The sequence below is a fragment of the Podarcis tiliguerta genome, assembly GCF_965153285.1.
Source record: "Podarcis tiliguerta genome assembly, chromosome: 11".
NCBI lineage: Eukaryota > Metazoa > Chordata > Lepidosauria > Squamata > Lacertidae > Podarcis > Podarcis tiliguerta.
The window spans coordinates 4,470,718-4,542,806 of record NC_139544.1 but is presented as its reverse complement, the minus strand read 5'-3'; the positions used below and the strand labels follow the sequence as shown (position 1 = coordinate 4,542,806).

Below are 72,089 nucleotides of genomic sequence, written 5' to 3'. Positions count from 1 at the left end.
GAGCTCACCCCGTCGCGGGGATTCGAACCACCAACCTTCTGATTGGCAAGCCCTAGGCTCTGTGGTTTAGACCACAGTGCCACCCGCATCCCTTAGCCACAGCTTAAAACACCTTAATTAATGGAAAGTATAGTAAGGTAAAGGTACCCCTGCCCGTACGGGCCAGTCTTGCCAGACTCTAGGGTTGTGAGCTCATCTCACTCTATAGGCCGGGAGCCGGCGCTGTCCGGAGACACTTCCGGGTCACGTGGCCAGCGTGACAAGCTGCATCTGGAGAGCCCATAGGGGAAATAGGTGAATTTTTCAGTTGTTTTTTTTTACCATTTCTCATTTTTCCAGTTTTAAGTTCAGTTCTCCACAATTCCACATCAGTTTGCAATTTTTTAAAAAAAGTTCACATGAAAATTCATAAGCATTTTTGTGTGCATTTTTAATATACACATTTTTGTATTCACTTTTGACTAACACAATTTTTGTAAGACATATTTTCCCTACTATTTACCTAATATGCAAATTTGTGTGTTATTTTCACCAATATATGCATCTTTGTATACGTGGCTGGAGAACTGCATTACAAAATTAAAAAAACTGAGTTTTGAAGGATCCCTGGGTTCACATATTTGTTTCAGAAAGTTCAAATTAGGTAGATTCACCTTTAAATGCAAACTGGATCAAACTTCTCCATGATGAGGCAGATAGAGAAAAGGCTCCCTCATGTATCCTGAGTAACCTTGTTGTCGTTTAGTCGTGTCCGACTCTTCGTGACCCCATGGACCAGAGCACGCCAGGCACCCCTGTCCTCCACCACCTCCTGCAGCTTGGTCAAACTCATGTTACTAGCTTCGAGAACACTGTCCAACCATCTCGTCCTCTGTCGTCCCCTTATCGTTGTGCCCTCCATCTTTCCCAACATCCCTGAGTAACCTAGAACCCACAAATATCAGGATGCAGAGAAGGACCTTTCTCTCAGGTCTTCAGCTATCAGAAGGATAATGTGAACTTGGCATCACATGGTTCGGGCACAGTCTGTATTAAGTTCACCATGGGATCTAGCTTTTCCAATCCCCTATCCCTAGTAATAATGCCAAGTATCACAAATTGTATGGAACTGAATCAAGAGTTGGTGGATTGTCTTTTCCTCCTCCAGCCACAGAACAGGGGGCCCTTCCGCCCCCACCAATACATTTAGAGGGCTGACCACCCCCTTCATTGATGGGCATATATTGGATTTGGTAAGGCCGCTGCCTGCCCACACAGAACACTGCCATGCCATCAGACACTTGCTCGCAGATGCCTCGCTCCCTATCAGAGCTCTGTGGGCATTGCGGGGATTCGAACCACCAACCTTCTGATCAGCAAGCCCAAGAGGCTCTGTGGTTTAGACCACAGCACCACCCGTGTCCCATTATATGTAAAATAGAAAATGCAAAATAAAAAATTAAAAAATTAAAGGCATGAGTGGGAGGGACTCAGAGCAGTTCAGTGGCACCAAGGCACTTTCTGTGCCAATGGGCTTTGAGACACCTGGCACCAGCACCGCCAGTTCCGCAGAGCGCAATGAGCCAGTGTTTTGGCAGCGCCTGCTGCGGGCAGTGTACATGTTTAATGACAGCCCCAAGGGCCACTCAAGGGCATGGAGCCCTGAGGCCAGGGTGCTGCTGTGCCTGGTACAAGCCTGCAAGGCTGAGGGAGCCCAGTTCAGCATGGTGAACTTTGGCGAGACAGCCATGTGAGGGCGGGGTATGAGACAATTCAGCTGGGAAGGTGGTGTGCTCTCTGGCTCTGCTCACAGTCGTCAGTTGTTCCCTGGCCTGTTCCCTCCCTCCCCATTGCTGCTCTCAGTACTCTGTGCTGGGGCTTCGGAGGGGAGTCAGTCGGGTAAGGATTGGTCCCACGGCCACCCTTCTGTGGCCCCCTGAAGACCAGGCTGCTCAGCCCACATAGAGCGAGATGCTCAGTTCTCGTGTCAAGGCCTGCCCAGGCAAGATGAACTCCGTTCATTCACAGCCCCTAGCTCCTCCCAAAACACAATGCTACTGCACCTGTCAGGGGCTGGGCAGAGGAAGAGTCGTGGAGACCACCTCCCCATCCTGAACCTTCCAGGGAGGAGGAAGAGGAAGACAGTATAGATTTTCAACAGTGGTTTGTGGGAGGTCACAGCTCAGAGGCAGAGGAGGAGAATATTGGGAAATATTGGGAGAGGAGGACCAGGCAGAGCCGGAGCAGCAGCTGGCGGACACATTGTCACTGGAAAGCACCCCAGACCCACCATCTCCCAGAACCCGGCGAGCCTTAAAAGTAGGAGAGCAAAGAGCTCAAAGAAAGAGGGCACTTAGCGGCCTCCGTAGAGGAGATGATGACGACTACGACAAATGAGGAAGTGGGAGAGAAGGGGGATTGAGTTCACTCGGGACAGTGCCATTATCCAAGAGGCTGGGTTCTATAGCTGTTCTCTGTAAAGATTGAAATAAAAAAGGATTGTAAGAAACATGTCCTTGTCTTTATACTTTCCTGGGCAACCAGCCGGGAGCCGCTGACAGCACCCTGACAACATGACGCCATGACGTCACACACAACATGATGCCCCATGTCATAATGCCACATGTGTGGGGTCATGTGCCATGACGTTAAGCCCCCCCATCTCCAAGGTAAGCTGGCAACTGCGCCACCAAGTATGAATGGGGTGGGATGAGGGACACTAACCACTTGATTGTCCTAATGGTATGGCTGGGAAGGGTGGAGGGGCACTTTCCACAGGAACGCAAGCACACTGTATATCCTGGGCCTCAAACAGCAAGGCTGAGTTGATGAAATGTGGCTTGAGTATTTACTAGTTGACCTTTCTGCATTCTTCCCCCTCCCCACTTAATTCCATAATTTTCATGGTATGACCAGTGATTTGGAAACTTTGGGGCGGCAGCACTAAAACGCATCTATACAAATAGGCATAGATTGAAGTAGCCACATGACTGCTTAAGCACCAGCAAAACAAGCTCTATTTAGCATACTCCTTAGCACCCCAAATAATCACATGCAGGTGGATTGGCAGATGGCTGTGCTCACATCATGCTGAAAGTTTACATTTTTGTGATGTGGCCATCATGCATTTAGGCACATGCCTGATGTTGTTATTTGGGTCACAGACGTAAGCCATAAAGAATCAGTTATTAGCCTGGTTTTGTTGCAGCACAGTGCTTATGACCAGAAAAGGGCCAAACAAACTCTTGCCCTGTGTGCCATAAGAGCCCCACCTCCAATTTGGGGCAATAGAGGTTTTCCCAGGACACAAAAAGTGCTAATTATACCTCTGAAAGTATTCCTAAGAATGTCACCACCCAAAACACCTTTCTGCCATCTGCCTATATAATCATGGAAATACATAGGCAGATATAGTATATTTCAATGTGGCATCTTTACACTGAATAAGCCCTGACTCCTTATGCAACTCAGGTTCCAATGAAATGAGAGAGGAACAATTCTTCACTGATATTGCACCCAACGTCTCTTTGCCAAAGATATGTTCTAGTTAGGAGTTTAGAGCCTTTAATTGGCGTAAAGGATTGGAATTTTTTCTCATTGGAAATCTTGATGGAGCATCATTTTAATTATGGTGAAATGCAGGTGAGTTAGTGGGAACTAGAGATGTTGTAATGATGTTTTTCTTCTAGATATAAAAATATATCTACTGACTGTATGAAAGGCTTAATTAGAGTGCCAGAAAGAGGGATAGCAAAAGTCACCTGAAAATAATTTGATTCGAGCACTGTAGAATCCAGATAGTGATATTTAAAAGAGATTATGCTGTACTACTGAATGTAAAAATCATATTTTGAAGCATTGTTTGTTTTGATGTTTTCTTTCTAATTTGTTTCTCTCTCCCCATAATGGTGTTATCGTAATACAAAACTCTCCTCCCACTTTCAAAATGCCTCCCTACCTGATTCCATCTGTTGTGACAACCTGGAGTGATTGCCTCAGGTTAGACATGGCAAGTGAGCAAGATGCCAAAATGCCAAAGACAAAGATGAGCCTTTTTCTGATGGAGAATGTGGGCAGATTTACTTTCAACACCCTTTAACAATGTGAAAATTACAAATGTTAACAGAGAGCAACAGATCAGAAATCAGTTGGGGCCAAGATATGAATACAGCTGTGAGGAGACACACTGTAATTTACTTTCTGTTATGAATCTTTAATCATATACAGTTTTAAAAAGGCTTTGGAGAAATCAGATTTTCATTTGATAATTTCTCTCCATTTATGACTTAACTTTTCCAATGCACCTTTCACTATACAAAGTGCTTTGCATTCTTATCACATAATCTTCAGAGCAGCCCTTTGGGGTAGGTCACACTGAGCAGCAGAGTCTTGTCCAAGGCCTCATAATTAGCTTTATGTGTCAGTCTGGATTTGTCTTTGAGAGAGTCCCAGCTAAACCTCACACATTATCATTGCACTACAATGGCCCTCACGGCAGTTATTTCTTTCTGGATGCCATTGGAACCCTTCTGTGTCATAACTTGGTGACCCTGCCCCATTTATTTCCTCTGGAAAGGTCAGTGTACTAAAGGACATGATATCACATAATAATATGTGGTAAAGAAATCTGGCCTATCAAGCAGTTTCTGGGTTCAATTCAAAGTACTGGTTTTGGCCTTAAAAGCCTTAATTGGTTCAGGACCTAATTATCACAAAGATTGTCTCTCTCCATATGATTAGGGTTGGCACCCAAAGACCAAATCTGTTGAGCACTTTTTGGGGGGAGTGGGGAGGAGTTTGGGAGCTTTTCGGGGGGGGGGAGAATTCACCAAAGATAAATTGATGATAAGCTTGCTGTGGCATCCTCTTTGCTCCGGAGCCCCCTCCAGCTGTTTGGGGTTCGGGGAGGAAAGGGGAGCCATTTCCAGGCAATCGTGGACCTCTGCTGCACTTCCTGCCGCGTTCACAGCTGACTGTCAGGCAGCAGGCTTTGCATCTTCTCAGGCCAGGTGCACTTTGCAGTATGACAGGTACAGGAATGGTGGCTGGGGTACTCCCCCCCAATTTTTTTATTGATTTTACAAACAAACAAACAAACAAATAAACAAACAAACATAAATCTCAACTGTATTAAAACGAAACTTAGTAGCATTGTTAAGTGACTTCCTTGTATCTCACTGGTTGAATTTCAGTGTATATCATTTTAACGGTTTTCCAAAACCAATAATCTTATAAAATTGACTTAATCACTTAACATCTTTCTTTCTTTCCAATTCAGCATTAAACATATTAATTCATCACATTACCTATTAAAATCCTATGCTTATCTGTTATTTGCAAGCATCTCTAATTAATTTAACTTAACATATTTAACTAAATAGTCTTTAAATTTCGTCCATTCTTCCTGGTAATCCTCCTCCTCCTGGTCGCGGACTCTTCCAGTCAGGTTGGCTAGCTCCAAAAAATCCATCATCTTCATCTGCCAATCTTCCACTGTTGGTACTTCTTGTGTTTTCCAATTCTTAGCTAATAAAATTCTAGCAGCAGTTGTGGCATACAAAAATAATTTAACATCTTTCTTGGGCAATTCCAAACCTGTTATTCCAAGAAGAAAGGCCTCTGGTTTCTTAATAAATGTATATTTCAACATTTTTTTTCAATTCATTATAAATCTTTCCCCAGAGGTCTTTCACCTTGGGGCAAGTCTACCACATATGATAAAAGGTACCCTCTTTATCTTTACATTTCCCTTCAAAATATAGTCCGACCCCCCCCCCCAAGGTCTGAGGGACAGTGGACTGGCCCTTTGCTAAAAAAGTTTGCTGACCCCTGATCTACAGTCAATAAAATGTTTTCAGTTTCCTACTGTACAATCTACCACAGGAGCTCGCTGTGTTTAACTCTGTAGTGTTGATGTGCCCAATGTTTCTCACATAGAAACACCCTGTATTCAAAGGAGGAAACAAGCCAAACCATTCATGTGAAGACATGTTAAAAGGAATAATAATAATAATTGTTATTGTTGTTATTATTTATTTCTATTTCTACCCCGCCCATCTGGCTGGGTTTCCCCAGCCACTCTGGGTGGCTTTCAACAGAACATTAAAAACAGAATAAAACTTCCAACATTAAAAACTTCTCTTATAAGGATGTCATTTCAACGCTTTTTATTATAAAAATTACAAAGAGGGAGTGGAATTTTGAACTGCACTAGTAACAATTCAATCTTTAATTCAACTTCTGAATCACACACATGTCCTCTTTCTCCCACCCTCCTTTTTTCATTTTTGTCTGGAAAGTATTTGGTTTGCAGAAATAAGGCTGGTTTAATAAAATTGGCCTCCTTCCTAAAAGTTTACCTGTGAGAACGCCGAACATAATAAAATCAGATTATGAAGGCAATCATATTTACCAGTAATAAATCAAATCTTGCAGACATCAGTTAAGTCTCCCTTACTGCACTGGGACAATATCAAGTGTGCATACATCAATACCTGAGGTGCCAGAAATATATTTCATAAGTTCAGGGGGAGAAATTGCACATACACTTGCCGCACCATTATGAGCAGTGAATTTGTAATGTGAACATTATGATGTACAAAGTGGCTTTGCTCTTACATTTAATAAGTACCGCATGTCAGACCCACAAACATAATAGAATTTGTGGATGATTTCTTACCATTAAATGCAGGTTATTGTTTTCAGGAAGAGAACTGCTTGGAGCTTCATCAACAGTATCTAATTTTAAAGAGCCATTCTCCTCCTCTTCATCGCTTCAATGCACAGCAGTTTCTTTAGAGCAGTAATGCAATAAAAAATTTAAATAAAAGCTGGAGTGAAATAAGCATGGGGCAATCTTGCCCTGGTTTTTGTTATATAGAAAAGGGCTTGCTTTTAAAAGAATGTCATTGCTTTAAAATAAGAAGAAGTCATGATCCAAAGAACTTGTTCTACATGCAGAAACCAGTTTCCAGTTAGCTGTTTTCATCCTCCAGCTAGATTGTGCAGAAACCTTGATGTGGACTGACTGGTGCTCAGTGATAAAGCATATTCTTTGTATGCAGAATATCCTCGGCTCAGTCTCTGGCACCTGAAGATTAGGACCAGGAAGGACTCTGTTCAGTGTAGGAATGGACAAGCCCAGGCTTCCTCAACCTCAGCCCTCCAGGTGTTTTTGGCCTACAACTCCCATGATCCCTAGCTAGCAGGACCAGTGGTCAGGGATGATGGGAATTGTTGTCTCAAAACATCTGGAGAGCCGAGGTTGAGGAAGCCTGGACAAGCCTATCAATCTTGGTTTCTAAATTGTTTCCCTTTCTCCATCCCACCCCACCCCACCTAATCTTAAAGGAAGTTTCCACATTTCCACACCAGATTTTTCTTTTTAAGTCTTCATGAAAATGTGTCCGCACCTTAGTATACATTTCTCCTAGAAGTACATGTTTTTATATGCATTTCCCCTCATACACACACTTTTGCAAGCAATTTCCAGTAATATATTTGTATGTAAACTTTCACCAATATATACCTTTTTTCTGCACGCTTTCCTCTAATAGATATGTTTTTTGAATGCATTATTTGGAAAAAGACATTTCAAAGTTTGGAGAAGGGAGAATTTGAAGGATAGCTGTTTTTTACTTTGTGCACTACTTTGAGAAGTGTGAACTAGGTAGGTTTGCATTAAAATGTGAATTAAACCACATGTCCTTTTCTAGTTAATCTGGGTCCTGCTGGGCCAGCATGCTCAGCAATTATCATAAACTTGATGCACACAGAAGAGCAGCCATGAACTGAGGGGCGAGGGAGGTAAAAAGGAAACTCAAGACAATGTTAAGATTGTTCTCTGTTGATCATAGAATCATAGAGTTGGAAGAGACCACAAGGGCCATCGAGTCCAACCCCCTGCCAAGCAGGAAACACCGTCAGAGCACTCCTGACATATGGGTGTCAAGCCTCTGCTTAAAGACCTCCAAAGAAGAAGACTCCACCACACTCCTTGGCAGCAAATTCCACTGTCGAACAGCTCTTACTGTCAGGAAGTTCTTCCTAATGTTGAGGTGGAATCTTCTTTCTTGATGTTGTTTTGCTTCTTTACTAGAAGCACACTGAGGGCATACACAACTGAACTCCAACTTACAGGTTTCAAAAAATGAAAATTTCCACGTTCATAATTGTGCTTACATAATGGTGCCTGCTGCTCCATTAGTGCTCGATAAAGATGCAATTCAGCTGCATGCTTGCCATTTTAAAGTCCAATCAATTACAAGGAAAAGAAGCCGCATGCCACCTGCAGCTAGCAAAGATGACAGGAAGGATAAGAGGCCAAACAAAACCATACAGTCTATAAGGATTGGAGAATTTTTAAAGAATACTTAAAAAATTACGGTATAAAAGGAAACTTCTTGGCAGAATTAGACTGAACCTTGCTGTCAGGGAACTGCCATCGGCAGGACAGGAGGTGCCAAGGCTCTCTGAGGTAGAGAGAGACTTGACACCTGAAGAGGGAACCAGTAGGGGGCGAACAGGAACGTCAAGGGAAGGAGAGTCGGAGGAATGGCTCAGAGATGCTTCCAGTGAAAACAGTGGGGAGGTCTCAGGACCTCCTATAGGAACACCCGTTCCTCGGCGGAAACTGTCACGCAGAGAGTCCAGAAGACGTGTTTCCGTTAAGGAGCTTTTATGTTGGAAACGTTTCCGAAAGCAGCCACTTTCGGATTCTGCTAGCGACTGACGCAGCCATGCTGGAGGGGCTCCGTCACAGGCAGAGGTTTGAGAAGCTGTTCAAACTCTGAGGGATTGCAATTTACACACAAGCAGCTCTTCATCCCATCACAGCAATCCGAAAGTCACCGACAGCTAGCTTGTGCCAGGGAGAGGCATCATGAGCGAACCAGCAGGAACCGGAGGGGCAGCTGGAGGAGGTCCAAGCCTGGAGGAAAGGTATAGGACGTTGGAAATCCAGCTTGCCTTGCAGACGGCGAGGCTGGAAGAAAGGAGGGCTCAGGATGCAGAGAGGGGGAGGGAGAAAACCAGCCCACTCAACAGAAAGATGCCAGGATTGGTGCAGAAATTTGGGGGGGACCCCAGGAACTACCATGCCTTTAGGACAGAGATGCAATATGCTCTCAATCTGCAATTCGATGACTTCCCTGATGAGGAATCGCGAGTGGCTTTTGTAATTAGCCATCTCGAATCAGGGGCGAAGGACTGGGTTAGACCCTTGATGGCAGCAAATAATGAGATCCTAAAGGACGCGATGAAGTTTTTTCGTGCCATGGACCTGATGTTTTCCAGTGACATTGAGCAGGGAGGGGTGCGAAGGCAGTTAATGGCTTGCAAACAGGGAAACAGGACTGTCCGTGAGTACTGGACTGAGTTCACTATGTTGATTCATCGATTGGGGTGGGACTTGTCTTCTGAGCCCATTCAAATGCTTTTCGAAGAAGGTCTGTCTTCGTCCTTGAAAGATGAACTTTCCCGGAACCCCAGAGCAGAGTCTATGGACCAGCTGACTAAAGCCGCGCTAGCCATAGGAGCGCGCCAGGAAGCGAGGGCTTTGGAGAAGCGGGAGGGGAAAGGAGAACGTTGGAGGGAGCTCCGCATTCCAGACATTCCAGAGCAGCCTTTCCCGCCGGCAGAGCCGATGGAAGTGGGAACAGCGCGTGCGCGCACAGTTTCAAACATCGGTGAAGGGGGGAAGAAAGAGGGAAAGGGCGGGAAGAAATGCTATCTCTGCCAACAGCCAGGACACTTTGCCAGAGTCTGTCCACGGAGAAAGGAATGGCAAGGCATGGCAGGAGCTGTTGGGGGAGAGGAGGAGGAAAGCACAGAGCAAGTAAAAGCCAACGCCTGGCTGCCGTCGGGGCACAGCAGCCAGGCTCAAAAGCAGTGAGAGTGCCCGCACCAGAACCTCCCAGACCTGCTCTAGTGATAGAGGTGTTGCTAGAGCTGCCAAATGGACACCCCCTACAGATCAAGGCCCTGCTGGATTCAGGCAGCTCCTGTAATTTCATGAGTAAGGAGTTCGCAGCAGAGCACCAGATACAAACCCTCCCCTTAAGTAAACCCCTGCAGGTAACCACGATTGACGGCAGAGAGCTGTTGGGAGGAGAAGTGAACCAACAGACAGTTCCCATGATAATGAGGGTGGCAAGACACACCGAGAGGATAGCGTTTAATGTGGCCACATTGGGAGGAGCTCCCATAATTTTGGGGATGAGCTGGCTGGCACTACACGATCCTCTAGTGGGCTGGCACCAGAGGGTGGTCTCCTTTGGGTCGGCGCATTGCCTGGAACACTGCAAGCAGGGGAAGGATCCAGGGGGAGCCAAGCTCACCTTAGCTGGGATGGAGGTAATGAAGCAAGGGGAGGTGCCTCCGCAATATGCAGATCTGAGCAACGTATTTAGCGAAAGAGAAGCGGACAAACTGCCGCCGCATAGACCCTTTGACTGTCAAATCAACCTACTCCCGGGGGCTCAACTCCCAGTGGGCAAGCTGTACGCCATGTCAGACAGGGAGATGCAGGAGCTGAGGGAGTTCATTGACAAAAACCTGAAGAGGGGTTTCATCAGAGAGTCCCGAGCGGTGGGGGGCAGCCCAGTGTTTTTTGTGGACAAAAAAAACACAGATAAGCCGAGACTTGTAGTGGATTTCAGGGCCCTAAACGCCGTGTCGGAACCCCTGGCCTTTCCTATGCCCCGAATTGATGACATTCTGACCAGGGTGAGGAAGGGGAAGATTTTTACAAAACTGGACCTGCGGGGGGCGTATAATCTGATACGAATAAGGAAGGGGGATGAATGGAAGACCACCATGTTCACCCCTTTGGGAGCATTTGAATACCTCGTAATGCCCTTCGGTCTCCAAGCCGGCTCCGCATGTTTTCAAAGTTTTATCAACCACGTCCTGGGGCCGTTGCTCTACAAGAATTGTGTGGCCTTTTTGGATGACGTGTTGGTGTATTCGGAAAATGAAGAGCAGCATGTGAGGGACATGAGAGAAGTGTTGGGCCGGCTGCAAGCCAATCAGCTGTGGGTGAAACTGGAGAAGTGCCAGTTTCATGCCAAGGAGGTGGAATTCCTGGGGTACCGCCTGTCAGACCAAGGATTGGCCATGGATCCAGGCAAGGTCCAGGCGGTGCTGGAATGGAAGACACCGAAAACCAAGAAGGATGTGCAAAGATTCCTGGGGTTTGGGAACTTTTATCGGAAGTTCATCAAGAATTTTGCACACTTGACGGCGCCCATCACCGACTGCCTCAGTAGCAAGAAGAAATTTGTTTGGACGGCGGAGGCGGAGAGAGCTTTTGAAGAACTGAAAAGGGCTTTCGCTTCGGAAGAACAACTTCTGCATGTGGACCTACAGAAGCCCATGAGGGTGGAGACAGACGCGTCAGACAGAGCGGTGGGGGCTGTGCTTCTTCAGCCGGGAAGAAATACGTCGGAGTGGAGACCGTGTGCCTTTTTCTCGAGGAAGCTGAATAAGTCCGAGCGGAACTACACGGTGTATGACAGGGAACTACTTGTCATTCACGAAGCGTTCCGGAGGTGGAGACATTTATTGATTGGGGCACAACACAAGGTGCAAGTGTGCACCGACCACAAGAATTTGGAGTATTGGAGAACAGCTCGAGTACTCAACCAACGACAAGTGAGATGGGCACAGGAATTTTCCAAATTCCACTTCGAGATTTGTTATGTACCAGGCCCAGAGAACGTCAGGGCGGACGCTCTCTCACGCAAACCAGAGTACTTGGAAGGGGAGGGGGCAAGCGAAGAAAGACATGTCATTCCTGAGGACCGCTGGGTGTGTGGGGCGGCGCTGGTGGGGAGACGAGAGCTGGTAGAAGAAACGGAAACTGACGAATATGCCCAAAATAAGCTCAGAGGCCTCAGGGGAGAGGGTGAGAGCCCGGAGGGTTTTGAAGAAAGAAATGGGGCATTGTATTACAAAGGGGCACTGTATATACCAGAAGGTGAATTGAGAGGGAGGGTACTCAAGCAGTTGCATGATAGTCCCACGGCGGGACATTTTGGACAACACAAGACCATGTGGATGGTCACCAGGGAGTTTTGGTGGCCCAAGGTGAGGGAAGATGTAAAGGAGTATGTAAGAGGGTGTGACCAATGCCAGAGGGCCAAGGGGGAAAGAAGGGCGCCGGCAGGGTTATTGGAACCACTACCCACGCCAGAACGGCCTTGGGAGGCGGTATCAATAGATTTTATGACGGATCTGCCCAAATCCAAAGGGAAGACGGCCATCATGGTAGTAGTGGACCTGTTAACTAAGATGTGCCACTTTGTAGCATGTTCACATGCAGTCACAGCGGAAGAAACAGCGAAGTTGTTTGTAGAACACATCTTCCGGCTGCATGGCGCCCCCTTGAGGGTTGTCTCGGACCGCGGGAAACAATTTACTTCCAGGTTCTGGAGGAAGCTCATGAGCTTGCTGCACGTGGAAGTCAATTTTTCGACGGCCCGGCATCCTGAAACCAACGGGCAGGCGGAAAGAGCAAACGGCATCCTCCAACAATATCTGAGGTGTTATGTCAATGACAGAGGGAATGATTGGGTCGAAAAGCTGGCGCTGGCAGAATTTGCCTACAACAATGCGGAGCATGTGTCCACAGGGATGAGCCCCTTTTTGGCCAATTACGGGTGTCACCCCAGGGCATTCCCGGGGGAGGGAGGCGAGAGATGGAGCGTCCCAGCGGCCGAACATTTTGTAGAAGAGATGGAAGCGATCCATCGTCAGCTTCAGCTCAACTTAGAAAGGGCCAAGGCTCAATATAAGAAGCAGGCAGACAAGAACAGGAGGGAAGGTGAAACCATAAGGGTGGGGGATCAGGTGTGGTTGTCCACCCAAGGGTTGCCGTTCAAAGGGGGTTGTAAGAAATTAAGACCCAAGAGATTGGGACCCTTTGAGGTCATTCAGCAGGTCAACCCAGTGGCTTTCAAACTCCGGTTACCCAACCACATGAAATTGCATCCAGTGTTCCACAGGTCATTACTGTCACCGTACAAGGGGGGAGGTGAAGGGGAGCACACCAGGGGACCGGTCTTGGAAGAGAGGGAAAGCAGTAACCATGTAGCGGAAATCCTCGATTCCAGGTGGAAGGGCAATCAGGTGGAGTATTTAGTGGCGTGGGAAGGGGAACCGGAGTCAGAAAACACCTGGGTGACTGCAGAGGAGGTCAATGACGAGGTTTTAACAGAAACGTTCCACCAAAGATTCCCGCGGAAACCACAGCCGGTAGCAAGGTTTAGAAGGGAGTATTTCGGCACCACAGACGAGGAAGAGGAACTGGAAGGATTCGCGGAGTCGGAGTTGGAAGAAGGAACGGACTCAGATGACGAGGAGTACCGAGAGACTAGGAACCACAACAAGTGGAGAAAGGTGTTCGAAACTTCAGACGATGAGGAAGGTTCTTTCCGGGGTTTTACCTCCTCACAACCCGTAGGGGAGGAGACGGGAGGGGGTGAAGGGGGCCCTGGAGGGGAGGTGGATGTCAGGGAACTGCCATCGGCAGGACAGGAGGTGCCAAGGCTCTCTGAGGTAGAGAGAGACTTGACACCTGAAGAGGGAACCAGTAGGGGGCGAACAGGAACGTCAAGGGAAGGAGAGTCGGAGGAATGGCTCAGAGATGCTTCCAGTGAAAACAGTGGGGAGGTCTCAGGACCTCCTATAGGAACACCCGTTCCTCGGCGGAAACTGTCACGCAGAGAGTCCAGAAGACGTGTTTCCGTTAAGGAGCTTTTATGTTGGAAACGTTTCCGAAAGCAGCCACTTTCGGATTCTGCTAGCGACTGACGCAGCCATGCTGGAGGGGCTCCGTCACAGGCAGAGGTTTGAGAAGCTGTTCAAACTCTGAGGGATTGCAATTTACACACAAGCAGCTCTTCATCCCATCACACTTGCATTATATAAATATAAGTTTGTAGGTAATGAAAATGATTTATAGGTGGTACATGACACCAGTCAAGCTTGAAAAAAATTATCATTTGCCCGACAATAAATGTTGGAAATGCAAAGAGACTGAAGGTACATTCTTTCACCTTTGGTAGACATGCCCAAGGATTAAGACATTCTGGGAGATGATCTATAATGAAATGAAAAAGGTATTTAAATATACCTTTCTGAAGAAACCAGAGGCCTTTCTCCTGGGCATGGTTGGCCAATTGGTGTTAAAGAAGAACAGAACTTTCTTTATGTATGCAACAACAGCAGCAAGAATACTTATTGCGAAGTATTGGAAGACACAAGATCTACCCACCTGGGAAGAATGGCAGATGAAGTTGATGGACTACATGGAACTGGCGGAAATGACTGGGAGAATCCGAGATGAGGGAGAGGAGTCGGTGGAAGAAGACTGGAAAAGTTTAAAGATTATTTACAGAAATACTGCAAAATTAATGAATGTTAAAATGTTGGAATGAAGTTATATGGCTTTAGTAGAAATGTTATAAGGATTTAAGTATAAATAGATTAATGGAATTTTAAAAGTAAAATAAGGATAGAATATGTTAAGATAATTACTTGACAGATAACAGAGGAAGATGGAAAGGAATTGCTGAAACATTTGACAGAAGTAGAATACAAAAAGGGAGGTGTGAGGAGGTCGGTGAAACAAGTGAATGAAAGATATTGAAATTGTTTGAGTGTTTTAAATTGTTTTGTTTGGTTGTGTTTAGTTTAATGTGTTTAGTGTTATGTAGTGTTTTTTATTGTATTGTATTGGTTTTTATTTTTCTGTTTTTGTTTTTTGGTTTTGCAATGTTTAAATTGTACAAAAAGCAATAAATATTATTTTTTAAATAAATAAATAAATATAAGTTTGTGGGGAAGTTAACAGAAACTATATAAGAAATATGTAACTGTGCGGTATAAGATAATCAACAGATAAAGTACAGCGAGACTAATAGGAAGTCATTTTTAATTTCTTGTTTTACAAGTTTTACAATCATTCACATCATTGGGAATACAAAGGATGTTAGTTATAAGAATTGTGTTGTTTCATATATTGCTACTGTCTGTCTGTCAATTTATAGTTTGTTTGTTTGATTTGATTGTATGTTTGTTTGTTGATTTGTTTGCTTTCCTGGCATAAATGTATCTATTTTAAAACAATAAAGATATACAATTAAAAGAAAAAGAGAAAGAAAAGAAAAAGAAGCCACATGCCTATTTACACGTCTTTCACTGAAGTGCTTAGCTGGACTGTGTCTAAATATTTAGTGTTAACAGCAATGGCAAATCCAGTTCTTTTCAGTTTGGTTCTTGAAATCCAAATCAAGATGTCACATCAGGCATCAGGCATGCATTTACATAAAATTATTGCCAATTTGAAGGGATGTTCCTTGCACTTGGAGTGCTGTGCTCAGTGATCTTAGCCTTTGTTTGGTACCATTTCAGTTCCATGAAATTCATAATTGAAATATATTCAGAGTCGAGTGTGAATTTCATGCTCTTTATTCAGCTCATAGTAGCAATGAATGAAACTTTCCCCAAAACGTCTAGCTATATATACATTATTTACACAATGGGCCCCGCATGATTGGCTAATTCCGGGCTGCTCCTATAGGCCAATCAGGTTGTGGATTCACCTCTTCCAGAAGCCTGATTGGCTGCTCCTGCCAATTTATATGAGGTGAGAAGCGAATGATTTTGGCAACAGAGGGCTGGGGATAGACATGAGGAGATGAAGGTGGGACACAAGAATGCCGGAAAGGAAAAGACTGCATGATCTAGGGAGAAACAAACAATCAAAGTTTATTTCTTTTGTGTTTGAAACAGAAAAGGTTAACCATTAATTAATAGGAAATGGTGGAAAAGTCACTGCCTTACAGGTATCTGAGTGTAAATGTTGTCAATGTAATAAATTTAATTCAAATGGTTATCCCAGGAAAAGTACCATTCCAACTTGCATGAAATAAACATTGCTTGAAATAAAATTGTTTTTGTAATTATAGACGATATAGAGCCATTTATCTCATCTTGAGGGAGAGTGATTATCTTTCAATGATACACTTCAGTATGCTGTCAGAAAACATTTTATTGTTGAGAGAAGATACATTGTACTCCCTGACTAATGAGTTCATGGTCAAGATAAATGCTAAACAGGTATTATCTTCTGCAAACTGTGGTTTGAAAACTTTCATCCCCACATCCTTAGGTAAGGTCAAGTGTCATTGATCTCAACAGATCACCATCCAGCTCTGCAGTCTGCCTTTTATGGCATTTTAATCCCACCTTTCTCCTAAGAAATTTAGGAGTTAACACGGACCTTGTCTGTACCCCCCCCCCAATAGTTTCATAGTGCACCTCCAGGGGTGAAGTTAAACTGCTGTGCTAGCAGCACCTACGTGACCTCCCTAAGGCAAAAGCCTGGGCAGTGTGTATTGAGGTCCAGGGTTGCCCAGATGACACAACTGCCCTCTCAGCCAGGTTGAGGTTTTGCGAGGTATCTTCCGAAGTCTTGCCACTGGAAGTCAGGTTCTGAGGCTGTGGGGTGCGCGTAACATCATGATGTCACACTGCAACATGACGTCATGATGCAACACACACTGGGCATCCATAGCCTGGGGCCCAAGTTGGCTCTCCTGGCCACCATAGAGAAATGAATCTTCCTAGCACCCCTTAATCCAACAAGTGATAGTCCAGTGAGCAGGATCTGAGACACTGTTCTTCCTGCACAGGCAAGTTCATTCTGTAAAACAATCACCTGCTGGAATTTCCTGTTCTCCACAACTATTAAATATGTGGGAGTCCTGCACTCTTTTGCCTGGCTGGAATGTCCATTCAAAACCACTTGCATCTGGTCACCCTAAATGGTCTAATCACAGAGCAGTTATGTCTGCATCGATTCTATGAGTCCTGAAACATTTCAACAGGTGAGGAGAAGCCACTATACTAACTGGCAGGTGTGTTGCTGGTGTTACTGGGAGGAAGAGAAGCAAGGAAGCAGGGAGGTGGATATGCACTGCAGAGGCAATCCAGCACCCCTGGTGGTACATTTGCACTGCATCAGCCTCCCTGTCACTTTGCCCTTACCTACTCCTGGTGAGCAACCCACCTTCTGGGAAGCTAGTGCAGCAGTTCTGCCCCAACTAGCAAGTCACTCCTCTGACTCACTCAGTTCAGGTATTCCAGTACTCTACGTAGGAGCCAGCTCTGACTGAATAGAAAATGGCATTCACTTCTAATCTTTGCTCTCCAGCAAAGCTGCAGGAGAACATCAACAGTGTAAGCCAGGGGTCAGCAAGGTTTATCTCGCCATGGGCCGGATTGTGTGTGTGTGTGTGTGTGTGTGTGAGTGCGCCTGAGATTTTTGGCATCCGTGTCTGAACAGATGCAATTTTCGGTGTCTGCACATGCGTAGAAGCAATTTTCAGCACCGCGGAAGCGAGTCCCCATGCCGCGCCAGTTTAGCACAGCATGCAAGCAGGCCGCTTGGTTCGGGGGCAGCTCATGGGCTGGTCAAATGACCTCCATGGGCCGCTTTTGGCCCATGGGCCTTAGGTTGCTAACCCCTGATGTAAGCCTATGCAGGTCTGTTTGGAAGTAAGTGCCATAAGGCTTGAATTCAGGAAGTGTGTAAAGTTTTCAACTTTTTTGAGTCCACAGCTCCCTTGACCAATTCTTTCTGCAGCATGCCTGTGGGGCTCAGGAGCCCAATTATGCCACCCCTTGCCTGCAGAGCTGGCAGGCTCTCACCCCTTTTCAAACACCCTCATGGAGGGTTAGCCTCCTCTCCGCTCTCCTTGGGAGTCCTCTGGGCAGCCACTGCTACCCCCCCTCACACTGCCCCACTGGGGCCTGGGAAGAGGATGCCCCCAGCATAAGTGGCCAAACAGAGACTGACCAAAGGTGAACTTGAGACCAGAGCCTTTCCTTGGGAGGCAGCAGTGGCAGTAATGGGCGCTGCCAGGCCTGCATGGTAGATAGGCTCTCCTCCAGCACCGGGCACTCAGCTCCCAGGCAGGCCTTGCACACAGCAAGCCCAAGAAAGGCCTGAGCAGTGCCTGTCTGCCTGGCCTCCCTCACCCACTCGCTTGCCTATGCCGAGGCTGCCTCAGATTCTGGCAACCAGTACCCCCTGGTCAAGGTACCATTCGCCTGCTCGTAGCCAGGGCTGCTGCAACAAACAGCTGTGCAAGCCTTGGGGAGGAGGAAGAAGGGAAGGAAAGAGGGACAGAGGCCAGGGTTGCCCGCGGCACCCCTGACCATCATTCAAGGCACCCCAGGGTGCCACAGGACTCTGGTTGAAAACCAGTGGTGTAAAGGACTGCATCCTCAGTGGCTTTTAAACAGTATGAATCTTATATTACCTCTCGAGCTGCAAAGTGGGTTCATTGTATATGAAGAAACATCAACAACCAAGAAGCCCAAGCCCCATTCCACTACCCCCACCCCAAAATAAAAGTTTGATTTGGGCACAAATGTAACATAAAGGAACAACAAGGAGTACATTTTTTGAAAAGGTCCACCGAGACAACACAACCAAATATCTCTTCTATGCCATGGAAATGAATTTCTGACTCATAACTAATACAAAGAAGACAGAGGACTTTTAAATGATCACTGCCAGGTAGAGCAACTCTGGTTATAGTGGGAAGTGCTTCCACCCTGAAAAAATCTTTTCTCCCTGATAGGAATCCAACATGTTCTCCTGATTACTGAAGAGCATCACCTGCCCTGATTAATGCAGATTCAAGAAAAAATTCTGACTCAAAAAGCTGAGAAAGAAACCCTACCTGACTGGCTTCTTTTTTTAAATGAAGCACCAAATCTACAGTCACACATATTCTGGGCTTGGATTTGCCTCTGGACCTGAACTGCAGAGAAATCAGGATGACCCATTGTACAAAGTGCAGAAGGTGACAAAGTTCTATCATGATCTGAAAATAGTTAGAAGGGAAAGCATCAACTAATGTACAGAAGCATGAGTCAGTGTTGAGCTTGTTACCTGGAACATTTGTCTAGTGCATGATTACTTCTGCTCTAGCCACTATTGCTTGACATTTATGGTGTCCTCAGCACTGTACAGGAATTAAATTATTATTATTAATTATTATTATTATTATTATTACATTAATTTTATTTCTATACTGCCCTATACCCACACTCCCATTAGCATTCTACCTGCACATTTATTTATTTATTTATTTATTTATTTATTTATATTTATTTATTTATTTATTTAGTTAGTTAGTTTAAATTACTTTACTGAGAATTTGGGTTTTCCTTAAGTCAAGGAAAGGCTATAGAGAGTGGTGTGCCCTGGTCTCATCCCCCTGTTCCCAAATTTACATCTGCCTAACTCACGCTAGCACTTTGTCGGCTGGGCCAAAGGCAGATTTAGGGGAGCAGGGCTGGTTTGGTTGCACTGAGAGAAGAGCCTTGGGGGCACTGCAACTATGATGTAGAACGGAAGGTGAGAAGTTGGGCAAACTGAATTTTGGCTTTGCGCAGGGCACTGCTGAAATTTGAGATCCCAAGGTCCACTATTGACTGGGCCAAGATGTTTCATCAGCTGGGGCTCCCTGAAGCTCATGGAGTAACAACAGTTCATTGCTCGGCCTCTACAGGTGAAGTTTCAGTGTAGAAAATCATCAGAAGGGACCTATAATTTGTATGAGTAGATAGAGATGGCAACAGAAAGTCTCTTCTCTCCATCTGCTTTGTCTTCCACCCACCACAAATTATTACCGATCACCACTTGCATGTGTATATTCATAAAATAATATAAATTGATAGAAGGAGTAAGAATTGAGTGCTGAACATGCTTCATTGTGTTTTTTGCAGTCACGGTCACCAATGTCATTTTTCTGGCTCTGCAAGTACCTCATGGAACATGGCTGCACCAGCAAGAAGTGTGTGACTCTGCAATTTTAAAGAACTCCACTGTGGTGTCTTGAAGAGCGAGAAAGCAATACCCACCCCCACCCCACCAGCAGAGAATTAAATGCAGTTGCTGCTTTCACCGTGTGCCTTTGATACCCAGGATAACAAAACCATACATACTATAATTACTCCAATAGGAATAAGCAAGACTTCATCTATTGTCTCAGCGAGAGCCTTTGCAAGGCTGCAGGGGAGGTGGAGATGTCATTTTGGTGGTGTATCAGCGCACGTTAAATACATTGGAGGAAAACAGAAGTAATGTGTAGGAGTTTGACATTCCTGCTGTGAGGAAGGGATGCTTGCACAGCAACCCTTATGACCTCTTTTCCATCACAGAAGCAGGAAGAGAGGAGTAATGTGTGTGGAAAATGTCAATAAACTGGATCCTCAATTGACAACAGGCTACCTAAATAGGACAATACCCTTTATTTTGTTAGCATTTGGATCTCTAGATAATTAAAGGCAATACCAAAGCAGGATTTGCAGGCCAGTGTATCTCCAGCTGCAACATTTTAGTTCATATTTTCATCAATATAAAATAATGCTGATGCTCCACTTCAGAGCCAACCTTCATTGACATTGGGATCATCAATAGGGCATCCTGCCTCAATCCCTTTTACATGTCTCTTTCACTGCAGCTTGAAGTTTATTGAGCAGCATGAGGCCTTTGTATTACATCAAGCCAGCAAATGATGTGAAGATCGTGTGCCCTTCAAGCCAAGGAAAAAGTAAGCAGCAATAACCATTAAAAAAAATCAAAATCAAAAACAGACCATTATGGCAAACAAAGCATATGCTGTGTGATTCAACAGAAGGGCAAATAAAAGAGCAGACTTCTGGATGGCATGGAATTTAACTTCCCTTTTGTCTGTGTTTCTTAAAAAAACAAACAGCAGCAGCAACAGCAGCAGCAACAACCCACCACCAAAACAAGTTCCAGCCTTTATGCCTACGAGGATACCCTCAAAACTAAATGAACAAAATACCACATATATAAGCCAGAAGGGTAGCTGGAAAAATATTTCTCATGAGGTTAATACCTTCCCTACAACTAGAAGGCAGTTTTTAAAATAATTTCTGATGTCACTGAAGTTAAACATTACCTGAATATGAGTTTGTCCAGCTCATAAGGCCTGCCTGCATTAAGAACCAGGCAGCATTTCACCCCAGTGGCTGCCAAATGAGATGTGTGCACATGTAGCCAGTAGCCATGAATGCATGAAGTGTGAACCTTGGTTGCAAAGGCTTTTGTCCCCATGGAGAGAGCCCTCTGCACATGCATTCCTACCTGCGTAGGCCCACTTCAAGCTGAGCAGCACCCAGGGAACATGCTCAGTGGATGCCCCCACAGTGGTGTGGTGCTCACCTTTCGCGCGCAGGAGCTTGTCATGGCAGTCCCCCAAGGAGAATCCCAAAATGCAAGGAGCTGTGTTGACCCACTACTACATATAAACATACACAGAGATTGAAGATCAGCAGTGCATTGTCTAATACCCAGTTTATTAGGCTCAGTAGGATCAGTGTCACTGCTATCCTATACATACCGGTAGTTTCCCAAGAATAAGGTCCATTGCACTCAGTAGGGTCAGTTTCAGTTTCTCTTAGTTTCTTAATTTTTTTAGTCTTAGGTTTAGTTCTCCACAATTCCACATCAAGTTGTTGTTGTTTTTTTAAAAAAAATCTTGATTAACATTTGTATGCATTTTGGGGTGCACTTCTATCAAAATAACATTTTTGCAAGCAATTTTCCCTAATTGTATACTAATTGTAGTATAGTCTATGGAATTTTCTCCAATATACACATTTTTGTGAACACTTCCACAATGATATGCTTCACAACCGCAGGTAACTTGCACCTTACACTTCTTTTACTTATGCAATCTCAGCTTTGCGTAGGTGGGGAGGAAATAAATAAATGGAAGCCCACCCTCTATTTATTCATCTCCCCCACCCACCCATGCAAAGCTGTGATTGTGGGCACACCCGACTTTGGAAAGGAAGAACAAGGACTCTGGCAGCACCCCAGCATCATCATGCCACCTTCCCAACGCTGGGCAAGCAGCCCTCCACCATGCAGAGGGGCCAGTTATGGGGGTGCCTGGTTTTCTGCATTTTTATGTTTACTCATGGACCCCCAGAACTGAACCCTCACATACAGTGTGTGTTAGGGTAAAGGTAAAGGTACCCCTGCCCGTACGGGCCAGTCTTGCCAGACTCTAGGGTTGTGCGCTCATCTCACTCTATAGGCCGGGAGCCAGCGCTGTCCGCAGACACTTCCGGGTCACGTGGCCAGCGTGACAAGCTGCATCCGGCGAGCCAGCGCAGCACACAGAAACGCCGTTTACCTTCCCGCTATAAAGCGGTACCTATTTATCTACTTGCACCCGGGGGTGCTTTCAAACTGCTAGGTTGGCAGGCGCTGGGACCGAACGACGGGAGCACACCCCACCGCGGGGATTCGAACCGCCGACCTTTCGATCGGTAAGTCCTAGGCGCTGAGGCTTTTAACCCACAGCGCCACCCGCGTCCCTTACAGTGTGTGTTACCTGAATATTAAAACACTATATAATTTTTGGTACATCTTTTTTGGGGGGTTGAAGAACTATATTGCAATACCTTTTTTAATGTACATTTCAAAGGATAGTTGTGGCTTGGTTCCTGTTTTGATTTGGAAAATATGAATCAGGTAGATTCACGTTAAAATGTAAACTGAATAAATTTCTCCATCATCCCTTCTCACTGCATAGGTTTAACTTGTAAAACAGATTGAGTTTTTATAAAATGCCTTAAATGGCTTGAAATGCAACTGGGCTCTGATAATTAGAAATGCAAACAGCCCTGCAAAGGAGTGTTACCATTTAAACTGCTAGTATAATGTGGGAATGCATCAATGATCAGGACAGAAGCATCTATCCTCTGCTTGATTATTTTGCTCATTCTCTTGACTTCCTCTATGCTAAACTGTCAGGAAAAAAACTTGGAAACCTCTTTAACACCTCATTCACTTCCAAGAAGAAGGAAGGTTCCATCAACCACCCTGGCCCTCCAAAATATGAAGTCATCACTCCTGAAAAAAGTCCTGCTTCCGCTCTTCACTATAAAAATGTGCACCTAAGAGGCAGGACTAACCTGCCTCTGCAAGGAGAACCTCTTTCGTTTTGCCTGAAGAGGGCTAGTGTTTAGCAGGTGAGGAGGTGAAAGGGAACTACTCTGAAGCTGCATGTACAAAAGGTCTGTAATGTTAAACACCCACTCACACTGACTGATGGTGTGGGATAGACACATTTAAGCACACTTGCCAAACAGAGTTGTCATATTTCAAAACCGCAAAAAAACCCCACACTGTTTTTGAGCTATTTTTAGGGAAGTTGGCAAAAAGAACATGGCTTGCCATACGTCCTGATTTTTCCAGGACATTTTGCCAACTTTTGCCCGGACTCTGCCACCGACTATGGTATTCTGCCTATGTTTGGGAAATTACCCTAGCAAAGAGACACTGGTTTATAGCACCTAAATTCCTGACAAACTAGAGCGAGTCAATTCCATTTGAATCCCCAGCCAGCAATTCAAACAACAACAAGCAAGGTATCAGGCAAGATGGTGTTAAGTGTCAAAGACAAACCAAGCTGAAGCCTTATTTTGAAGCAGACCTTTGGTTCCCTGAGCAGATTTTCTGTGGGTCAGCATCTTCCCCATTCGGTTGCTCAGAACCCTTTTCTTTTTCTTCTTTGAGGAAATGTAACTTCCCACCGAAAAAAACAACAACTTTAAATGTCATTTGGCTATTTGTCAAAATTAAAGTTTGTTGCAATCGCAGAACTATTCAGTCCTGCAAAGATGTAAGTTTGCCCCCTGGAGCAGAATCCAGATATTCTCATTTTAGAGGTATGTGAATGCTAAGGATGTGAAAAGCTCTGTGGAGCTTATGTTTAGACTAGGCTAACATTTTAGCAAAAACAAAAAAATCTGAACAGAAAGCCAAATCCACATTATTGGTACCAGTTCAGAGTTGTTCAGATGTGGAATGAAAGTCGGTTCTATTAAAAAGCTTTCAGTGTTCATACCAATTTCTTCTCAATGTTAGGATGTTAAACTAATATTTATTGCCCAACTACGAGGCCTCAGGAACCTGGAAATGTTTTCACCTCCACTGGGATAAGTTATAGGCTTTACTGGAATGCCAATTTCCACCTGTTTGGGCAAGCACTGAACAGCATGCATTGACTTAAAATAAGCAGCTGAAAAAGCCATCCCTGCTCCATTTTGGAAGGAGTGTGCAAAACTAGAGTTTCCAATGAATGACCTGACCCACTATTTGATTAATTATATCAAATACTAATTAATTAAAAGAATGCACACAATGTCTTTCATTTCAGAAAGGAACTACAAAGGCAGTTTTCAAACAAATAAAACAAGAACAAAACATTATAATAAAAGCAGCTCAATTAAAGCAAGTTAAAATATCAGCCATAGAACAGGAATGCCAGGAACGCTGATATTAAGAGGCAGAGAAAGACTCATCGGCACCTTTTCAGTTGTCAGCATAAACATCCACTGTGTGGACCACGGCACAAGGTAGGAGAACTCTCTTCTCTACACTTTTCTTCGATGTACATCTGCAGCCTAGGGAGAGCTAATAGGGCTGTGTCCACAGATTGCAGCAACCTGTTCGGATGATCTTTGATCAGCCTTCCCTTCCCTGCCTGCAACGAATGTCAAAAGGACCAAATCAATACTACAATGTCCTGTAGTGTGAAGTAAGCAAATAAAAAGGGAGTCCCAAATGCCAGTCAGGGACTCCTCCCAAATTCCTACTCAGGCCCATAAAAGGTGACAGGTCAAAGCCCACAAGGTAGAGGGATAGTGGGTGGTGCAGCTGCAAAAGGAGGGAGAAGAGGAGGCAAAGTGGGCTGGGTTGTCTCCTCATGTTGGGAACGAGCACAAGGCAAAGCTCCCTGTATTTATTATATGGCTCTTCTGCTGGCTTGTCACAATTGGTTAGAAGATGGTGAATCAGTCTTGCTTCTCTGAACAAATTCCACGCAGTTCAAGATGGTGTCCACCTTGAATCATCCTCCACACCTTTCTTCATGGATCTCAGGATTAGCAGTTTCTTGAATCATTCCACTGGCTCCTCTAGATGTACTACAAATGAATATAAGGTGCTTCTCTTATTCTTTGCTTGCATGAAACCCAATTGTTCCGTGAATGAGTATGTCCAAAAGCAAATCTGTCAAAGGCTACACAAGCCATTTTCTCCCAAGGACATTCTAATAATAAAGAAGGTACAAATGCTGTAGAACTATATTAACTCATATACCTGAACTGGATTGGGTTCACTGTAATCTAATGACTCACACGGAATAGGTCCAATGGGAGCTGATACCTATGGCCAAAATGTCACAAGGCTAAAAGCAATATTTTGATCTGATCAACTGCTCTGCTCTGCCTATTTGAAATCATGAATACTTGAATCTTTGCCCACTATAAAATGGTATCCTATCCACATCGTGATAGATATGTACTAGGTGTGTCAATATCTCCATGAGAAATATCTCTCTGTTGATTCCCCCATTCTGGGAAGATTAGCACAAGGTCACAAATATATATTCTAGGTATCTTTCAGAGTGGATTTTTCAAGAATAACATGTATTCTTGTAAGAAGGCATGACTGTGTGTTGTCACCATCTTAAAACTGCCAACCTCAGTAAAGCATCACCTGGTCATTACTGTCACTTAAAAAAAGGGGGGGTCAGAGAAAGTGCTAGGGGCAGGACATTGCTACAAAACATGTCAATACTGGTTGCTGCATTAGAGGGCTGAGGAACTGGTGGCACTCCAGATGGTTCTGGACTACAAATCCCATCATCCCTGACTATGATGGAGTCCAATAACATCTGAAATTTTCTCACCCCTGTTGTAAGAGTATTCCATTATACAAAAGACCTGTTCATTGTCCCATATAAGTTATTTGCTCATTGCCCAAAATACTTTGTTCTTGTCCAAAATAGTTGATAAGCTGGTATATACATCTAAGAATATCTAAACTTCATAGCACCCTTTCTTTTTGAAGTTTCATTTATGGAAACCCACACAGATGTAATGAAACCGCCTGTAGCACCTTCTCATGTTCCAAAGTCCCTCTTTATTATTAAGAAGCAAGGAGACACCTTATTGCTTGCTCCTACATATTGTAATCAAATCCCCATGGTGCCATCAACCAGCAGCCTATTGTTGGAATCCAACCTTTATATTAAAAAAGCTAGAGATTATAATATGAAATTTGACTGATTTTCCTGGGAAGAAATCCTATGTCATAAAAAATGTCCTTTCTCTAATCAAAATATCACCTGAATGAAGTCATCATGTTTAGCCTGATTACATTTCCCCCCTCCATATATGTGCAGCTGCATTTGCCTCTCCATAAATGTCATTTGATTATGAGAAAATAAACAGGAAGGGACTCCGAGGGAGTCAGTACAGGCCCTGCTTGTTTACCTGCTGCAGCTTTCTTAGCTGAAGAACAAATGTCATGCAAATGGTGCACTAGCAATCAGCTGCCAATCACAGAGGCTTGGCATTCTTGATGATTTGCTAAATCATTTAAAGAGACATGCTTTACTAAATGAAAAAATATCAGCAGCAAGGGCCTGTGTTTAAACACAGGGCTGAGTTATTATCCCAGTAGGCTGGAATGAAATGAAGACATCTTCCAATTAAAGCTTGCAGATGAACCCAGACACCCCCCTCTCCCCCCCATAAAGACAGGCAGACTATGATTGGGAGAGAACAGCGACAGAGGCTTTCATTACAAGCTGATTATGGTGATATAATTCCCAGCGCTGTGTGTCTGCGGGCCCAACTTCACATTTGAAGGTTTTTAATATAATTTCCTTAGGGTGAAATGCTGAAGATTTATTAAACTTTATGAAGGGCTTACAGATCCAATTTAAGAGGACATATCATAGGGCAAAACTGACAGATGATAAAATACATTCCAAGGGCTTTTTAAAAATATATTTTTTTAAAAAAGCAAGGAAGGGAAGTTTCAGTTGGAAACTGTTCTTGGAAGAATTTCTTATTTTATTGATTTTTTTTTCAAAGGATTGGTGAATTTGGAGATTAAAAAACTAATCATTTGCCAAAACATTTAGAAAGGGTTTCTTACACTGGTGCAGGTCTACAGCTTTTTAAAAAAGTACAGGTATTTGAGAACTCAACTTATTTTATTTAAAATGAAACAGAAATAAGGCAGGGAAGAACCTGTTCCTCTACCCCTCATCTTTACCATCAGAATTATTGTCATATGTTGTACACTGTTCTAAATTATGAATTATTGTTATGGATTCAAATAATTTAGTTTGCAGTCTTATGCATGCTTTCTCTCTTTTTCACGTGAATAGGTGCATCTTAATTCAATGAGACATACTAGAAAGTAAACAGCATTTGGCCTACATTTGCATCGTTTCTTTTGACTGCAAAGTCATTGAGATGTTATAAACCCTGCATATGATAAATACATTTCAGTGAATGTCCACAGTTTGGCGAGTGTTGACATTCATATGAATGCTGACACTCTCAAAGGAATTTTCTGAATGTCAGAAAACATATATCTATTTCTCCATTTCTCAGACATACAACAGTGAACGCTGACAAACGGCAATCATATTTAGGTGACTGTCAACATTCATCAATGCATTTCTAAGTTCTTAGAAATTTATAAAAAATTGTCTAGAATGTAGCATTCATATATGAATAGCTACATTCAACAGATTACAGCTATTCACTATACCGTGCATCCTTATTAATATACACCATCATTAATAAATTCGTTTTAGAGCAAGCTGGATCCGAAGGACTTTCCTTTGATGCAGGAGCCTTGATGGAAGTCCCTCTAGATTCAACCTAGTGTGTTCTTATGGCTAATCCACATTAAGAGGGGCTGACAATAGCATGAGAAAGCCAGATTACTTGATAGCTAGAATACACTTTATGTAGGGCTGCCCTTATATCTGGTGCAACTAGTGCAGAATGCACAGAGCTGGTTGTTGGCAACATGATATTCCTTTGTTGAAAGAACTGCACTGGTTGTCAATATGCTGCTGGCTCAGGTTCAGGGTTATTGTGTTAATTCACAAAGCCCTAAACAACTTGGGTCAAAATTATCTTAAGGGCCATCTGATTCCTCATGGCCCTACTTGATCAGTGAGATCCTCTGGCAGGACACTTCTGGTGGTTCCCCATGCCCCTGAACTTTGATTTGCCTTTACAAGCAACCGAGCTTTAAATGTGGCAGGATCTGCCCTGTGGAACTGTCTACCAGGAGAGATTTGGCAGGAATCATTTCTGCCTTCTTTTTAGACATCTCCTAAAAATTGTGTTATTCAGACAGGCCTTTGCGCTGTGCATTCCTTTTCATCAACCAGTATTGTGTATGCTACATACTGCCTTGGTGCATTGTTATGGACGTGTGGTGTTTAAATATTTAAATAAATTCAACAGAAGTTGGAGACGCACTAAATAAGTTCAGCTTGTACTAGTAATCAATGTGGTTTTTTTCCCCTAGGGCAGGGGAAAATAAAGTGAAGAAAGGGCACCAGCCACTCAAAATACTCAAAATGAAAGCAAACATCCCAAATATAATAGCACAGATCTGTGGATAGGTTGCAATGGTAAATTTCTATACAAAGATGTCAAATACAAACTCTAACTATAATCACACTATATATTGATTTCTGAAGCTCAATGAGTAGCTGGTCCATGAGCCCATTTCAAACAGAAACTTGATTCCAAGCACACAATCTCTGTTAACCCATCTCAACAGCCCAGTGTGAAAAAAATAAAATAGCCTACATATTTTATCTATGTATCATGCCCATAAGAAGTGCTAAGGTCCCCTGTTAAAAGATTGGTCCTGATTTTAAAAAGTCCTGCTGGAGATGTGATCAAATGAAAACACATTTTCATATATGGTGAAATATATGAAACACCATATTCCTATATGGTGGCATTGCCTGTTTGAGCAAACATATTCTGGCCTTAGAGCACCAAGGATGGACAGTCACAGATGTGTCCACAGCTGTAATGAGGAGGCCTTTGTGTTCGGACCTTCTACTTCTCCATCTCCATAGGCAGAGGAGGAAATCTGCAGAATCTTGTGATACCCCTCCCCTTGGAGACCCCCCCCCCAAGGATCATAGGATTGAAGCTTAACCTGTCTAATTCTTTTACATTTTTTAATTGGTCTTGTTCATATTTCTCCATCCATTCATCCATCCATCTACACACTATCTGAACTCTTCTTGATCAGAATTGCACTAAAATTTCTGCTTGGGAGATTCAGGTCATGCAACAGAGTTAAATTTCCCTCCTGCACCTGTATCATAAATTTGGGAACAGTTAGTGCCCCAAACCGGAACAGAGCCTCCCTCCAAGTTTTACTTCTAAAGTTTTAGTCATTCTTATTTAATTCTTGGTGCTGTTTGAAGTTATACAGAGCTGCATTTATTCTACAGCAAAGTCAAAAGGGCTCACTCTTTTGGCAATGCTGAAATGCCCATTATGATGTTTCTTTCAATAATTCCTTTAAAATGGTAATTTCCATTGTTCTGAAATGTCATAATTCTGAATTGGCTTTGTTTCGATCAATGGCATCCATGTTAAGCCAAATTCAATTGCATATATAAACCTTCTAAGGCTGTGAAGTTATTGATATACTGATGTGATGTCATTAATTGAGTAGGATCATCTAAGTGAGTAAAACAGAAATTTAAAAAGTAATGACACTGAATAGGATTTTTTTAAGGTGAATATTTTTGCAACTCCTGCTCATACAACCAATCTGGGTAGACTGGCAGGGTGGAGAGAAGCAAACTTTAAGTGTATTTAATCAGTTTCATAAACCTCAACCTTTTGTGTGTTCAGTTAGCTGTGTGTATTGACTCTACCCTATAGCTCTGTGTAAGGTCCAAAATTGCACCGAAATGGCTACGTGTACAATTTGTACACAGTTTGTTCACATGGCAAATCAAATGTAGGGATTGAAGCTTGCTATACGGTCCGTCCCCCTGCCTCCCCCATGTGTATTCAGACCGGCCATATGAACTATGGAAGTATTCTGGGGAAATGGTGTTTACCTCATCAAATAGCTATTTCTGGCAAGAAATAGAAATAGAGAATATTCATGCAGACCTAACAGATGCTTTCCAGGAAAGCAAATCTATGCAGTGCACAACGCCCTCATCTGAACAGGCTCTTTTTAAAGCACATTTGCCTCTTCTGAACGTGCCTATATGTTGTATTACCCTTAATAACAGATTAACCAATTTAAGACTTGGCCAACATAATAATCAGTCATAAATGTCATGCTGGGGTGACCCTTGGTAATATGCCACCCTCTGCGAGGCTATTTGACACCCCCTCACCAGCCCTCACAGCACCATCTTAAGCCTGGCTTTGGGAAGGAGGGGCAAAGCTCTGGCAGGGTCCTAGAGCCCTCCTACCTCCTTCTCAAAGCCGGGCAAGTGCTTGCCAGGATTTGAGAAGGCACCGTTCTTGTGCGTCCAGTGTGACTACACCACTCACACTACCCTAAATCCGCCCCTGTGCCATGCCTTTTCCGCACAGGACACCACAGATTCCACAATACACTAGGTGGAATGCAGAGAACCAATCTAGACACCAAAATCTGGGTTAAAATGTATATGCCACTGTATTTACTTTTTTCTGGGAGTGTGCACGCACCCCAATATTCTTCTTGTATCTGTATCTATGCACATTTCTTTAAAAAATACAATCTGTTTTGGAGTCACTTTGTGCCTTCTCCAATTTGATCTGTGTTACAGCCTCTGAACTGTCCCTTGCAGGCCTCCTACAAGGTAAAGCTGTCCAAAATGCTACCTGAATAAAAAATTAAAAAATAGTCCAGTAGCACCTTAGAGACCAACTAAGGTTGTTCTAGGTATAAGCTTTGATGTGCATGCACAAAAGAAGTGTGCATGCACATGAAAGCTTATACCTAGAGCAACCTTAGTTGGTCTCTAATGTGCTACTGGACTATTTTTAAATTTTTTATTTTGACTGCATCAGACCAACATGGCTACCTGCCTGAATCCAAAATGCTACCTGTGGAGCTCTGAAGAGCTGGGGTATGTCTTTTATTAAGGCAGAGCAACATAGGATTTCTTTTTCAAAAAAAAAAAAAAACTTAAATGAAGGAAAGGTGGAGCCTCATGGCACCAGCAGAAATCTTTGCAAGGGCTTCTGCTAGCAGAAGTAGTTAGAGTTGAATAGTGCCCAAGATGTGTCTATCAGCACATCTGCTCTTTTGAAATCAAACTGAGTGCAAGGTTCCAAGACCAACTATTGTCTCACAAAAACTAAAAACTAACAAAAAATAGAGTAGCAGCTGGAATTATGATTTCCAGGTGTACAAAAAGAGGATGGTTGTACTATTCTCAACGTTGTGGGTGCTCAACAATAATTGGATTTGTTTTGGTACTGATTGGAAAGTCGCACAAGAGTTTCAGGCTCTCAATTCCTAAGTGGTAGAGTGCTGTCTTGACTGAAATAGGAAGTAGAGTCAGGGGTGGCTCATCCCATTTCTCCACAGGAGGCGAAATAGGAAGATGCCATCCTCATGGCTTTCTGCTGCTGCCCTTGCTGCCTCTGCTGAAGCCATGATTACCAGGTCACATGGTTGTGGTGACTGGGTTCTGGAGAGACCTCACAGAGGCCTCTGGAAGCTCCACACAGCTATCCTGATACCCTGGAAAGCAAGATCTCTTGAGGGACCTTGCTAAAACCCAGAAGCCATCACAACTGGTTCTCCTTGCTTCTCCAGTGGTGGGGCAGGGTGTGTGCGCCTGCAGAGGGATCGCTTGCATTCGGCTGACCCTGCTGACTGTTCCCAGGCCAGGAACCTGTACTTCATATCAATAAAGGGTGATGACGGAAACTACAAATAAGGTTGTAATCTTATGCACATTCACCTGAAGTTAAGTACATGCTCAACCTACTGCTGCTTTTATATGCTTACAAATGTGTGTTTCAGCCACTATAGCATTTCTGTTTCTCATCATCATATTTTATTGAATTAGGTAAAAAAAAAATTGCCCGTAACACAAAAACCTAATAACCAATAATCATCACAAGTGGGTTGAAAAATACAAACAAGCCAAGGAGAGGGCAACAAAGACTGCAGAAGACAGCATTTCCAGGAGGAGTCATGTGAGATCCTCATCATCTCACACCTCTCACTTGTCTGCTTATATACTGCCAATTTTCCAGCAACCCCTTAAAATAATAGACATTTAAATTTGCAACTTTTGTGTGTGTTCCCTGTGGGGTTGCAATTGGTATAGCGTGTTCTCCAATAAATGAGAGCACGTGTTGCGGTGTGGGCCACCGGGCCAGGCCTCTTGTTGCCAGGCTGGTTAATAGTTATTGCCTGGCATCTGTGATTGGATAACCGGGTTGCTGGGGCAAATTGTATGTTGCAAATTGAGTGGGTGGGACCATAGTCTTTAAATATTGGTGCACTCTGGTTTCTCTTTCTCTTTGCAGAGTGCATCGGATCACCCGCCCACCCGCCCTCTTTTCCGGTTGACCTTGCTTTGCCTGTCATGGGGGTCGTCTGCCTTGGCGCAGGGGCCTAGTAGGAATTTTGCCATTTGGTGATTGGCTGTGCCATTTGGTTTTTGCCTACTACTCTGCAATTCGTCACAACTTGTAAGGTTGCGGTTAGGCATTGGTTATAATATGCTGGTGTTGGAGGGGGCTGAACAGGCGGTGCCTGCCCCTCCTATTGCGATGAAGGGAATTCTGTTAAAGGAATCCTGGGGCTTGCCATGATTTCGTCCAATCCCTGTTATGGGACCAGGGCCGCCCAATCCCTGTTATGGGAATCCCTGTTATGGGACCAGGGCCGCCCAATCCCTGTTATGGGAATCCCTGTTATGGGACCAGGGCCGCTCAATCCCTGTTATGGGAATCCTTGTTATAGGACCGGGCAGGCAAGCTTTCGGGGAGCTGCTGGGGAGAGCGGCGTGGGTCCGACGCTTAGCTCAGGTGACCCCCCAGTTTGACTTTCTCTTCTACTGGCTACCGATCGGACCTCGGGATGCCAGTTCTGTCCCAGGCGGGGGGACAGATAGTCATAACCAATGTCTAAACAACCACTCACTGATTTTGTATTTTAATAAAGTTGTGGCCAAAATAGTGCCCAAAAACCAAAACTAAATTACGTGTTATGTGTGAAGTTATTTGAGGGGTGGCCTGGGGACCTACACGCGCAAAATAAAACTACTTAAGTTGTCTTGGGAAGAAAATGTTAGAATGCAGCACCAGGATTAAACGGAATTGATTTTCCTATGGTGTAAATATATGATACAAGAGAACAAGGCTGTTCGAGTGAGTATTCAAATGCTGGCAAACGATCGTGATTGTAATCTTGCTCCAGTTCATCCAGCAGGCTCGTTAAGAAAAATGGCAAATTAGAAACAATATAGCTACACTTGATCTTAGCCAAAAGGCTGAGAAGAAACAATATAGCTAATCTGGCAAAAGAAATAAAAAATTCCAGCTGCTCCAAGTTTATATACCTTTGTAGAAATATTTTGGCATGGTATTATTAATCTGCGGGACTCGTGCTCGATATGATTAGCAAATGTATCATCAGGAGGGCACCGGCGCAAGTGCCTGAATATTTCTCCAAATATTCTGTGAAAGGGAGCGTAGTTGGCAAGGAAAAAGAAGCCTTGAAGGAGTAGCGGTTCGTTAGTTGCTGTCTTTCTTATTAGGACTTCTACTGAATTTTTCTGTATGCTACAGATCACAATATAGTGAGCCTTTAGATTTAATGTGGACGTTACCAAGTCAGACTAGTGGTCTATCGAGACCAGTGCTGTTGACTTTATTTGCAAGTTCTTCACAATAGACTTTCCTAACCATGCTGCTATCTGAGAGTCCTTTGGCTGTGTACAGAAATAAATCCCTCTGGAAATCAGTGTGTATTTTCTTATTTCCTTTCCATGTAGGCTTTTGGTTTTTTGGTTTTGGTTTTGGTTTTTCAAAAGATTTTTTCAGGTGGCCTTCAGTTATTTTAAAGTTTATTCATCAGTTTCAAAACAATATTTAAAGCACTGTTTTGTGCAGGAGGAATGACTTCATGATTGCCACAAATGCAGGCCAATCGGCACTTTGGACAGGTGACTGGAGAGAAGGGAGGAACATGGATTTGTGATTGTCACCAGAGCTAGCCAATCAGTGTCCTGCACAGCTGATTTCTACCAGAATAGGAAGAATATGTTTGTTTCTGAGCATGGGTCACCTCCTTGATTTGGAAGCTCATCTGTAAGTCCAAAAATAGGCGACTGCAGATACACTTGCTACACCGTATACATAGATCAGTAATAAATACAGTGTTACCTTGGTTTGCAACCATTTTGGATTACAACTGTTTTGGATTACAACCACATCGAACCCAGAAGTGTTTTTCCGTTTTTTTTTATTACAACCCCCCCTTTTTTTGGAGGCCCCATTGGCGAAAGCGAGCCTTGGGTTACAACCTGTTTTGGTCTACAACTGGACCTCCGGAATGGATTATGGTTGTAAACCAAGGTACCACTGTACTGGAGATGGTGCATATTGAATGTTCTGAATCCAAAGCATACCACTGAGCTATGCAGGAACAGCTCAGCAGATGGGGTGGAACTGCTATGATAGCTTCCCAGCAGGTGGGGCAGGGGCAAGGTGACCAGGAGGCCAATATAGTGCATCAGCATTGGCAAAGCTAGTGCTACCAGTCTTTGCATTCCACTGACCTCCCGGCCGTCTCCCCAGTGGTCCACCTGCCAGGAAGCTAGGGAAAAGCAAAGAGTCAGCAGCTAGGCTACTATTTGGGGTAAGATTAACAGTACACATTTAAGAAGAACGTACTGCCAAGAAGAAGGTGGTATTTGTCTACATATTCGCCATGCAGCTATTGTTCAAAATTTGCACTCAAATTTTGCAATGCAGTTCCCAAAACTCATACAATAATGCATGTATCGGGGTAAATTGTGCATAAAAATGCATATAGTAGTAAAAATAACATATAAAGCTCCATTATATTACGGATAAGTGCTTACAAAAATGTATGTTGAGTTACATACGCTTCAGGTTACAGACTCCTCTAACCCAGAAATAGTACCTCGGGTTAAGAACTTTGCTTCAGGATGAGAACACAAATCATGCTCTGGCAGTGCAGTGGCAGCAGGAGGCCCCATTAGCTAAAGTGGTGCTTCAGGTTAAGAACAGTTTCAGGTTAAGAATGGACCTCCAGAACGAATTAAGTACATAACCAGAGGTACCACTGTAATGTATGCCTTCTCTCATACTTACTCTGTGTATTATCCCTGATCCCTTGCTTGACTTGTTAATTATTGAAACATGCCTCTTCTTCACAGACTGATGATTTCACTGTGAACTCACTTGTTTATTACCCTGCCATTTTGGTTGGGATGGTTAGCTTGGCTTGATCTCTGGTTCCTGACCTCTTAGTCCTTACAAATTCTGTGCACTGTGCACTTTGGTCGGCTTTTTTTTTTTTTTTTTTTACAAGACCTTGTTTTGCCAGTGTTCACTGCCAACCCCTGATCCTGCAAAGCCCATTCACACCTGGTGCCTGAAAAGGCAGCGAGACAAAGCAAACAGGAGTCTGACGCTGCAGGGCGTATCTGATTGCCAGCCCAAAAGAAAAGAAAAGAAATGTATTCCAACTGAAAATGCTGCACAGCTTAGGCGCAGTAAAAACTTTCTTGCATGCCTCTGATAAGTGCAACATTGCCTGTTTCGTATTGCAAAATCATGCTGCCCAAGATTTCTCTTCTTTTCCACCCACACTCAAAGAGCTCCAGCTGGGCACAAGATTCTCCAGAGCTTTCAGAAGGTAAGTGGAGCTACAGATGGAACTCCTCATGACCAGAAGTGCCTTCCACACACACACACAGTGGGACCTCTGGATCCAGGCCTACAGACGCTGCACAGAGAATAATGTATTGCCCTATTCAGCTAACAAGTTTCTGTATGATCTCTGCAGCTTCAGCTTTATCAGTGACCATAGACAGAACCCAATCAGAGAAACTTTGCATAGAAGATACGCAGGGAGCACAGTGCTCGTATAAGTTGCCTGATGATGATTGCCCTGTGACTGAGACTGGCTGTCAAATGAGAAGTAATTTACTTTTAGCATTAGGAAGGCTGGCAGTGAAACTGAGATCACAAGAACTGTTCACAGGCTCTTAGTCACAGCAGCTTAGTTTCATCTTTCACAGTCTTTGGAAAGTATGAAAAATGATAAATCTAAGCCCCAATGGTCTGATCTACAGATATAGATATATTGTGTGGGTAGGGGCGGGGGCAGGCAGATTTAAAATGGATTTCTGCTCCCAAGGTTATAAATTTTAAAGCTGCGATGCTACGTTCAGACCATGAATAGCTTTGGTTTAAGGCTAAAGCTCTGATATGATGATTCTGAGTTATCTGTAAGACTAAATTATTAAGGACTTACTTTTTGCTCTGGGCAAAGATAGCAGAACTGAGTAAAACAATGTGTGCATCTCATACCAAAGAAGACATGTTTCCCAATCTGAAGACCAGGAAAAAGAAGAATCCTGGTATTATTCATGACTCCTCAGCGACACCCTTTCCCTCCAGGCCAGGCCATCTTTCATCACACCTCATGCCCAGCACAAACTCTCACAAGCTTCTGCCAAAATGTTCCAAAATTCATTTCCATGTATAAAGTGTAACACATGATGTGCACCAACCATTTAATTTTGTGCACCACGTAGTTCACCAGCCAATTAGCAGAGGTTTGTTTCTTTGTTTTAATAGCCAATGATGGGATAAAATCAGAGGGTGCAATCTCGTAAGAGTTAAGCACATTTTATTCCTATCAATTTCAAAGGATTGAGTGTGTGCTGAAATTAGAGGGACTTCAAAGGAACCTAATTGTGGCAGGATTGTGCCCATAGTTATCTGGAAAGCCAGCAATCCATAATTGTGTAACAGAAAAATGTTGGTGGATTTTTAAACCGTACTTTGATATAAAATTTCTGGCTTGAATCAATAATATTTAGCTGGTTAATAGTTAGCTGATTACACATTGTTTTGTTTGGATGTGGGTTGTTGGCGGAGTAGCTAAATTGCAGCTACGAAGTCAAATCATGTTCAATACTGATTTCTTGAAATTAAAACTATGTCCAACCACTTGTTAAAATATTCAAAAACGTTTACTTGCAGAACATATAGCTAAAGAAGAATGTATGCAAAGTATTTGCATTCACATGCTTATCCAAGCATGGGCTTATTTTTTTTTAGTTGAAAACACATTGGTGCAATGTGTTCAGTTAGTCAAAGCAAGATATAAAGTGATGGTTTTAAAATTTAACTATTTTACATAGCACTTTTTCATTATTCCAGAAGGTGGCATAATTAAGGCATAGTTAATTACTGTTGGGGATTAATAAGTGGAAGTGCTGTATGGTTTAGATCTATTCCATCTAGTGTCCCTAGACAGAATGGAATTTAAGGGCATCTTTTAACATTTGCCTTTTAAAGGCAAAGATTTGTGACAGAGCTGTATATAAATGGGATGTGCAGAACCACCCCCAAATCTCATCTGATAATTCTTGCTAGCCACATGTAAACTCTTTTTGCTTTCTTTGAAATCAGACATGCCACTGAGATTCATAATTGCCTGTTTGATAATACAAATTATCCATTCCACATTGTTTGGTTGCATTGTGAGTTGAGTGTCATTTCCCTTGGAAGTTCTTCTTTGACTTGGAATATTAAATGAGATTCTGCACAAGAGATTCCTTCATTTTTCAGAATGACCAGGTGCTTTGTAAGCAAAGGTGCACAAGTTGTTTAAAGTTAGCTCCTCACTTTCCATGAAACTCTTATTGAAGCTCCTGCTGCTGGTTGTGAAACTACATGAACTACAAATCCAGGTGCTTTTGAACAACAACCTCTTATTTGCAATGAAACTTACATTGCTGTGAATTATATGACCAGATCACCCAATCAAGCAGCCTTTACTTCACCAGTCTCTACCCCCTGGGTGGGTCAGTTATCTCCAGTGTTTCTTCCAAATGTTTCACATGGCAAAGTCTTCTACCTGGATTTAAAAGCTCTCTTGTTCCCTGATGTTGTTGGTTTTTTTGCTGGTTGTCTTCTCCATGACTTGTGTTGGGAAGTAACAATTTGCCACCAATGGCATGAGATGTCTGTGTTCAGTATGAGGAATGAACACAGGAAACTGGTATTGGGTTGAATTAAGCCACAGCTTTATTGATTAAAGGTAAGGGATTGGGCATGTATCCAGCACCAGGCAGCCTGGATCATTTGGATAATTTGTGTTATCAAACCTTTGCTGAACCTTCCCTCTCTCTTTGGTGATGGGGGTGAAGGGAGTTCAGAAATGTCCATGGAGATATGGGAGATAATTGTTTGAATTTTAGTGGAAAGAGAATTAGCAAAATTACAGTTACAATGTGACTCAAGAGCTACTTTCTTTTAATTTTCTTCTTCTTAAAAAAACATTTTAATTGTATTGTTATGAAAGATTTTCTTGGTTTACAAAAGTATGTGCAATCTCTCTCCCCCCCAAAAAAAACATTTTTTACAGATCAGTTTCATTTGTTGAGACATTACGGAAAAAAGGGAGAAAGAGGTGGAGGGTGAAAGGTGAGTGGGGGTGGGGTCGGGTGGCAATGTTTCTATTTTACTTAATATATGTGGGGGTTTGTGTCAGTGTTGCTTGTGCAGGTTCTCTGCTATTCATTTGTGTTCCTTTGGTGGTGAGAGAGGTTGGGGTTGGCTGTGGTGATCTTTGTTTTCATGTGTGAGTGGGGTGGGTGGGTGTTTTGGATCAGGTTAGCCATATTGAGTTGTATGCTGTTGGTGGATTTTTGTCATTGTCTTCTTGGGCTGTGTATGTGATAAAGGGGAGCCATACGGGTCTCTACTAAGTATTATGGCTACTCCGCGAGCCTTCCCTGAGCCTAGTGCAACCCATTGTTGACTGAAGCCGGGGTCGCTCCGGCGTTTGCTCCCTCTGAGTGGGTTGTGTATTTCTTGTAAGAATTAAAAAAACATTTTTAAAGGATAAAATGACTAGGAACTACACATTTCAAAAAATAGGCCAGAAGTGTTCCTGTACCAGGAGCAGAAGGCAAATGGCTGCCCATGTGTAGTGTCCTTCCCACAAAAGTTTCTGGCTCCATTTTGAGTGTGAATTGCACTTATTAGCCACTTAGATCTACTTTAAAAAAAATGTGTTTTTTAAAAAAGTCTCAGACTGCCTTATAATCATAAACCAACAAAATCCAGCCAACAGCCCACCTTCCCCACCAAAATGTCTGCCCGTATTTTTTCAGGTAGATTTTGTACCCTAATTCCTCAGAAGCTCTATAGTTTCTGCTCAGCAGAAAGATTTAGTCCACCCTTAATAGTCAGCTGATGGCCCAAATGCCTGTCTAGCTAATGCCCATCTCTACTTGCCAGTGTAGTCTTGGCAAGATGTTCAAGAGCCTGGTAGTGCTCATTGAGAAGACCTTTGTTTTCACTAATGTGCTTCCAACGTTGAGCTGAGAAGGGATGGGGAAGACACAGAAAGAAGAGCCTCTCTTCCAGTGCACCTGCTGCTGGAGTGAGCCAGATGTCACAGACAGATCAGCTTGATTGACACTTAATGTTTTCTGAGAATCACAGGTATAGATATACAGAAGCTCACTAAGAAATTCAATTGGCCATGTTGAAATATTGCTCTGTGCTGACCTTTTTGGTAGGAGGAGCCCAGAACTCTCAAAGAGCCTTCCCTAAGGCCTCAGCACAAGCCAAATTGTCAACAATATTAACAATGTGTGGGATCAGCTGGTCACCTTTTGCTCCTGACCTGATTGGCAACATGTGCATGCAAGAAGTTCAACCACTTTACATTATTGGTTAGGGGCGATGCTAAGATATGTGTCAAGAAGGCCTGATAGTCCATCACAACTGGCAGGTGGTACAATACTGGTATGGAGGAAAATAACAAGAGGTTTGGTACCCACACTGAGGCACCATTGTAGTGAAGGGGAAAATATCTAGCCCATCTCTGGACATGAAGAAATGATGGAGCCCTTCTTTGGGGATGGGAACTTCTGTGGTCTCAAAGGCCTGACAGCTCGAGGCTTGCAGTGGGATTTTTCTTCCACAAGCTTAATGCTGCTGCCTTGAGCTTCCTCAAAGGAAGAGATACAGGCTGATCTCAAACTAGGTGTTAGAGTAAGGCCATCATCTAAGCCATCACCTTAAAGGACAAAGAATTGTCATAATAAAGTTGTGGCCCTGTTCATCCCTTGTCTCTTTCTGGACATTGGTAGTGGACAACTGGACATGCCACCTTCCTTTGTCAGTCTGTGTAATACAGTCTCTGTACTTGTAAGAGTCTATCACCCTAAATGTTTTATAGTAAGATTTTTGGAGGGGTTTTTTTTGTTTTTTTTTGCAGAAACTGAATAAAATGTCTTACCCTCTACCAATTCAATTGACAAGCCACTGCTTAATCTAGTCAAGCAGCTCACCTTCCTAGTGTATTTAGCTATCGTCTTATGGATTAGCCCCCTATAACGCACTGTATCCAAAAGCATTTTCTAAAATCCAGCTAAAATATGTCCCCAGCTTTTCTTCACTCAAGCCTTCTAGATACTTACTCAAACAGTTATTTCGGATATGTTAAACATGACCATGGTGTCTGAATTCACATGGATTTATGTTTAATTAAATCAAATGCTTTGTGGTATGCCCTCAGACTCTCCTCCTTATCAGTTCTTTTTAAAAGCCTTTTAAAAAATAAAAATAAGTCTTCATTGTATTTGTGGGGGAAATGGATTATCACATAGCTAGGTTTAGATGAGGGATCTTCTCAATCAAAAATACATTAGTGTTAAAATGGTTGAATTTTTCTTTAGGATTACACTGTATCACTTTTAACATCATAAGAAAAATAAGTATTTGCAGTTCTGAGTAAGGCCAATACATTTTGCTGACTAAGGTGAAGGGCAAGGTGAGCTGACTGAACTTTAAGTTGAATCTTACTTCAACACAGGCAATGGGACAAGGTGAGCTGACTGAACTTCAACACAGGCAATGGGACAGTAAGCAGAGCACACAATATGGTACACATATAGTAGCTCTTTCCTCCAAACAGTGGGAAATAGCTTGGAAGTTCCAGAGGAATGGCCAAAGGCTTCTGGTTCTGCTCCCAGAATCCTGACATGGCCACACTCCCCTGCTCAATGGTAGGACCTGTGCTGGTTCTGAGGCATGTCACCTTAGAAAGTAATAAACCATGGCTTAGTGCAAATACGTGAACTTGCTGGCTTCTGAGGAGGATATTACAACACCTTTGTTCCTCTCGAGACTTTTAAAGTCAGGGCACCACAGCAGCTAAGCTCAGGCACGGCTTAGCGTGTGATCCAAACCTGGGATCACAGTTAAGGCCTCTTAAGTGTGGCCTTATCCTTATCGATCATCCTTATCCATGATCTGTAGTCAAGCTTATTTTTAGGGGGGAAGTATGATGAACATCTCTTCCCAAAATATTTCTTGCTTGAGGGAAATAATAATGAGGAAAAATTACACTGCAGTCTTATATAAGTTTACTTACTTTCTGCTTACATGTCTGCTCAACAGTAAGTTTAACTGAGTTCAACTAGACTTCCTCCCAGGTAAGCATGTTTAGGATTGCAGCCTTAACTCATCAATTTTAGGATGCATCCTTCTATCTGCCAGCAGCCTTGTATGTTTGCAATATATTACTGAAGAGAAACATGTGTTAAGAAGCATTTATATTATCAAAAGGATAAGACTTCTGCTCTATGAAACACTTGATTTATATCATTCACTTTGTTTGCTGCAGTTCATGCCTGAAACTTCACCTGTTATATTTTACAGTTTCTGTGGCTAATGCCAGCATGTAACAGTTTGTTGCAACAGAATTTGACTAACTCTTCCCTTTATTAAGCCCAGTTCATTATATTCTTGATCTGGTTCTTGCATTTTGATGGCAAGATAAAAGACATCCTAGAAAGGAACTACGTATGCCTGAAAAGTTGTATTTATTTATTTTAAAAGATTTATGCACTGCCTTTTAGGGTAGTGTTATCCCCAATAGATTCCATACAGTCTATAGAATAATAACAACCTAAGTTCCAAACCATTAAATAATAATAATAATAATAATAATAATAATAATAATAATAATGATAATAATAAAAATAATAATAATGTGTGTGTGTGTGTTTGTGTGTGTGAGAGAGAGAGAGAGAGAGAGAGAGAGAGAGAGAGAGATGAGACATAAAGGTAATAAAAACCAAAACAAGAAATCTAAATAATCTAGCATAATCAAACCATTTTAAAACCAGTCAATCAATCAATCAATCCATCAATATTGCATTCAAAGACCAAACAACAGAATTAACAGTAACACATCAGCACCAAGAGGTGGGGGAAACAGCAGACAAAACTGAAAATTCCCTATAAACTTATTTACATTAAAAATAGCACTCCTTCAGCTAAAATCTATGATGCAGAGTATTCATTTACCGTCCATTGCTGTCACTGCAGCCTGTCTTTCCTCGTTGCCATAAAGCAGAATTTCGCAACAGGCCTGGTGATATTCAAATCTTTGTCAGAAAGAAGGTATTTAACATAAGTTTCCTCTAAGCAGCCTGGTAGTTTCCTTAATAACAGTTGAATTATCTCTCTTCAGGTATCATGATAAAGCGGGCAATATAGAAGAACGTGCCGAATGGATTCAAACCAATTTAAAACCAGCTTTACATTTTTAACCCTCTAAGAACACCTTTCTGCTGGGGACACTGTAGAGGAAATGTGGGGACTCTGTGGTCTTCTGGATTCTGCTGGCCTCCAGCTCCCACCAGTCCAGACAGCATAGCCACCTACTAGACTCAGCCAATTTGCTCTGAACTAATTTTAAGATGTACTTTAACTACCTGTAATTGATTGCCTATTTTTATGTTCTTTGTATGCTGTCTTAGTTTCATGAAGTTAGCCGCCATGAGCCCGGCTCCAGCCGGGGAGGACGGGGTACAAATAAAAATTTATTTATTTATTTATTTATTTATTTATTTAGCTAGCTAGCTAGCTAGCTAGCTAGCTAGCTATTTCAAATTAGTCAGGGGGGACATAATTCAGATATGCATGATTGGTCAGACAGATACAAGCTCCTGGTCCAGATCTTCAGGCCACAATAGCTGAAACTGATCCCATAAAACTGGACCAGATGGCGTATCAGACACCTCATATGGATTAACAGAATATCAAAAGAGAAACATAGAAGCACTGTGCAGCCTTTCTAAAATGGGATATAATCAACAGAAGGTGAGGACGAAGAGAGGCTCACAGCTGCGGTTCCCACTCTGAGCCTCTACACATTGATCAGGCCAGCTGCAAAGAATGACAGCCGGGTTTAAAAGGTAAAGTAAAGGTACCCCTGACCATTGGGTCCAGTCGTGGATGACTCTGGGGTTGCGGTGCTCATCTCTCTTTTTAGGCTGAGGGAGCTGGCATTTGTCCGCAGACAGCTTCGGGGTCATTAATTCATAAAAGTATTTGTATACCACAATTTCAGTTTAAAAAAATCAAAGTGGTTTACAACATGTATTATAAAAACCACACAAAAATTAAATCACCAGCTATTACGGAATATGTTTTTCTTAATTGTCTGCATAAGTCGGGCATCAAATGAAAGTTTTCAGCAAACATTTGGAGGTTAATATAGAGAGCACCTGGTAAATCTCTATTGAAAGAACATTCTGCAGGAGTTGGTCAATACCGCTGAGGGAGCAGTTTCAAGATGAAGTCAGATGAGCCTCACCAACTTGGAAGACAGCCAAGGAAGCTCCTACACAGTGCTCCCCCCCCCCCCCCAAGAAATATAGATGTCGTGGCGCTGTGGGTTAAACCACAGAGCCTAGAACTTGCCGATCAGAAGGTCGGCGGTTCAAATCCCCACAACGGGGTGAGCTCCCATTGCTCGGTCCCTGCTCCTGCCAACCTAGCAGTTCAAAAGCACATCAAAGTGCAAGTAGATAAATAGGTACTGCTCTGGCGGGTAAACGGTGTTTCCATGCGCTGCTCTGGTTCGCCAGAAGCAGCTTAGTCATGCTGGCCACATGACCCGGAAGCTGTACACCCTTGGCCAGTAAAGTGAGATGAGCGCCGCAACCCCAGAGTCAGCCACGACTGGACCTAATGGTCAGGGGTCCCTTTACCTTTACTCACCATGAAGTTGTTATAGTAAGTGCCACATGTTTTAACAACAGAAAAAAGATGTGCTGGTACTGAGTACCCCCTGGGTACCCCCTGAAGAAAACACTGCTCCTACAGATGATCTCAGTGCATGAGATGGGGTATTAGGGTTCAGGCCATCCCTAAGGTATCCTGGACCTAAATTGTTCAAGGTCCTTGAACCTGGCTTGGTTGAGGGAAAGGAAGTGGCAGAAATGGTTGAAAAGCTGAGGCCTGGTCCCCTCCAGTTTTGCAGCTAACCTATTGTAGAGGAAATTGAGCAAACTAACTCATGTACCTTAAATTGTTTATGAAGTGTGCTGTGAGGTAGGAGAAGTTTCCATCGGTCTCATTGTACACAGTACATTCTCTTTGGAAATGTGAGTGCTGTACACTACTCTAATCCAATAGTCCACTGTCAGAAAACCAGCAAATTCACCAGCCGTTTGATTTGTGAAGAGAAAAGAATGGGAAATACAAAATCCAGGCTCCCAAGCTGCTTGTGGGCATGAGAGACAGGGTCTTTTTAGTTGTAACACCTTTGCTGTGAGATGCAATCCAGAAGGAAGCTCACCATGGTCTGATTAGTGCTTTGTGTGTTTGTTTGTTTTTGCATAGTATGTGGTTTTACAGAAGGATTTTGATGGTTGCTGTAGTTCTGTTGTGTTTTGTTGTTGTTATTGTGGTGCTTATGTAATCCGATTTATTTGTAATGAAGCAGTCCAACTAAGACTCAAAAGAGACCTGTTGAAATGGATGGACTTAAATGTGAGACATATCCAGCCTCATGGTGTAATGGTTAAGAGTGTGGTGTAGTGGTTAAGAGCAGTGGACTCGTAATCTGGTGAACCGGGTTTGCGTCTCCGCTCCTCCCCATGCACCTGCTGGGTGACCTTGGGCTAGTCACAGTTCTTTGAAGTCTCTCAGCCCCACTCACCTCACAGAGTGCTTGTTGTGGGGGAGGAAGGGAAAGGAGAATGTTAGCCACTTTGAGACTCCTTAAAGGGAGTGAAAGGCGGGATATCAAGTCCAAACTCCTCCCCATCCTCCTTCATGCAACCAACATGCTTAACTCTAAATTATTCATGAAGGCTGCCCTGCCTGGCTTAGATAGGTCATTCCCCCTCACTTGGGGAGTAAATGTTACCAAACTCATTATTCTCTCCTTTCTTTCCACCATGTGAACCAAATAGTAAGGATGTCTAAGCTAGATGCACTAAGCTTAGATCATGTGCCTTAAGCAAGCCATCTTTGTTTTTGTTTTAATTATGTTTATTGAAATTTTCAGGTATACATTTTCATCAAAATTATCATCCATCCATCAACTTCCCTCTTTCCCCTTCCATGGTTCTTTAAATTTCCCCATAGTTTCTGCATATTCTAGGGGGGGGGGGATCCAAAATCCATTAAATTTAACCCCCTCCCAATTATCTCTCTCTATAGAATGTTAAGCTGTTGAATTTACTTTAATCCTGCTAGCGTTTTCACTTGCTTACAGTTATTTTCCAAATATTTCCAAAGACATCTGTGTTTCTATACATTTTTGAAAATAAGTGTTATTGCCTGTTTATTCTTGCTGTTGTGTGCACATGAATCTGAACTTTGAAGAGTTTGTAAGTAAACCATTTTTAACTTGTCAAACATGTGGTCTCTTTATATGCTGAAGGGGAAGTGGGAAGCTTTGGGAGAAACTTGGAAGACAAATTTTTAAAGACTAACAGCCTACATTTCCATGCTTTACTTTGCTGTATGTTTATATAAATTCAAATTTGATTTGATTTAATAATTCAGATGTTTCAGCTACAGTTTTAGGGTGGCAGCCTCCCAAAATTTCTCCATCCTGTTAGCAGATGTCAAAATAGGGACAGGGCAAAATAGGAACCCACCAACTATTGGGGAAGAATTCTCCAACCATTTTGGGATGGCTGAGAAAGAAAAGTCTGAGAAAATTTAGCTTTGTTAATACTGACTGAAGCTATAATTAGTATTCTCCAGACTGTGTGTGTGTGTGAAATTATTCAACAGTTTTGAGGGATCTCCCCAAATATTTTTTTATCCCCCCCCCCAAAAAAAATTCTTTCATTAAAAAATTCAATCCAGCCCCAAATTTTCAGCAAATTGTTTTGTGGCTTTGTTTGTTTTTTTAACTTACCTTAAGAAATGCCTTTAATCTTTCAGCAATAAAGAAGTGGTTCAGGTTTTTCCTATTGCTGATAGTGTTATTAAGGAGAATTCAGATAATGTGCATGCAATCTCATTTAACTACAGAGATTGTTCTAAAAATATGCCTCTTTGAATTAGTTGCTGTTACAGGTGCAATGTGATGCTAATTCTCTTCAACAAAACAGAACTGAGTAAGGGGTCTTTTAAAGCTGTGTCTCATTCAAAGTACTGGGGTAACATCCAAAGTGTACCAGTTACTGCTGGCCTCATCAAGTGCAGCTTATATAACCCATATCTTTGTGACAGGAAAGTTGTTGAGAGAGAAAGTGGAGTAGCCAGTAGGAGGAGAAAATACAGAACAAAGAAAGGAAAGAAATTATTGGATGCATTATCCTATGGATGTTTTAGATTTAGAGTTGCTCATGGCAATCTGTCCTGAATATTATTTGTCTATCTGAACATCACTGTCACCTTGCTTGGTTCATCTAGACCAGAAATTTCCAACTTCAGCAATTCAGATAAGAATATAAAGAGACCTTCTGACCAAAGGTTATTCTAGCCCAGCCTTCCTTAACCTGGTGCCCCCTCCACCCTGGTTTAGGATTACAGTTTACATCAGCCACAGGTAGCATGAACATTAGTCAGGGATGATAGGGGTTGTGATCCAACAAATTCTGGAAGACACTAGGATGATCTAGTCCAAAATTATTGGAAGGATGATCCAGTCTAAAATTATTTTTATTATTGCAATTCACTATCCATCATCTCCAAAGGCAGCGCCCCACATAGAGAGCATTTCAGGAATCCAATCTGCAAACTACCAGATTATGGAGTACAGTGACCAAATCAACTCTGTCCAACAGGGGCCATAGCTAGTGAACCAGTCAAAGATGATCAAAGGCACCCCTGGACACTAAGGCGACCAGAGCCTCCAGGAATAGTGTTGAATCTAGCACCCCAGACCTGCTCCTTCCAGGGGAGAGCAATTCCATCATCTCCCCACCTCCCAGACATGAGAACCTTGGACACATAACATCTCTGTCTTTTCAGGATTCAGCTTCAGTTTATTGGGCCTCATCCAACCCTACACCACCTCCAAGCACTCATCAAGCACCTCTCCTGATTCTGTTGGAACAGAGGCAGAGCTGGGTGTCATTTGCATATAGATGACACTTCACTTCAAATCTCCAAATGACAACTCACAGGGGCTTCATATAGATGTTATGAAGACTTAGGTTACATTCAGACAAGCATCATTTCATGCAATTGGCTATTCACAAACAAAGAAGTGGTGCACTCGAAACCGCATTCTGTGTTCTGACACCATAGCTCCTGCTTCAGACTCCAGTTCTCCATTCAAGAGGAGCAGCGTGGTTGATTTGAGCACCAATCTCACTCTGAATCCTGTTGCTTGTCACCGTCTCATCCCTTCTTCTTTCACTATTGGAACATTGGAGCATTTTCTTTTCTTTTGTTGTACAGTGGTACCTCGGGTTAAGTACTTAATTCGTTTCGGTGGTCCGTACTTAACCTGAAACTGTTCTTAACTTGAAGCACCACTTTAGCTAATGTGGCCTCCCGCTGCCGCCGCGCCACCAGAGCACGATTTCTGTTCTCATCCTGAAGCAAAGTTCTTAACCTGAAGCACTATTTCTGGGTTAGTGGAGTCTGTATCCTGAAGCGTATGTAACCTAAAGCATATGTAACCCGAGGTACCACTGTACTTACATTGATGCACCCAGGCACAAATTCATCACAGAATCTTGCTAAACTCTTCTGTTCAGGTAGAAGAGCACAGAATCGGAAACAGAACAGTTTGTCAGTAAAATCCAAGGACCACTAGAGGGAAATGGGATGATTAATCATTAGCATTTTTAATGATTGAACTTTCAGTAAAAAAGAGAGTAGGCAGAAGCAAATGGGCTGCACTGATTTTAACATCACGTTCCTTTCCAAAAGGAATGCCAAGCGACAGAAAACAATCACCTGAGTTGTTTCACTGGAACAATTCAGGTGATTTAAGTTCCAAATGTAGCTAAGTGCTTTGCGGGATTAATGTGTTAGTGAATGAAAGAGCTAACATCTGGTGTAGTGCCTCAGCAGTGTGCCATTGTATAGTCCTGGAGTAGGTTTGGGATCCCTCCAGATGTATGCAATCAGGGGAAGAAATCAAGGGACTTCAGTTTAGTCTGCGTAGAGAAAGATTTTGGGAAGTGCTTAATTTGTTTTCTCAATAACAGAGCTTGCTGACAACTCAGAGCAATTACAGAAGTGACCCAGAGGGTTCATATGCATAATCACTGATCATTAATGCAGGACAAGCATATCCTGGTGCAGAGAGCGGGTCCAACCTGGATGGTTTTCAGAAGGCATTAAGTATAACAATATGGCTTAGTCTGGTTAAAGGCCCAGGGCACTCCACTCTTGGGGCCAGATGGAAACTTTTAAGCAAAAATAGTCCCTGTGCAGACATCAAAGGCCTTGCCTTGAGAAATGAAAGTCAGATTGTGTAGGTGTAGCCAAAATGTTCTGGGGGACACATGGCCAGTAAGATGGAATGCATCTTATAAAGGGAGAAGCAGGCATAAAATGGCAATAAAATGAAGCCACATAATATCACCTTCAAGTGCTTCTTTGTCTTTAAGGAATACCACTAGGAAACCTTAGATCCAGATCCAAAGATGTAGATTTTAAATCCCCTACCTATGCACACACACACACACACAGCAAGAGAGGGGGGGGGGTGTTGAGTTGAATTAATATGCTGGATTGGACTGTGCAAACCCTGCCCCCACCTTATTGCATCCCTTTGGACAATAGAACTGGCGTCACTCTTTAGAGTTGTAAATAGTTAAGCCTTTAAACTCCCACCCCACCCCCACACTAATATTTCTAACAATTCCAGTGGTGGAGGACCATTTTAGGCTGTTACACTCTAAAGAAGTCTGAGGGGGTCACAGTTACTGGACTATAAGAGCAAATCTCATCCAAGGTAATTCAGCCAAATGTTGACTTTATTCCATACAAATGTGTCAAAGAAACAGCTCCTAACATTTGTGTCACTCATCACCATTCAGGTGGCCAATTCAAAATCAAACATGTCTGAATTTCAGTCGCATTGTGAGATAATGTTGTTGTTTTTCCAGGGGGAGAATTTGAGATCAAAACAATTTATTTTAAAAGTATCTCCACTTTCCTGGACAATGTGCAAAGATTTTTAAATGGCACAGCAGGCCTTGCCCTCAAGCTTACAATCTAAGAGAAATGGCACAAAAGGGAACAGCTATGGGGGAGAGAAGAGGAAAGACACAAATCCATATACTCAAACTTTCAAGTTTCATAGTAGCTCCCTTTGCTTGTTACTCACCCAACAAAGGCTGTGCTGGCCCTGCCCAGGTTCATGAAACTTCCCCCATGCCTGATATCCACACACTGAGCATGGATGTCTGCAAAGGGGAAGCCTGTGTACGTAGCTCTAGGCACATGCAGGCTTCCCCAGAACTGGGGACCATGCTTGCCAATAGAGTTCTCTGCACATGGCTTTCCCTTTTACAGTCCTCCATGCTCCACATGTGAGTAATGCATGGGCAGGCGCTAATGACATACTGGAAGTGCCACTCTGGCTGGGCTCTAGACACATCAAAAATGTGATTCCGTTAAACACATTGTAAACGTCATACTGGGAAATCCTGTTGGCAAAAGACGGGACTCCACAGCACCATCAGGTACCACAGTGTTATAAAGCATATAAAGCGCTTTATCTTCATGAATGTAGCTGAGTCCTCAGGATGACAGCTTGGAAAAGAAGGAGCCAAATGACCAACCATCACCTGGTTCAATCCCTGGCATCTCCAGGTAGAGCTGAGAGATGCCTGAACCCTTGGAGAGTTTTTGCCAGTAAGTGTGGATGGATCTGAGCTAAGTGGATGAATGGCCTGGCTCTGTGTAAGCAGCTTCCTCTGCTGGTATTTTTTGCAAATGCAATTGCTGCTCCCAGGGCATACTGCATGGAATACAGGACTGTTTCTTCCTTGTCTATACCATGATTTTCTGCCACATGCCATAAAAGGTAAAGGTAAAGGGACCCCTGACCATTAAGTCCAGTCGTGGCCGACTCTGGGGTTGCGGCGCTCATCTCGCTTTCTTGGCCGAGGGAGCTGGCGTACAGCTTCTGGGTCATGTGGCCAGCATGACTAAGCCGCTTCTGGTAAACCAGAGCAGCGCACGGAAACGCCATTTACCTTCCCGCCGGAGCGGTACCTATTTATCTACTTGCACTTTGACGTGCTTTCAAACTGCTAGGTTGGCAGGAGCAGGGACCAAGCAACGGGAGCTCACCCCGTTGCGGGGATTCAAACCGCCGACCTTCTGATCGGCAAGTCCAAGGCTCTGTGGTTTAACCCACAGCGCCACCCGCATCCCTAGGCCACGTGCCATAGGGAAGTACAATAATAAGTTGGGAGCACTTAAGTCACATGTTCTTTATTACACATATACTTCAGCGTGTTTCTTTATCACACAACTCTGTGCCAAATATCACTGTCGAAATTGTGTGGAATGTCACTTTTTGAAATCTTTGGCCATTACCTCTGACTCTGCATTAACACATGGGCATCACCACATGGCCTTCATATTCTGCTTATGGACTTCCTGCAGGCACCTGGCTACCCAACAGGTGAAGCAGGATGCTGAATGAACTAGATGGCCTTTGGTTGACCCAACAGGGTTCTGACATCTTTATTTGCTAATGAAATGTACTGTGCTAAATTTAAATTGCATCTTCCAGAATCGAATTTTAGTTCTACTACACTGTGTCATAAAGCAACCTGTTTATCACCACCATAGCCTCGTTTCTCCAAAAATAAGAAGGTCCACTGTGGTACATTTTACCATCCATGAGGTCTGTAATGGCTGACCTTTACTCATGATTCATTATTATTATTTTAATTGATGCATCTTTAGGTAGAGTTGTTCATCCAAAAGCATCATCTCAATTTGCATTGCTTAAAAGTGGAAGTAGCTAGTATATTGAGTAGCAAACCTCCCAAACATTCCCCTTGTTGGATTTTAGTAACACATAAGGTGGGAGGCATTTTAAACATGTTTTTAAAAATTCTATACCCCATCCCTTAATATTTAATTATTGATAGACTGTAAAACTTTAAGATTTTAGCCAATTTAAGCTTTTCCTTGTGTGGAAATGGGCTCAGATGAACAAAGGACTGTAATGACCTTCTACAAAATGTCTATACTTTATTGGAATCAAATTCAGAGAAGACAGCACAGCACAATAAATCATCCCCATGTATTTTATTGGTTGGGGGTGGGGGTGGGGGGTAGAGAGAAAGGCAAGATTTGCCTGGAATCAAGTAAATAGGTTTTAGCCAGTAAAAATTCACCTTGCCTGTATATTGTCCTAGGAGAGACAATCTCATTTACATTTATTAGAAGTAATGATGTAGTGTCCTGCAGATAATTAACACAATAAAATGCTGCTAATTTCACAGTGTCATTATAAAATTTGCCAGTTTAAATTAGAAAGTGATTAACCCTCTGAGTGAGGCAGTGACATTTCCATTCCCAGTCTGTGAATTAAATTCCCCCCTCAACCACCACTCTATAAGTTCGCCTAGTTTATAGCCATTTCCAATGTCCTTTCATTTTACATGCTCTCTCTGACCGGTAAGATGGGGGGGGGGAGTCTTAGCTGCAATAACAAAATCCGTGACTATTTCAGATATTAAGCCAGGTTCATACCCTGAAGCATGCACGACTCAGTTATCAGAGGATAAAGACATCTTTTTAGAAAGGAGAAATGGTAATCCCAGATAAGCAAAAGTTCACTAGGTAATGAACTTCTTGTTGGTGCATGTAAAACGAGAAGTTTTTCCTGTTAATGAGGTGGTTCCAAGGTGAGTTTCCATAAGGACAGCAAATCCTTAACCTTTTTGCCTGGCCACTACTTTATCCATTTATTGTCCCTATCTCTTCCCCAGCCAAGCTTAATTAATATCTTTTTAAAAAGGAATAAACTCATTAAAAGAATAGATTTATAGCATAGTAATTTAAAGAATCTAACTCAAGTGAAATCCTCTTCAAGAATGTTTAATGAGGGAATGATACTACAAAAGCCTGAGATAATGATAGAATAGTCCAACCTGTTAAAACAGCTATTAATTTAATGTCGCTAATGCACAGATTTACAATGCTGGCAAAAAACTATTCTTAACTACTCTTCTCCCTTCCCCTACCTCACAATTACAAAGCAGGGAAGCCATTCCCAGCTAATTATGCTGCCCAGTGAGGACACAGCTTATCTATCATAATGCTTAATTCAGCCCTGATTCTCAACACGCAGGAAAGAAATGGTTACATTTAAAAGAAATGTAGGAAAAACAAATTATATTTTTAAAAGTGACATCAAATGCGGCTGCTCTTTGGAGGTACATCAGTTAAATGCCTCCTACCAATAGACCCTCTAACAACAGCTGTAGCACTGATTCAGTTCACATGTAACACGTGGCAAACCACGGTTTGGTGTGACTGTGCAAGGGCACAAGCTCCCAAGGAGGAGATTGGTCCTCCTCACACCCAGCAATAAAAGACAATGGGAGGGGGTTCACCACAGCAATATATCTGTCCAAATTACAAATACCTAAATACAGATGGTCGTTTACCCTCGCCAGGTTCAACGTGCTGCCATCTGCCTTATTGCAGGGCAGATTTGAGGGTAAACCATACACGGAAGAAGTCTGCTCCTACGACTTGACGGAGATAGAAACTGTGTCTCATGTCTTGTTACGCTGCTTTTTCTACGGGGATATATGCTTGGTATTTATTACCCCTGTTATACAAAAATCTCCAAACGGGTCCGAACTTCAACGTCTAAAACTCCTGGTAGATGACAAGGATCCAGAGATCACGCTAAGGGTGGCCAAATTCTGTGCGACTGCCATAAAACTTAGGGAACAAGCTGTACTACCAAAATGATTAAGGTTTTAAATGGCAATTTTAGGTTATATTTTAGTGATTGAGATTTAACTTATATATTTTTAACTGCTGCTATATCTGTATTGTGCCTGTTATACCCAATTGCAATTCAATGTATCCCTGTTGTGTTTTATGATTTTCCTGATATTGGAAGTGAGCCGGAACTTGTCTGTGACCGTACAGTTATAATAACTTCATTCATTCATTCGTCCTCCTCTGGTCCTCCTGCTGCTGTGCTATAGTGAATTGAGCCATTGTATGGCTTAGCACAGCATCTGAATCTAAGACCATAGTTCACTTCTTAGAGACAAACCAGGTGCTGTAAACCAGTAACAAATCTTGGTTACAGCTCATAGTTTGTCTGGCACAGGACAAACAATGAGTTTGGACAACATCCCGAAAGAAATCATGGCTTGCCCCACGGCAACATAGAAGCAGCAGGACCAGAAGAGGGAGCAAGCGGCCATGATCTCCTCTCTGGATATTTATATTAAACCATGGTTCACCTAGTATTATGTATAAACCATGTAACCATTAACACTGTATCCCATTTTTTAGTTAATTAAGGCAGAAAGCTACCTGTCTGTAACAATAAGATGGCAAGGGGGGAAATTCACATATGAGTGATTCAGCAGCTCAATGCCTAATGATTTGTAGACTTGATATTAAGCAATAAAGGCCGGGAGGGGGGTTGTTTGATCATGCAGATAAGTGCTGGACCTTTTATCAATACAATCTATGGGACAAAGTAAAGGAATTGTGGTTTGTATGACAGGTGAGAGGGATCAACCTCTCATCAGTGGGTGGCGCTGTGGTCTAAACCACAGAGCCTAGGGCTTGCCGATCAGAAGGTCGGCGGTTCGAATCCCCACAATGGAGTGACCTCCTGTTTCTCGGTCCCTGCTCCTGCCAACCTAGCAGTTCAAAAGCACGTCAAAGTACAAGTAGATAAATAGGTACAGCTCCAGCGGGAAGGTAAACAGCATTTCCATGTGTTGCTCTGGTTCGCCAGAAGCAGCTTAGTAATGCTGGCCACATGACCCGGAAAAACTGTCTGCGGACAAACGTTGGCTCCCTCAGCCAGTAAAGTGAGATGAGCGCCGCAACCCCAGAGTCGTTCACGACTGGACGTAACTGTCAGGGGTCCTTTACCTTTACCTTTAGTGCCAAGAAATGACCCTTCTGTCCTGACAGGGATTTTGTAGGGGTACATTGTGTGCTGAGTGCATTGTGTACCACCCTAGGGTTGCATACAACATGCAGCTGTCACACACTCACACACCACCACCATCGTGAAAATGATATTGCTGCTTTCTAAAGTCATCCCCAAAATGCTTATGATAGTTTACTCTACCCTTTGCCAGTTTATGAGGTTTTCAAATTTAGTGTTCATTCTGCAAATGAGCTAGTTCAAAATACTCAGATTTATACCAATCTAATCAAAATGAAAACAGTCATCAAGTAACAGAGTGTGTTGGAAGAAGACCCCTGCCTCTTTCTCCCAGTTTCCATCATGATGGCGTGGTGGAGTACCACAGTTTTGCAGTAGGCACAGTAAAGGCTCCTGCTGCACTGCCAGTGGGTCTGGCTGCCTGGGAGAGCATCTCTTGTGCCCTTGTCCCAATGATGGGGTCCTGTTGCTCAATTAAAAAAGGCACTATCTTGGTGGTGATTTGCTAGTAACTGTAAATTGATGGAATATAGATCTAAATTAGTGTTTGTAAGGTGGGGAATCACAGAGGTTGTCCAGGCCTCTATGGATGTCACTATAATTTGCATTTAGGATAACGTAACCGGCAAGAAGGAGTACCTATGAATTATCTGTGGAATCTGAGAGCTGCCTCAGAGGGGTAGGTACCTGCTTTTCTTTTAATATGTGCCAGTGTCAAATCTTTATTACGGTCATAGGCCAGCATAAGGTAAAATCACCTACATACATAATATGTGGCACAAGGAGGTACGCATTTTATATTTGAAAACCCCCTTTCTTGTGCTTTTATCTGATTTTTAAAAAGGACAGATTGTTATTTCTCTCTTGGAGCATGTTAATGTGAATCTGCAGCCGTTTTCTATATTGCCAGTATTTCGTCTTGCATCTCATTTATTCAGCCTGTCATTCAGGATCCCCCCCCTTTCCAACTCTGAGTTATTTCTGTTAATACAAAGAAATATGTGATAGCTAAATTTTCCCATTACTTGTGCTGCAATTTTCTTCTGCATAACACCTCTGGTACCTGTGGGGATTTTCTTTTTTCTTTTTAAAGAAAAAAATCTAGTATAACATTTTAGCTGTTTACAAAGTGCCTTTCCAAATAGATCCCAACAATGTATTCTTCCTTAGAGAAGCAAGTCCCTTGAGAATAGTGTTAAGTGTTCTGCCTTGAAATTTTGAAAGTAATATGATTACGGAGTACCATGTTCCCAAAGTTAACTCTATTTTAATACCAAAAGAGAATAAAGCTGTCAGTATATGATCTTCTCAGTAAGTTTCCCTGAGAATGGAGAGACACCTTGAACATTATTAAAACCTAGCAGTTTATCATCTTCTTAAGAATTACCCGATTCAACAGTAAGCCCTGCCCCTGGTAGGACTGATTGGTGGTAGGTGGCTAAGGTCATTTGCTGATTGGGAGGAAGAGAGGAACCAGGAAAGACAGTTAGATCTGCAACAAAATGTTATAGTGCGAGTTGCTCCTGTTCAGGGATTTAGCACCCTGTCCATGGAATACTGTTTCCAGTTTCCATTTGGTCTGTCAGAATTATGTGTCCATTGAGCATTCTCTGTCTTCATTGGATTGATTTGGGGAGTGGGGTGGGAGGTCGTGTGTGTGTGTTGTCTGTCTGTCTATCATCTATCTATCTATCTATCTATCATCTCTATCTATCATCTATCTATCTATCTATCATCTATCATCATCTATCTATCTATCTATCTATCTATCTATCTATCTATCTATCTATCACCTATCTATCTATCTATCTATCTATCTATATCTATCTATCTCTATCTATCTATCTATCTATCTATCTATCATCTATCTATCTATATCTATCATCTATCTATCATCTAATCTATCTCTCTATCTGCAACTTTGAGGTTCCCCTAAGTCTACTGATGTCTCCTCCTTGTGTGTGTGTGTGTGTGTGTGTGTGTATGGGTCAGTATTTGGCTACAGAAGAATCCACACAGAGTGTACTATTAGGATATAGGCTCCAATCACAATATCTTTTTAATTTGTTGGCTGCTTTAAAAAAAAAAACAAGAAGAGCAAATGTCACATCAAAAGAGCACCATTTTCAGATTTCTTTCTAAAGTCAACAGGGGTGGAGACTGGGATATGAATTCAAAGTAGTGCTAAGGAGATCACTTCATAAACACAAGCATTTCTGCTTGCCTGGTGGAATAATCTCCCCTGTGCACTGTTCTGTGGGTTCTCTGCAAGCTTTTCCTGATTCGGGTGCCACCCATTGTTGATTAAAGTGGGGTTCGCTCAGGAGTTTGTTTCCTTTGGGTGGGTTGTGTATTTCCCGTAGGAAGGCTATGTGGGGTTTCATGGCATTTACATATGAGGTGATTGTTAGAATTCCTGCTCCATGATTGCAGTCATGGGATTGTTATCTATCACATGACGGCATGTGTTTTGACTCCACAAAGTGGGAAGTGATGAAGACAGGATGTTTGTGTTACTGTGTTCAGTGAAGTGGGACTATTGTCCTTTGTTCTTTTTCTCTCTGATGTCTGATGCTAGAGAGAGAGGGAGCCATGTTGCAGTGCTCCATGTATGTTTATATGTAAATAAATTACATATATGCTGAGTTGCTGAGGTCTGTCACGCATGATGCACAAACTCTGTGGATCCCTAAGTGTGCCAGTGTCAGTTGGCATCAGTCCCTGTGATGTTTGGGATGAAGAAAGCTTTTGAAGCTCCCAAACGATCGACCAGGAGGGAGGGAACATGCCAGTCGGGCATGTGTCTTTGCCAGGGTACTACTCGAGTGTAGGCTGAACTCCTGACAACGAAGTGTTTTCTCTTGATAGGGCTTCCCAGCCCCCTCACATTTAGTGTGATTGCTATTAAGCTAGCCATTTTGCATGTCTATTCTGTAGGGTGATTCTCTGCCAACCTCTCTGGGCTGCCCTATGTCTTTCTGTGTGTAATGTCTTTCGGACCTAACGTGTTTGCTGACATAAAGTGTGGTGGGTGGGAGAAGAAGAGGGCTGGGGTTTGAGTTGGGTTGAGAGGTGGGGGATAGATTGCAGAAAGTAGCATATATTTGGTTAAAAATGTGTTTGTTTAGGGTAACTTGGACCACTTGGCTTCTAACTAGTTGGTCCTGAGTGTTGACTGGCATGGGGGGCCTTGTTTAAGAATAGGCTGCCCCCGCCCCCATTGCTTGTGATAGGGAAGGGTCAGTGAGACAATGCTGAGTGTTTTTGTGGCACTCGGGTTCTGGTCTGAATTTGGCAACCATTGAGAAACCACAGCAAAGCCCACAAATCTGAAAAGGAAAAGGTTAAAAAGAAAAACACAAGAGTGACAGAAATACCTAAAGGGAGGGCTGGGTGGGGGACGCTCCCAGCCGACTGGGCTGCTAACATGGGCTCATGATTGTGGATGAGTATGCAGATAACCCACATGCTACCTTCCATGCAGATGATATTGGAGAAAGGGAATTGTAGTCTTGAGATGTCAATGCGAGAGGAAGGAGTAGGAAGTATTCAAACCATAAGGTTCCTGGCTTTGAAACTTATCCCAACAATATCCAGCTAAGCTCCAATAGACAAGAGGGGAAGACTCAAGAACAGCAGGCGGGTCCCTCACTGCAATAAGTGACATTACAGGGAACTAAGCAGGGGGCCTTCTCGGCAGTGGCACCTGCCCTGTGGAATGCCCTCCCATCAGATGTCAAGGAGATAAAGAGCTACACAAATTTTAGAAGGCATCTGAAGGCAGCTCTTTTATTGGGAAGATTTTAATTTTTGACATTATATTACCTTTTTATATATGCTGGAAGCTAGGGAAACCTAGCCAGATGGGTGGGGTATAAATAATAAAATTATTGTTGTTATTGCTATTGCTATTGCTATTATAGCCACCCCTTGTCATGTTTGCTGGTATGCAACATATATTTTTGCCTCCTCACTTGCTAGTCAAATTCCAAACTATAATTTAGGTTTGTGTTTCAAGCCGAGCAGAAAAAATACATATTGAGGCATCATAGTTAGCGTGAGATAACAGAGAGCTGGGAAATTCCTCAGACTGTTACTTTTGCTGCTGTTCCCAGTAGTAATTGCAATAGAAAACATTGTATTTAAATCCGGCAACCTTGAAATGAATGTAAAGTTTTTTCCCCCTCCTCCATAAAATTTTATAACACTTGTCCAATTTTTTTCATGTCATGAAGGGAAAGGAAGTTTATAAATTTAGCTTGTGAGCTTGCAAATCAGAAATTAGGGCTCAGTGTGGCATGTGCAGATGGTGCCATGGCTGTGTGGAAATAGAGCACAAGCTCTATGCAAGATGGTTTCTTTGTCCTCTAGCCCCATTCCCAATTCAAAATACCGGTATTTATTATTGGGTAAGGAATTAGGGGCTGGCCAAAGAGCAGATGAGAAGGAAAGACTAGGGAGGATGAAACAGGTAACTTGATTGTTCGCACAGAAAATGTGAGGTTATTCAACACTGCTCATGAGGCTGAAGGCCCACCTGGTCCAACATCCTCTTCTCACAGTGGCCAGCAAGATGTCCATAGGAGGCCCGCAAACAGGAGATGAGCACAGCAGCTCCCTTCCCTTCTCTTCTTGTGACTTTCAGCACCTGATACTCAGATGGATTCTGCGTCCAACAGTCACTTAAAGAAAGACATCATGGCTACTAGTCATTTATAGCCTAATCCTCTAAGAATTTATCTAATCCTCTTGTAAAGTTATCCAAGTTAGTGGCCGTTACTTCATCTTTGCATTTTTACTTCATGTTTTTAATTGTCTGCATGTTCTTTCTTTATTTTTTCAGCTCCTCTCATCTCATTTTTATGTGGTTTATTGTGATATTAATGTGATACTGCTTATTTATTATGTATTAAGCAGAATATAAAGGATATCTTCTATTCCTTGCCTTGTAGAATGACCCTGCCCTGGCTTCAAACATTGGATGTAACTGGACTTTGTTCTTCACTGCCTCCATATCTTGAATTGAGCCAAGAAAGCCCTGGTCAACATCATTGGGTCCTGAGCTGGTGGTTTCAATGAGGACATCAGGACCTGAGAAGAGATGTCCTACTCCAGGTTTCCCTCAAGTCAGTAAGCCAAAAGGGAAGGGCACAAGCCACATGGGAGGGGTGTGACCTGGGGAGAGGCATGAGGACCAGATAGAGAGGATTTGAGGGCTACATTTGGTCTCCAGGCCTGAGGTACTCTACTCCTGCCCTAAGTAGTATGAAGTCAATGCTTGCTCTACTGGGTAGGCCCATTGAAGTTAATGAAGTACTCAGAACCATTAACTTCAAAGAATCTACTGGATGTGGATACATCTCTATCTGTCTCATGAGGGCTTCTGGATACCAGCAATTTTTCTCTTGTAGGACAACGTTGTGACAAGTCTACCGTTTCATGACACCCAGGGGCAAAACTAGGCTTTCTTTCACTCTGGTCCAAGACTCAGTTTGGCACCCCCATTCGTGTTTGTGTACATATCTGAGGAATGTTGGAGGGTTTGGACGCTGCTTGAGGGGGAAATTGTGTGGCAGGTGCTGCCCTGGATGTTTCCACCTGCTCCTGGATCTGATGGGGTGCTTCAGAAGGGGGCAGCTCTTTACTGAAAGCAAGACAACCTGAGACACCACTGGCAGTGGCTGTAGTTTGAGCTTGCTTTCCCCCTTTGCCCTCCCAATCCTTTTTCCTTGTATGTTATGTCTTTTTTAAAAAGACCATATTGGCAAAGATGCCAAAATGGATGCAGGGCAGTTGAGCATCTCTTGGCCCTCAAGGAACAACCATTTGTTGGCGGGAAGGCTTCAGGGGAGATTGCGCAATGGCAATCATGCAGGTGTTGGGTCCCCACTTTGCAGCTGGACTGCCTGGATCCAGGCCCCTGATGAAGGGTCATAGGAAAGGAGCTTGGGGTGTGTGTGGTTTCTTTGGCCCTCCCCCCTTCCCCAATTTGTCCTCTTTGGCCACCTGCCCCCCCCCCCGCTTGCTATTCCGATTTTCCTTCCTTCAATATGAAGCAGTGGAAGGGGGGTTGTCCACTGTCACCCCTCCTTTGCTTTCTAAAACCTCCCATTTCCCGAGGGGCTTATTTAGCCTGCTTTGACCCATAGAGCTAGGGTTGCGTCCTTGCATCCTGCCCTTAGGACTCAGTTAAGAAATTGCCCCCCTCCCCATTTATTGGGGGAGTTGTTGAAGGAGGATCAGAATTAAAAGTTGGGGTGAGTGGGGAGAAAGTATCCCCCTCCCTGCTCCGCTGTAGAGCAGCTCCCCCTCCTGCTGCCTTTGTGTTGCAGGATCCCAGTGCGGACGTCTCCTTCCCAATTTAGGTCCTCACCTAAAGCCCACAGCAAAATGGCTGGCAGGCTAGGAGCGTCAATGGGATAAGTGATGGTCAAATAACGCTAGAAGGTTTTAAAAGAGCACTGTGAAAATGTGAGAGGTATTGTTAAAAGGAAATAGAGGAAAAAAGATTTAAACAATGACAATATTAAGAAAAGGAAATGCGTAAATTAATAATGACTACGAAAGATTTACGGAAAAGCTGAAGGAAGTCCAAAAAGAAAGATTTGGGAAAAATTTGAATGTGAAAACAATGTATGTTTTGTTTTGTTTTGTTGTAAATTAATATTTTAAAAAAGGAGCATCAATGGCACCCCCTGGAGGCTTCACCCAGGGCAAAAATACTGGCTAGCTCCCCCCTAGCTCCAGCTCTGTGACACCTTCACCTTAAAGATAATGAAATCCTTTCAAAAATTACATGAGAAGCACGTGTATTTTATGGTGGTGGCTGTTTTTGCTAACCCCCTCCCTGCTGCTTTCAACAATGCTAACTTTCTCCAGCTGTTGGTGAGGTTTTCTCATGTTGTTGGCTTTCTTCATTTAAGCTGTTCTTTTGTATCCTTGCATTGCAAGAAGCTTAATGATACTTGGAAAGCTTCCATGCAGGGTGTCAGAGATAGACGTTTTACATCCTGTGTCTCAACACACTAATGAAAATATCATTCAGATTCTTTGTGAACAGTATTTTAAATTAGTCATAAAGAACATGGCAGTGAGTGTTGAAAAGCGAGAACCCTTTGCAAAAAACCACAGATCGCTAATTGCTTTGCCTTCTCCATTATAGGTGAGAACTTCAGTGCTTGCATATATTTTACTAAATACTTCATCTCAATCCCTTCATTAGTATCTTGTGAAGATTTTGTTCATTCTTTTATTCCTCTCTTCATAAATTTACCAACAAAGGATGCTAACTAATACTTTGAAATATTATAGCTATTATTTCTCTCCCTCTGGTGAGGAGCTTTGCCTTTTCATTTTAGGATGGTGGAAATTAATACCTAGGGGTTTATTATAAGTTATCATGAGTCTCCCCTTAAAATAGGAAACATTTGAACGGCTTTATCTTCAGTCCTGATGAGGACAGGAAGAGAGTTGCAGGCTTGCATGATTTGCCTCAAATGCAGAAAATGACAGCACAGGTGCAGATCTTTACAGTAGTGGTTTAAGCTTCACAAGTACAGTGGTACCTCTGGTTACATACGCTTCAGGTTACAGACTCCACTAACCCAGAAATAGTGCTTCAGGTTAAGAACTTTGCTTCAGGATGAGAACAGAAATCGTGCTCCGGCGGCACGGTAGCAGCGGGAGGCCCCATTAGCTAAAGTGGTGCTTCAGGTTAAAAACAGTTTCAGGTTAAGAATGGGCCTCCAGAACGAATTAAGTACTTAACCTGAGGTACCACTGTACTTGTTTTAAGTCTACGTACTTTGGAGAGGATGGTATACATCATCAAACTGGAAGTATCTAACAAGGTTGAAAATGTAGATGTAATGAAAGGAAAGAAACAAGCAGAGATATTAGAAAGCAACTAGTATAAGCTATGAGACAGTAACAGGGAGAATAAACACATTATAAAATATAACAATTGCGTTCTTTCAATAACCAGAGCAACTGGAATACTCTGAACATTTTGATGTAGTTGGAGGAAGAATAGTGAGGGTGGGAATATGGGAATATGGCCCTTTAGTTCAGTATCACCAACACTGGCTGGCAGAAGCTCTCCAAGCTTTCAGTCTTTCCTAGTCCTACCCGGAGGCCCCAGGGGTTGTGTCTGGGAACCTTTGCATGCAAAAGTTTTGTTCTACAACTGGTCCTTTCTCAAATGGGAGTGGCAGCGGAAACAGCAGAAGCAGCAGCAATAGCATCAACATTTCTTTTCTTTATCAAATTACAGCAAAATCACAACCACATTCCAAATCGAAGGAAGGCCTTTATTGCTTTGGGCAATATTTAGGGCTGGTGTCTCATCATACTGCTTGCATAGGTGCTTGTGGCGCTCTATTTGTTGCACAGGAGCAGCTCAAAGATAAGAATTCACCTATTGTGCCTTTCTTCTATATGGCATCAACACACAGCCAAATTGGCAATGTTTCTGATGAAGTCCTTAAATGCTCTTCATATGATATGAGATTGGCTGTGATCTTGCCCAGTGGAGAAAGCAGATGCTAAAAAAAAGTGGTGGTTTTCTCATGCTTTTAATAAACCTTCAATTGCTTTTCTTTTGCTCAGGCAGTTTGAAAAAGTTTGATTTTGTTGATGACCTTACCTCTTTCAGTGACTGAGATGGCAAAAATATTTCGCCCACAATGGGTTTGATAAGAGACACTATCAGCTTTTTCAAATATTTACAAATAGAAGAAGTGCCATTGTTAGTGAAAGGGAAAAGAGGATGAAATAAAAAAATGAAGCTTTGCAAGATTAAGGGGCATTAAAAAAACCCTCAGACTGCTAACTAATCATTTATTCAGAAATTCAGTGGACATATATTGATAGTTAATTAGAACCAACATATCTAAGGGGAGATGAAAATCCATCTGAAATACAACATGCACAAAATACAAAACGTCTTGACCTCTGCTGCCACTGAATCAAATAACATGTTAATTACAAAAGGATGAACACCCCCTAGAGATAGCGGCAAACATAGACTGCCAATAGGATGTGATAACATCCAATACAATCAAGTAGCATTTTGGATGAGCACAGAATTATACATAAGGATAGGAGGATTATAGGGCAAGACATTTCTGAATGAAGTAAACAGAAAATCCCAGAATGCTGTTTGAGTTAAATTTGAGGCTATGAAAGATTCAGTTGTGGTGAATAAACGCACTAATAATAGAATAAATGCACTAATATAATGACATCACTTTTAGTTCTAGGGCAGTGGCAGAGGGTATACCTGAAGGAGAATCTCCAAGCCCATCGTTCTGCCTGGACACTGAGGTCCAGCTCCGAGGGCCTTCTGGCAGTTCCCTCACTGCGAGAAGCAAAGTTACAGGAAGTTTCACCTGCCATCTTCATTATACACCTTTAAAGGTAAAGGGACCCTTGATCATTAGGTCCAGTCATGGCCGACTCTGGGGTTGCGGCGCTCATCTCGCTTTATTGGCCGAGGAAGCCGGCGTACAGCTTCCGCGTCAAATGGCCAGCATGACTAAGCCGCTTCTGGCGAACCAGAGCAATGCACGGAAAAGCCATTTATCTTCCTGCCAGAGAAGCAGTCCTATTTATCTGCTTGCACTTTGACGTGCTTTCGAACTGCTAGGTGCATAGGAACTGGGACCGAGCAACGGGAGCTCAGCCCGTCGCGGGGTTTTGAACTGCCAACCTTCTGATCGGCAAGTCCTAGGCTCTGTGGTTTAAACCACAGCGCCACCCGCGTCCCTCTTAGGGACCGACAAAAACATTCCTCTTTAACCTAGCCTTTGGCTGCTTAACATCCAATGTCCTTTTAAAATGTGTTGGGGGGGGGCGTTGTTGTTTTTGTTTTGATTATGTATTTTGTGGTTTTATATTGTGATTTTATCTTGCGAACTGCCCTGAGACCTGTGGGTATAGGGTGGTATACAAATAACAACAACAACAACAACCAAATCCAAATGTTTCAAAAACGAAACACCATTGAACAATGGCAAGCCATGACACTGAAGTTGTATGGTTTTGCGGGTAGAGGAGAGGGGCCATCATTCAGTGGTGGAGCATGCTCCACGTGTACAAATCACACATTCAATCCTAACATCTCCAGTATTTGTGTTGGGAAAGAGCTCTGCATAAGCAGATAGCCTCTCTGCCCGCTGAAGCAGACCAGGGGTAGCCAACTGCTGCATTAAAACTCCCATCCTCCCAATGCTGCTAAATGGCAATTTGTATCATCCCTCACTATTCACCATGCTAGCTGGAGCTTATAGACATGCAACAACATCTGGAGGACAACGCATTGGCTACACCCAGAGTAAGCAATACCACTGAGTAGTACTCTTCAGACCTTCCCTCTGAATATATGTAGGAGAGGTAGGGTCACTGGCCCCAGCCACACCCTCCATCCATCTGCTGTCCCTGCTGCCTGATTGCTGCAAGTTCTGTGCTATATTATGGATGCCAGGCTATGTGGAGACACACTTTAGTATGCTCAGGAATATACATAGAAGCCCACTTCAGAGCTTCTGCTCTGGGTACATCTGTTGGGCGTGGCCAGATTGCATGTTCCGGCAGCAGCAGCACCTGGAGAGAAGGTTGAACGGAGCTTGTTTGAGGCTAGTTCACATGCTCACACTTCACATGCTGCTTACTGAGGTCTGACTCTTGCATTCCAAAATAGTATACTATTTTAAAAACAGAAACAAGGCAACTCATTTCAGAAATCAATAAAATTGTGTTTTATTACTTTTAAGTTGTTGTTATTATTATGGTGCCTATTGATTCCTGAACTTCAACATTCAACTTGGTGATAAAAAACAATTTGCTCTTTAGTTCAAAAACTAGAAATGGGCGGGAGATTGTATTGGTTTCACTTAAAGGTAACGGTAAAGAAAATATTTAATGATTGTAGGGTTGCCATATTTCAAACAGTGAAAATCTGGCCAGAAAAGTTGTTGAGCTTTTTTGACACTTCCAACATGGGTTGCCATACGTCCAGATTTTCATGAACATTCAAGCAGTTTTTCCCCTAGACACTGCTTCCGACTGCAGTATTTTGGGTATGTCCAGGAAATGCCAGACGTATGGCAACCCTAATCTTGGTGACACCTGTTTCGCAGTGATAGGTTGCTTGCAATTGACAGTACTCATGCTGGTGAGGTCACTACAATGATTAAGGCAAAAACAAGTCATTTCCGTTCAATGACTGCATCAATGAATCAACTGCATTAATTGTCGTTTCTCACCATATGGAAAAGACCTCCTTTGCTATGCTGTCAGTCAACTGAGCTAACAAAATTGTTTGATCCTTGAATTCCCTCCCCCTCCTCAGGACCGCCCTAATACTTTCCAGAAGTCCTTATAACTCGTTGGCTAAAGAGATGTGTCAAGCTTTTATCGAACTGCATCACTGCAATTTACTCTTATTGGGGTCTTAAAATCTGGAATGAAACTCTTTTGCCTTGAGATAATAGTGGAGTGAATTATATTTGTCTTTTATCATTTACCATACCTTTTAGCTGTGTGCTATTTTTGAGACACCGTGCTTTTCTCTTTTTTTGCATGATGCAGTATGATATCACGTAAATAAACTGCTCAATTAATTCTTTTCTTTACTCCCCCGTTCTTTTTTTCGATAGCTCAGAATAGTAAAGCACAGCACAAAATCTGAGGGAACAGTCATCTAGTCTCTTCTGTTAAAAGAACTCAGTTCCCAGTTCAAAATTTCAACATCATTTCCTGTGAAAGGAGTCAATATATCTTTCTCTTCATGGAGTCCATAAAACCTCCTCCTTCTTTGGCTCAACTGCTGGCAAACACTACATCCTAGGAATCCATGCAGGTTGTTAAATTCTTGCTTTTGTTGATTGAGAAGGCTTGGAAGAAAATGTGCTCACACACTAGCTCTATCCAGCTGTTATCCTTCATGTGATATTAATTGTGATATTAAAGGTGTGAAGAAGAGAGCATGTTCTACGTGCATATAAATGTCTTGTGATTTATATTCTATACTCTACTGGGGAAAATGGGGCAGTGCCCCATTAACTGCAGTCTGCCCACAGTCAGACCCCACCTGCCTCCCTTCTTTCTCACATCTAGCCCAGGGTGTGGCGCTGTCTCTCTGCTTCTGCCTCCTAAATCTCAGTTTTGCCTTTGTAGAATTCAGCAGGGAGGAGGATGGGAACAAAACTAGAAATAACTGGCTCTACCTGTCACCTTCTGTTTGGGCTCCCTCACTGGCGTAGCAAACCCTGCTGGTGCCTTGGGCAGAGTATACCCCACCAACACCCGATATCGCCCAAGGTTGAGCTTTTTTCGGGTGCCCAAGCCAAGTAGCCAGGAGGGACAGTGGCTCCAGTGCCCTGCAGCCCTCGTGGCGCCTGGTGCGCTTCCCTCCCGCTCCTACCTTCCTACACTACTGGGCTCCCTGCCTCCCAACCTAACCGTCCCAGTTGGCACCAGCCAGCAGAACCATGAACAATCTGGCGTGGAAATCTTGGGGGCAAGCCTATGCATTTAAGCAGGTTCCCCATTGCAAGACCTTCCTTTGTACTACCATTGTGCTACCTTCCTTTTACATTGGACAGTGATGTGGGGTGGGGAGCTGGCTGGGGACACAACATCTGAGGCAAGCTCAGTCCACTTGGCCTCACTCTCTGTTCCTCTCATATGGAGAGTACTACCCGAATAAGGGCTTTTCTTTTGTTCTGTCTCAAATGAACCCATAGACCAAATAAGTACATAATGAGAAGTAATAAATAAAATTGAGAATGCACTGTTGCACAACAGAAAAGTCCACAATTTGTTTCTCAAATTGCGTAGAGGGAAAAGATTCTGAACATTGTTCAGAATCCGCCTACAACATTCTTAAATTGGGATGATGAAGATTCCTTAAATTTGCTGTCATTGAATAATAGTTTTAACAGGGTCTCTCTTCAACTGGAAGGGCAAGCCCATGAATACCTTAATGCTACTAAAATACATTATGACCAATTTGTCTGCTTAAAGTTGTGTAAAAATTTCATCACCAGAGGAAGGATTATTGATTTCAAGCCATCTTCATTAGGTATAAGAAATACTGTACTATACTGTTCAAAAGAAAACCCGCAATTATGTCACTGGTTGTGTTTATTCATAGAGGAAGGTGGCGTGCCTGTTTCTTCAGCCAGACAACAAAGCACAGCTGCTATTATCCCACACCAATATTAGCATGCTTGATTTTTATTTTCTTGAATTAGCTGAAGGAATGTGTCAATTTAATAGCTGCCTTTTAAAAAAGGGTGATGGAAGAGGCAGAAACAAATTAGTTTAAAGGCTATACAAATCTATTCCTTTGAACCTCAGAAAAATCTAGAATTGAAATTTTCTGAGTTCTCTTCAGGACAAAGCTAACCTTACTAAATGAATGATGAACCTGCTTGAAATAATTCCTTCAGGCAGCAGATGCCATAAGGTGTTCCGTTTTCCGGTCTGCAACTGCCATCTCTGTGTTGTCTTCTTATTTAAGGAAAGAGGATTAGAAATAAACTATTTGAATTGATTCCAACATAATGCCCCAGTCCTTCAAACTAGGTTACAGAATATTGGTGAAGTGCTGTTGACTCACACACAATGCATGTTGACCTAGGCAAATTAAGGTTTATGCAAACCACAATTTGCTTGGCTTGGAAGACAGAAGGAAGGAAGAAGGAAGGAAGGAAGGAAGGAGGGAGGGAGAGAGGGAGCTCATGACCAGAGGAGGAAGGGGGAGAACTCACAGCATATTTCTGGCCCTCCAAATTATGGTTTGGAATTACCTGTGAACCAAACCATGGTACTTCGCAAACATTTTGAAAAGTTTGAGAAGGAAGACCAGCACACAAGACTGCAATGCCATTGTAAGCAAGAAGAATTTTGCGTGTGACAGGCCTGTATCCTTCTTTCCTTAGCAACTTTGACCATTTAGAACATGGGAACAGAGACAGGGTGATATGTTTGTTAGAAGTAGGTGAACTATATGCACAGAAAATATCTCACACCTTTACCTGTGAAGTGGAAATTGTCTTAACCACATGTAACTTAGAGTAAGCCCTATTGATTTCAAATTGATGTACTTCCAAGGAGGTATTCTTAGGGTCGCAGCCTTAGCCATATTTTATCTAAGTAAAAGGCAGTGTGAGGGAAAACTTTGTAAAAGCACTGCATACTACAAGCCCACTGCCAATGAAAATATGGCACAAAAGGTCAAGAAAAGGTGGGGATGAACAAGCGAGGAAATGGAACCAGGTAACAAATAGTGGAGAAAACTTGTGGATGAGACGAAGCCACATGATTGTGCTGTGTTATTGTTTTTAGTTTTTGATTTTTTAAAAATCTTATACTGTGGTACCTCAGGTTAAGAACTTAATTTGTTCCGGAGGTCCGTTCTTAACCTGAAACTGTTCTTAAGCTGAAGCACCACTTTAGCTAATGGGGCCTCCTGCTGCTGCCGTGCCGCCGGAGCACGATTTCTGTTCTCATCCTGAAGCAAAGTTCTTAACCCGAGGTACTATTTCTGGGTTAGCGGAGTCTGTAACCTGAAGCGTCTATAACGTGAAGCATCTGTAACCCTAGGTACCACTGTATATATGTTTTATGTACAGATCTTTAAAAACTTACACCCTATGCTTTTCTTCCAAAAAGAAGATCAAAGCAGCTTATAATGAAAAGATATACCAAATCCACAAAACACATTAATATCAGACCAAATCCACAAAACACATTCAATACTCACCAACACTGAGGAAAGCAAAATAACCCCCAAACAAGCAGCACCACAAAATATCCCCCAAACCAACAACTCCACAAAGCCCACAAAACCAAGTGCGGTAGCAAAATATCTACATCCCATCCACACCGCTCTTCATTACATGCTGAAATATATTCAGAACAGCTGTAAAAATATCTGATTGCCCTTTGAACCCCAGACAGCTTTTCTCACATCTTTTACTCAAGAAAAAATTATGATTGGTGCCAACACATATATTCCCTATATTACCTAGGAGGTTAGGGTGGTATTTTCTGGTATCTGCCCAGTAATCCTGGCGCAGTTTGCCACCCAACACATTTCTTCCATTGACTGGGGACTGCAAATGGTGCCTCTGAGTTTTTCAGGTTTTTGCTACCTCTCACCTGCTGTCACGACTTCTTGTTTAAATTAAATCTAACAAGAATAAAAGTAGATGTGGACTGGCAAATTTAAGATTAAGAGAGAACTGTGTCACAGGTTGTAAAGACAATGTTCCATTGTTCTCTATTCTGAACCAGAAGCTGATTAAAGGCAAGAGAAAGCAAAGTCAACTACCAGTATGTACGTCAACAAAGTAGACTCATGGACCAGTAAGTAGGACATGGCTAGGGAATCTAGGATTAAATACCCACAGTAACCATAGATTTGCTGGGCCATCTTGAGTCCATTGCCGCTGGCTTTGTTTCAATTATTGTAAAACTGTAATAAGAAGTGGGCCCAGCAAAGGAACATTGCTTGTGTTTGTTGGAGGGGGACCTTCAGAACTTCCCTTCCTCAGACAGGATGATTTCCCATAGTGGGAAAGCCTCCCCGTATGACGTGAGCTTTGAAAGCATGGATCAGACTGGCTGAGTTTCAACTGATCTACATTTTCAAAGGCTTCCTCCTCAAACCTTCCCCTCATCTGATCTGTATGTAAGCTTACATGCAGTCTGAATTTCCTAATTTGGGGGACTTGATTTGCACTGTTTCTTCCCACACTGCAAATCTTGGGTTTCCTTCAAGTCTGCTGATACCTCGTGCATGTGTGCGTGTGTGCATGCATGTGTGCATGTGTGCGTGTGGTGCCACTTAGCTACATCAGCTTCTGCACTCAGGCTCTGAACTTCGGAAACAGAGGGAGTGATAGTTCTCTGCCTCACAGGGCTGTTGATAGAGACCACAAAGCCCTTTGCATATTACAAGCTTTATAGAGACTTTAGATAATTATAAAATGGGTGGTGGATGTTTGCTGTCCTTAGGCCATATTAAAACAACATACAAGGGAGAGTAACACTGATTTCGACACGCAGGCATCCATGACCATTTGCACCTCTAGCCCAGAAGATGAGAAGCACAGATATTGGATAGCAAAATATGATGGGAATATAAGTATCTGTCAGAATTTGCAACCTTCTTGTCTCATGGATGAGCGGAGATGACAAGTAGCAATATTGAGTTGCCTCTTCCTCTTTCCCCCCTGTTGAAATCAAGAACAAACCATAATTTGTTTGATAGGTTATCTGTCAATTGCTGTACATTTCTCTGTGAGGCAATAACTGAACAGTAATTGGTCTAGCAGGATACTAGCATTTGATTTCCATGTCCCTCAACAACTATATGTTGTTGAAAATCTTATTCAAATGTAACAATTATTTTTCAAGTGCCTCAGCTTAATAGTACATTAAACACTACATTTTCAATAGTTGTTTGAGTGTGTGTGATAGGGGGAAATAGATCTCTGCTCATATTAATATTATAGACTTTTGGACTCTAAAAACAGTCCTATTGCCAAAGGCTAAGCCAGGCTTCCTCAACCTCAGCCCTCCAGATGTTTTCAGACTACAATTACCATCATCCCTGACCACTGGTTCTGCTAGCTAGGGATCATGGGAGTTGTAGGCCGAAAACATCAGGAGGGCCGAGGTTGAGGAAGCCTGGTTTCAGCTAAGCTTTGCACTGGCCTTGTATTCTGTACAGTTCTTTTAGAGTTCTATTTTGAAGTTTCTTCTCAGATGTTTCTGCTAATGCCAATGCAATTTCTAAAAAGCCATTTCCCTTCCCTTACTCTGGACCAAACTAAAAGTTGTACTAAATGCATCACTCCAAGTGTTGTGGGTTTTGTACACACATACATAAACATTGTGTGAGGTAGGGGAGAAGGGAGATTTGGAGGCTAAAGCATGCAGGGATGGGATTAGAATCATAGAATCATAGAGTTGGAAGAGACCACAAGGGCCATCGAGTCCAACCCCCTGCCAAGCAGGAAACACCATCAGAGCACTCCTGACATATGGTTGTCAAGCCTCTGCTTAAAGACCTCCAAAGAAGGAGACTCCACCACACTCCTTGGCAGCAAATTCCACTGTCAAACAGCTTTTACCTTGGCCCAGTTCTCTAATCTGTCAAGGTCATTTTGAAGTGTGATCCTGTCCTCTGCGGTGTTAGCCACCCCTCCCAGTTGGTGTCATCTGCAAATTTGATCAGGATGCCCTTGAGTCCATCATCCAAGTCGTTGATAAAGATGTTGAATAAGACCAGGCCCAAGACAGAACCCTGTGGCACCCCACTAGTCACTCTTCTCCAGGATGAAGAGGAACCATTGATGAGCACCCTCATCAGATTAAGATTAAGTCTTTCTTCCCCCACCACAGTCCTGATCAATGTCTCCCCACACACTGAAGCTGCTATTTCCTGAGGGGGGTGGGGAGCTTCCACTGAGGTCATGAAGTACCACAAGTACCACAACTCAAATGAAAAGGGTCACATTTACAC

The 72,089-nt window shown here is 42.9% G+C and overlaps 1 long non-coding RNA gene across 1 annotated transcript; it reads left to right on the top strand.

Annotated features, from left to right (window-relative positions):
• Positions 1 to 35,790: 35,790 nt before the first annotated feature.
• On the top strand, positions 35,791 to 63,958 carry LOC310659788. The gene is made up of 3 exons (XR_014503007.1): positions 35,791 to 35,812; positions 59,503 to 59,676; positions 63,805 to 63,958. It is a non-coding gene; the product is annotated as an uncharacterized lncRNA (long non-coding RNA).
• Positions 63,959 to 72,089: the final 8,131 nt, after the last annotated feature.